The sequence below is a fragment of the Stenella coeruleoalba genome (assembly GCF_951394435.1).
Source record: "Stenella coeruleoalba genome assembly, chromosome: 1".
NCBI lineage: Eukaryota > Metazoa > Chordata > Mammalia > Artiodactyla > Delphinidae > Stenella > Stenella coeruleoalba.
The window spans coordinates 164,299,460-164,371,548 of NC_137169.1; positions in this window are offsets into that span (position 1 = coordinate 164,299,460).

The following is a 72,089-nucleotide window of genomic DNA, read 5'->3' on the forward strand; positions in this document are numbered from 1 at the left end:
ATAAAGAAGTCAAATCCAAGTTTCTAGTGTCTTCTTTGTCTTCTACTCTTAACAGTCCAACATAATGTCAGTTGTCACTGGCAACTACCCAGAAGCCATTCAATGTCCACATGGCCATCCTGTCCTGGGGCAGAGGGATGAATTATAGGGCCACTCAATTCCTCTCCCAGACCTGAGTTTCTCAAAGTGGCTAAAGAAGTTCTGATATCACCTTGACACTGAAATTTCTCTTTCTCTACTAAGACTAAACTGATGTCCCCACTTATCAAATGGTCCCTTCAATTGTCCACTAGAGAATTGGCTTCCATTCTCATCTTGTTTCCATTCACAGAAAAAAAAAATATACACACACACACACACACACATATATATATGTATATTTATCTCAATAGCTGAGCTTAGAATTTATTATCCTCATAAGTTCATTTTCCAGATAGAATTCCACTGGATCAATTTTGCTGCCAAGCTCTCTATGCCACATTTGCAGGAAGCACAATACCATCAACTTAGTACTTCCCTAAGTGTGTTGTCATAGACGTCTTATTATATTCTCATTGTACCACTTTGAGGTAGGAGATATATAGGCCCCAGGCTGAGCAGCTGCAGCTTGTCTCCTGCTGATGCTTCTGGATGGATACCAGTGGGAGCATGGGGCCCCGATTGGGCGCATTCTTGTGGATTTCCCAACCCAACACATGCACAGAGAAGGCCCTCAGTCTAGGGCAAGGACAAAAGGAGGGAGAAGATGCCAGGTGGAATCCATCTTGGCTGAGCGGTGTGCCCATACCAGGACCAAATATGGAGATGATTAACCAGAAAAAAACAAACAAACAAACAAACAAAAACACTGGAAAACTAACTGCCCCTGTATAAGCAACCGAAGCTGCCCCTATTGTGGGCAACTCACTCCGAGCTCACCTGTGTGCTCTTCCACATTTATTTTGTTTTCTCCACATGTACTTTGCTTCTTCCACATGTACTTTGCTTCTAATAAATGCTTTTTTCTTTTTCATAATCTTGGTTTCTTTTGCTGAATTCTTTCTTCAAAGAAGACAAGAGCCGAGGTCCTTCCTCCAGCTTTCCACTGCCGGAATCAATTTTATTTATGATGAAACTGGAATAAAGAGACTTGACTAAGGCTACTCAGCTAGTGAGTGGTAGAGAATGGATTTGAGCTTAAGTTTCTTCTGGATCTTTTGTTCTTCCAAAAACACCAAACTGTTACAGTGGAAATAAAATCGATGTGTTGACATAAATATTAACAGAGAAAATCAAGAAAGACATTATGGACTAAGGTTAGCCAGAATTTTGACCTGGGCATGAGGAGAGCTGCTCAAGGGTACAAGGAGCAGGAAAAAAAATGTCTTTCATCTGTAGAAACAGGGAGTTCAGATGTCAACACTCTTAGACGTTCTTGCAAAGCTTCAATAAGGCAAACGGGCAAAAACCTTTGTGAACTATAATGAAAGTGTCATGAGCACAGAAATGTTTACTGTTTTGTTGCCTGATGAATTCTAAGTACCTAGGAAGATGCCTGACACATAATAAATTCTTTAAACTTTTAAAACATCTTGGATTGAATGAGTGTGTGACATTATTATTGTCAATGCTCTTGGAGGTGCCCTTGCTATTACCGTTATTAGCAAGGCACTGGACACATGAGCTTAGCCGGGCTCTGGAGCGTCTCAAAATCTGAGAGTCTCGTCTATCCACCAACATCTTTGTAAAATGACCCCAAACCCCTCTCCCCTAATTACAATGACAGATTATTCAGCAGAGGAAGGGGCTCTATAATCACTCTGGGGTATCCAAGACTAAGGAAGAGCAAGACCAATTCAAAGAAAGAGATGAGAAACCTTTAGATCTTTTATTAACCCTTAATATCTCCTGCTTCATTCTGTTTGCCTAGACAGCGGGGACTTATACCAGACTTCCTGAATTTTGAGAAGCAAGATAAGTGACTGGGACGGTCAGGGAATTGACTGAAATTCCCAAAGGAGGAAAGGGCTAAATGTATGTGTGAGCCTTGACACATAGGCTCTGGGTTAGTGAATGGGCTTTCTGCCTGCCCTGATAGGGTTGGAAGGAGGCTGAGACATAGGAAAATGGGGTTGAGGGTATGCTGTATGTTACAGCCAGTTTACCTTATAACCCCAGCACTAACGAACACGATACATCTAGTTTAGTTCTACCTCTGGCTTGGATTTCTTTGTTTTTGCTAGGGGATGATACCAAAAACAAGACAGACTCTTCAGGGGTTATATCCAGCTTAATTTCCTCTGAAGGACTCAACTGACACAAGTGGCAGCCTCTTCCTTGAGCAGAGGGAAGGTCTCTTCCCAACTTTCATGTGAGAAGCCCACGGGTACCCACTGCAGGGTGCTCAGAAGAGGAGCCCTGTTGGTGCCACAAGGTTTGCATTCTTATCTGGCTTGAATCTCAGAAAACTTCCTGTCTGGCCCTATCCCTTAGGAACAGAGATAATATTTTTCCCTTATAAGTATATTTTTTCTCTAACAAGTAACAGCCAGAAAAAGCAAACACATCCCTAGTTCACTATTTCAGCCCACAAGTCAAGACCTCCGTTAACAATGCCTCCTCTCTCAGACAACCAAACTGCCCAAGACTGCTTCTCTTTCAGAGAATGTCCTGTGATTGCACAGGCTGCTGAGGGCTGCTGTCCTTGAATGTCCAAGTACCAGAAGACCCTGTAGGGTGTGATGAAAGTAGGATTGGGCTAGGGTGACAGTAGGGAATTGTAGACAAGACTAGACATATTTCCTTACCTACGAGGGGCTGGGCAAGCAGATGGGGGTAGAACACTTTTTTTTTTTTTTTTTACTTTTCAAACACTTTTTTTTCATCCTACTATCAGATGACCCTATTCATGAATTCACTTTCCTCCTGAAGACTATTGAATATTTAAACCTGGGACCTGAGATGTGCCCGGTGATTCCATAGCGGGGTGATATCCGGCTTAATTTCCTCTTACAAGACTCTTCTGATGTGGCCAGCAGCCTCTTCTGTATTTTGGGATGGCCCCATCGGTCACTGCCACATGGACACGGCAGCCATTCCCTGCCAACACCAGTCCATGTCAATTCTGCCTCGTTCCTGCAGGCCAAAATGGTTTGATTTGCTCATTTGTTGAAGGAATATTTGGAGATGAATTTGCAGGTGGTAGAAACCCCCTCCTAACTCAAAAACATTAATGAAAAATTGGTTCCAAACACTGATGCAATCCTTGTGCAAGGGTTGGAGTGTAAGACCGGGCACGGACATGTCTCTTTTGTTTTTTGGTGTTTTTTTTTTTGCGGTACGCGGGCCTCTCACTGTTGTGGCCTCTCCCGTTGCGGAGCACAGGCCCCGTACGCGCAGGCTCAGCGGCCATGGCTCACGGGCCCAGCCGCTCCGCGGCATGTGGGATCTTCCCGGACCGGGGCACGAACCCGTGTCCCCTGCATCTGCAGGCGGACTCTCAACCACTGCGCCGCCAGGGAAGCCCGGACATGTCTCTTTTAAGTCTTTAAGTCTCCTTAGATTTTCCTGGGGTTGGTAGATGGGTGATTTCAAGTGGTAAATTATGTGTGGAGAGCCTGGGTTCAAGCTCCTAATTAATTTCTCGCTTGTCGAGTGCTTTTGTTGAAGAAACCTATATTAAGACTGATCATCTCCTCATCTTTAAAACAGAGATAATGATTATATCAGAATTCACAGGGCTGATGTGAGAATTAAATGTGATAATATTTGTAAAAGTGTTTTATACAACATTATAAGTGTAAGACATATTATTCGTGCTGACGGGAGGCAGATGTCTTGATAGGAAATCTCTGGAGGTTGCTCCCAACATAAACGTACTGATTCTTCCGGGCATTTAGTCAGAGTTGAGATAAATGGCTGCAGCTGCTGTCCTTAACGACTGGCCTTTTTTGCTGTCGGCTGCTGATCATCAAAGAGGCCACTAGGTGGCACCTCCTTTTAAAATCTCTCCTCACAAGTGAATCTGGATCTTTTCAGAAACAAAAATCATTAGAGAGGGATTTAGTCAACACTGGGGGAGTTTGGAGTACTGTCTCCTCCATGATGACAGAAGCCCTTTGCAAGGATTAAAAGGACTCTAATTAAGAAAATGCATAAATTAAATACACCACCCTTTCTTGCTTGTTCCCAGCTACCTCTCAGTAATAAGAATATGAGTGGATTTTCATCCCTGTTCGTTACGATCTGTCCAGAAAAAAAACGTTGAACTATTCTGAGGGGTCTGGGAGGAAAAGCCAGCAGCTGTCTTCTGAACTCCTTAAGAAAGTGAGTGGTTTGAGGCAGTACCTGCAAAGCCCCTTTCTTCATCCACAACTGGAAATGTGTCTAACCCCACCGTCAGCACCCTCTGCATCGGAAAGCTCCTTCTCAGATTTCCTCAGGTCCTGCTGCTAGCCTGAGTCCAGAACAAACCATTTAGTAAAAAGACCATTGAGCTCTAGGAGTTTTCACTCAGACAAAAGAGGATATCAAGGGGCTACAGAAACACTGAGTTGAGGCTGTAGTCCAGGCGGTCCATACACCAGCTGCACGGTCTTGGCTAAAGTCACCTGCCCTCTCTGCATCTGTTTCGTTCCCTCTCAAATAAAGGCTTTGATTAAAGAGTTTGTTGATAACCCCTTCGGAGGTCCAAACTGTCTGAAGTCACGTAGTTACATGGATAGGTTATGTATCCGATACGTACCATTGAGATGCGTCTACTTGTTCCCTTGTCAGGGAATTTGACAAGGACTCTTGTCCGTTTAAGAAACATGCATCCATTTATTTATTGAAGTATGCTCTTCCCAAGATGTTCACATACAGCCACTGATTTTTCTCCTCCAGGAACTCTTAGAATGGTTCAGTGGCTTTTCTGGACAGATTACAATGGACAAGGATGAAAAGCCACTCAAGTTCTTATTATTACTGCAAGGTAATTAGAAACAAGCAAGAAGGGGTGGTGTGTTAATTTAGGTGTGCTTCTTAAACCCAGGAGACCTCAACTTCTCTGGTGGTCCAGTGGTTAAGACTCCATACTTCCACTGCAGGGGACAATGGTTCAATCCCTGGTCAGGGAACTAAGATCCCACATGCTGCACAGTGCAGCCAAAAACTAAATAAATAAATCCAGGAGACCTCTGTCCTTGTTAGTCTTTACACAGGCACGTGAACTCCTTCAAGGCAGAGACGAAGACTTCAATCTGTCCTCCCTCCTTCCTTAGCCTCCTTATAGATGCCAAAGCATGGCTCTGTGCTTGTGATTCGTTAGTAAATACAGGTGACTGACTGACAACAATTAGAGAAAAAAAGACTTCATCTAGATAAAAGTCCTGGAATACTCATAGTTAGCCTAACATTAATAACAATAAAAATAATAGCTAATATGTATTAAACATTAGGAGGTAAGTAAAAAAACAACAGAGATTTTTGTCTACTTGCCAATTGCTATATCCCAGAGTATTGAATAATGTTTGGGACATAGAAAGCACTCGATAAATACTTGTTTAATAAATAAATGAAGGAAGACTCACTATGGGCTTTCTTTTACAGATTGTCTCAAGAGGTGTTACTATTATTTTCAACCATGTTAGGAATGAGAGAACGGAAGCTTAGAAAACATAAGTTACTTGCCAAGTTCTCACAACTAGCATGGGCAGTACTGGACTTCATCATCTTGTCTGGCTCCAAAATCTCCCTTAAAGTTAAATAGTGTCTGAAAACTTCATTATTTCCTTTGATTACTCATCTGAGGCAAGAATATGTACTGTTCTTTTTTATCCGTTAATAGACTTTTTTCTGTCGAGAGAAAAGGGCAGGGAAAGATGCTCCTCTGGTTCCCCAGATATACATAGTGAAGAGGTCAAACCTTCTATTTCTCTGCAAAGGAAGTCTCAGCATAAGTCAGTTTGCAAGTTTTTACACTAGGTGGAGAAAAGCAGGTTAGCATATGTCTCATTAAGGATATGTACTAGGATTAAGCATGGATTAAATGCTTATTTAGTAGGTATGGGTTGAAGGATGGAGAGGGGGCCACAGGAGGCATGCATAAGAGAAAGAATTTTGGCCTAAAAAAAAAGGGATTGGAAAGAGGCCATGAATGGGAGGACCTGGCACATGATTAGTTTTCTCTCTACAATTCATATATTGGTTCCACGGATATTTGTTGACCATTTACTTTGTGTTATCCACTATTCCTAGTGCTGAGGATACAGCAATGAACAAGACAATATCCCTGCCCTTATTACAGAATTTGGGTGCAATTAGAACACCATGGATCTGGCCAAACTCATATATTTCTCTCAGCCCTGCTAACAAAGGTTGAGGGCACCCTCCTGAAGGGTTTTCAGGGATCTTCCCAAACCTGAAAACAAAAAAAAAAGCATGAATTGGGTTCTGCCCTTTTATTTCCAATACTTTAAAATAACTCCAAGAAATTATATACACCTTGATTTTATTTTACCATTTTGTTTTTCTAATCTTTCATAGGATGGAGAAAACAGACCCTGTGAAGCACACACACTCAAACCAAATCAGATATTCTTAGACTCCCTTTTATTAGAGTTCACTTGCACACAAGGAGAATCATCTTGTGCTCATTGCCAACACTAATCAAAAAACTGTAAACCTGATGTTGAAAGAGACCTTAGAGATGATGGATTTTAACTTTCCTGTATTACAAATGAGTCTACTGAAGCCTAGAGAAGGAACAGGAGTACTTTATCAAGGTCACAGAGACAGTTTGAGTAATAGGCCCGATCTTAGGTCTCTTATTACCTAATCCACGATGACACAATTGCAAGACTCCCAGTGGAGATGCAAAGACCAGGAAGAAACGTTACTGGAAGAAACCAGTGTAAATGTTCCCAAGGACACTGGGTGCTAACTGTATGATTTGCACAGCTTAAACTGATCTTCCCATGAAAATAGTCAGTATGTTCATGGCATCCCTTTCCAGAGGTCTCTGCATCACATCCAGCAGGACTATCGATCCCAAATATGCCAGTAGGTACTTTCTGTCCTTGTTACATGTCTAGGCCTTTAGCATAATTTCCAGGAGGGTCTTAAAGTCTCTAGCCTCACCATACTTGGACTAAATTAATCTCAACAGCCCACAATCTAGTCATTCTCCTTCTTCACACCTATAAAGTCACTATTTTGTGTCTCAGATTAAACCCAGCCTTCAGACTCTGACATCAAAGGACTGGCTCAGTGTAAGCAGACATTGTTTACTGACTTTCTGTAATGTATAACACACTCCGTTACCTCTAATTTGCTCCCAAGCCTTATGAGTTCAGTGTGATAGCTATGGGTGTTGTTTGCCAAGTGTATCCAATTCTTCTCCTTCTGAATACAGTGTAAGGTTGTACTTTCCTGAACCCCTTGAAGTAAAACATGCCCAATTTGAGAGGAAGAACATGCACAGATTCACAGGGCACCCCCAGGATGGTCATGAAGCATGAGAGGAATAGAAACCTTTTCTAAGAGATTCAAGGGGTTGTTTGTTATTGCAGTATAACCTAGACTGACTAATACAGCTGCTCTTATTAACCTCATTTTACAACAGGACACTGAGGCTCAGAAAAGTAATGTAATTTGCCCAAGTTTTTACATCTAGTAATTAATAGAGCAAGGATTCAACTTAAAGCCCTGGTGTCTGATTTGAAATCTTCTGATCTTTCCACTGCAAAGGGAGGTCTACCCATCTGGCCTGGGCTTCACAATTGGCCTCTCTGCCTTCAATCTTTCACATTTTCCAATATGCTTTACTAAAATGTTTTTACATTCTTTACTAAAATGTCTTTCCTAAGTGTCACTCTGACCATGTTTTTACTGACTCAAAACCTTTATATTGCCTCTAAAAGGAATGGAAAGAAAACAATAGGAAGTTTGAAACAAGGTCCTTCCTCTCAAACAATGGCTTGCCGCTGCTTCTACTGCCAGGGCTCTGACATCACAAATATGGTACTTTGATAAGGATGAGCCAAGAAAAGGAATAGGATAGGACTGGACCGTAGATTCCCTTGTCTTCCGACTCCAGGGATTCTGTGGATAAACCCAATCTTTTGGAGTCACTTTTATTTTCTATGCCCAAACTCACTCCTCAGAGTGTATCAGGAGAAGCCATTTCCACCTCATTGTAAGAGAGATAATTCTGTAACTTTTTCAAAACCTGTAAGAATGTTCCTCTTCTTTCTTTCTCTCCTTTGTAGTTCCCATGGGTCCAGGTCTCACCTGCAAAGGAGTTCCAAGAAGGCAGACCAAATCCACTCAGAAAGAGTCCATTGCCTACCTTAGGTCAGGTTCTGATTTCCCATGGTGCTCGTGTGCTCCCTCAAAATATTTCTCGGCATTGATATTTACAGAAAAATAATAAACAAAACCCACATTGGCGCACATATTGATCCCCAGATTTCACTGACATTTACGAATAAATGATGGATTGCCTTTTTTGTGAGGCTGACTGAACTGACCTATATGGCCCGTACATAATTTACTTTTGATTAAAGGAGTGCTTCAACATCAAGATTCTGTTCGGGAGCACCAGGCAAGATCGATACGTTTATGACACAACTTTCAAACAATGTACTCTGAGCGAGAAGTCTCTGCAGTCAGTTCATCTCAGATTTAGTGGGGGTCGGGGGTGAGGGGAAAGGAAAGGCCTAGAATTTCTGAGAGTTTGGCATGGAGCGCTGTTTGGAATTTAAATACAGAGTGGCTCTGCTTTTTGTAGCTTTGGGAGGGAGCCTCTGATTGCTGGGATCCAGCTTGTGGGTCATTTGGTGGTCGTGTCCTCTCAGTTACTTCCTCCAACTGTGCCTGCGGAAGGCCCTCTTCAAGGTTGCAGGGTGCTGACTTCTTTGTGTCCTCCTGTGGTGGAAGGAGTCTCTTTTATAAATGCACTAATCCCATTCATGAGGACTCCACCCTCACAATCTAAACACAATCCAAGTGCCTTATCTCCTGATACCATCACAATGGGCATTGGATTTCAACATATAAAATGGGGGAGAGATACAAATATTTAGGCTATCACATATCTTTTCATTTCATGTCATGTTTACAACAAGCCTCTGAGGGAGATAATGTCATTATCCCCATTCTCCAGATGAGAGAATGGAGGCTTTGAAAGGTACAACCACTTGCTCAAAGTAGCATAGCTGGTGACCGGCAGGCGCTGTGTTCAAGTGAGGTATGTCTCATTCATTCAGACTGCTATAACAAAATGCCATAGACTGAGTGGTTTATAAACAACAGACATTTATTTATTTTTTCTTCTCTTTTTGCTCAACCATTTTGCCTATTGCCACTTCCTTAGTAATAGAACAAACTCTATGAAGGCAGGAGCCATGCTTTACCCACCACTGTAGCCCCAGTGCTTACACATTGTAAATACACACTCAATAAATGTGTGTTGCTGTAGCTGAAGTTCAACGGAGCCCTGGTCTACCAAGTATTATTGTATTAGATTATACCTTGTACTTGGTTGAAGGGATAGCAGGAAGAAGGGGTGGGAGAAGGCTAAAACCCAATCCACACTCCACTCACCAAGCAGAGCTCCTAGCTTGAGGCTACATCCATGTGGAAGAAGAGGCACGTTTTTCAAATTTGTACAAAGATGTCATACAGGTTAAAGATGGCCTTGATGGAGCTTCAGGTGATTCAGACAATTAGGAAGTCTCAGGGTGAACACACTGACAGTTACCAGAGGGATCAAGGTCCCAACTTGCCATTGCAGGATGGGTAATGAGGGGAAAGCCAAAGGCAAGCAACAGTAATGATTTAGTCTCCAAGGAAATGCTCTTTAACATCTGGAGTCAAAGGAAGTTTTCTGTCCCATTTCCTGTACTTAGCTCCCCATAATTTTTCTTCTTTGTGTTCTAATTTTTCTCTTTGTGTTCTACATGGTAGAACCCACACCCAGATCTTCCATCTCCTCTTGAGCCTTTTTCCATCCTTTCTACTGTCAACAAATACCTATCATGCCTCTGTTATACACCAGGCACTGTAGTAGCACAAGACACAAAGAAAGATACTGAAAAGATAGATCTGGTCCCTGCCTTTGTGGAGCATGCAATCTAGTTGTTGGGGAGGAAGATGGAATAAAATAATTAACTGTAATACAAATATGCTTTTCAAGATAATAGTAACTACCAATAGTTACCGTTTATTGAGGGATTACCATACATAAGGTATTTGGGTGAGTACCTAATGAATTATCTCATTAGTCTTTATAAAACACAATGAATTATGCATTATATCCTTTCTTTAAGGACTTTGGTCCAGAAATCTCATCCTAAATGAGAAGGTGAGAGGTAGTTCAGACTTTTTCTTCCCACTCACAATCACTTGGAAGTTTTGTACATTTCTTTGTATCTGTTTGAATTTTAATGCCAACATATTTCCCTTATTCTCTTCTAGCTCCAAAGGAAGCCTGATAAAATTCAGCTTCCAAGACACTTTAATTTCCAAAAGTCACAGCATTTTTATTTCCTGACTCTGCCCAGTTTCTCCCAGCATTTTCCCTTTGGGGTTGAAGCCATTGATGATCCTCCTCTTTAGTGCTGAGTTCCAGCCCCAGACAACACTTCATTGTGTGTGACTCATATAGGACTTAGTAAGAAATAACCACAGTCCCTGCTCTGTAAAACAGAGCCATCCTTCTTTGGCATTCTGTAATTAATTGTGCACATATAGCTATCATTAAAGTAGAATTTAGACTTCTATTAGCATGGTTTATGACTTTCTTTCTTGTAACTTCCATATGGAAATATCATTTCTTTGGGCTGAGCAAGAGAATGGACACTAGCATAATCTATATTCAATCTAACATGTGAACATAACACATAAACCTTTGTTATTTACATGTTATGGTCACTGTGCTGCTCCATTGCCCACCTTAGTGGAAGAACTAGCATAGGTTATGGTCCTATAGGAGAGTGTAGGAAGACTCTCACCTGAATGAGGTCCCTTAGTAAGGGGAGAATTAGAGAAGGAATACTACTGAATCGTATACCGCGTATCAGATTCTGTGCTAGGGATTTTATATATGCTATATTCTTTATTCGTTACCAAAAATACTTGAGAGGTATTATGGTTGCTATTTTTAAAATTTGAAAACTGAATCCCAGTGAGATTAAGCAGTTTGTCCAAGATGACTTGGTACTAGGGAAAGAGGCAGGATTCAGAATCAGGCCTAAAAGGCAATGAAACTCTCCCACTGCCTTCCCCCACATACTGTGTTGATTTATAGAAGACACCAGGAGAGCGTAGAGCTGGTGACCTATGCTTCTCAACATGTGGGCGACCAGTCCATTAGCTTCACCTGGACTTGCTAGAAATGCACATTCTTGAGTCCCATCCCAGGCTATCTGGAGCAGAAACTCCAGGGGGTGGGGCCCAGCAATCCAATTTTATCAAGTCCTCCAGATAGACCAAAGTTTGAGAATCATTGGCCTATCTCATTCTTTGAAGCTCAATGGATGATAATCACCATCGTTTGCATATCAAGTGAGAAGTAGGAAAATTCCTCTCTTGAAGTTGGAACTAGGTGAGAAGACCCTAGCTGGTTGAGAAATTTGAGCTAGGATGCTTTTATTTATTTATTTATTTAAAATTTTATTTACCTATTTATTTATTTATTTGAAGTATAATTGACCTACAACACTATGTTACTTCTAGGTACACAACATAGTGATTCGATACTCCTATACATAACAAAGTGATCACCACCATGTCTAGTTACCATCTGTCACCATACAAAGTTATTGACTGTGCTCCTCAGGCTGTACATTTCATTCCTGTGACTCATTTATTTAGTAACTGGAAATTTGTACCCCTTGATCTCCTTTACCTATGTCACTCACACCACTACTCCCCCTCTCTGGCAAACACCTATTTGTTCCCATATCTATGAGTCTGTTTCTGTTCTGTTTGTCTGTTTTGTTTTGCTATTTAAATTCTACATATAAGTGAAATTATATGGTATTTGTCTCTCTCTGTCTGACTTATTTCACTTAGTGTAATACACTCTAAGTCCATCCATGTTGGCACAAATGGCAAGATTTCCTTCTTTTTAATGGCTGAATCATATTCTATTTTATATATGTATATATAACATCTTTATCCATTCGTCTATCAGCTGACACTTAGGTTGCTTCCATATCATGCCTATTGTAAACAATGTTGCAATGAACATAGGGGGCCCTATGCCTTTTCCAATTAGTGTTTTCATTTTCTTCAGATAAATAACCAGGAGTGGAATTGCTGGTTCATACAGTAGTTCTATTTCTAATTTTTTAAGGAACCTCCATACTGTTTTCCAGAGTGGCTGTAATAATTTACTTTCCCACCAGCAGTGCACAAGTCTTCCCTTTTCTCCACATCCTCACCAACACTTGCTATTTGTTGTCTTTTTGATAATAGCCCTTCTGACAGCTATGTGGTGATATCTTATCATGGTTTTATTGATTTGCATTTCCCTGATGACTAGTGATATTGAGCATTTTTTTATGTGTCTGTTGGCCAACTGCATGTCTTCTTTGGAAAAATGTCTATTCAGGTCCTCTGTCCATTTTTAATAGGGTTATTTGTTTTCTTGATGTTGAGGTGTGTGGGTTCTTTCTATATTTTAGATATTAACTCTTTATCAGATATATTGTTTGAATATCTTTTCTCATTTAGTAGGTGGCTTTTTTGTTTTGTTGATAGTTTCCTTCACTGTGCAAAGAATTTTATTTTGGTGTAGTATCATTTGTTTATTTTTGCTTTTGTTCCCTTTGCTTGAGGAAACATATCCTAAAAAGTATTGTTAAGACCAGTGTCAAAGAGTGTACTGCCTATGTTTTCTTCTAGGATTTTGATGGATTCAGGTCTTACATTTAAGTCTCTAATCAATTTTGAAATAATATTTGTATATAGTGTGAGAAAGTGGTCCAGTTTGATTCTTTTGCACATAGATGTCCAATTTTCTTAACAGCATTTATTGAAGAGGCTATTTTTTCCCCACTGTATATTCTCGCCCACTTTATCATAGGTTAATTGGCCATATATGTATGGGTTCATTTCTGGGCTCTCTATTCTGTCCCGTTGATCTATCTATCTGTTTTTGTACCAGTACCATGGTTTTGACTACTGCAGTTTTGTGGCTTGGTTTGAAATCAGGGAGCATGTTACCTCCAGCTTTGTTCGTCTTTCTAAATTTTTTTTTTGTTGTTATTTGGAGTCATTGTTGTTTCCGTACAAATTTTAGTATTATTTGTTCTATTTCTGTGAAAAATACCATTGGTTTATGATAGGGATTGCACTGAATCTGTAGATTGCTTCGAGAATGATGGCCATTTTAACAATGTTAATTCTTCCAGTCCATGAGCACTGTATATTTTTCTATTTGTTTGTGTCTTTTTTTCAATTTCTTTCACAGTATCTTACAGTTTCCCAAGTGTAAATCTTTTACTGCCTTGGTGAGATTTAGTCATATGTATTTTATTCTTTGTGATGCAATTGTAAATAGGATTGTTATGTTAATTTCTTTTTCTGATAGTTCATTATAAGGGTATAGAAATGCAGTATATTTCTGTATATTAATTTTGTATCCTGAAACTTTACTGAATTCACTTATTAGTTCTAATAGTATTTTTTTATGTGTGTGTGGCAACTTTAGTATTTTCTATATAGTATCATGCCCTCTGCAAATAGTGACAGTTTTACTTATAATGGAAGAAATAAAGCTGTCACTTTATTTCATCCTTTCCAATTTGGATTCCTTTCATTTTTGTTTTCTTTTCTGATTGCTGTGGCTAGAGTTTTTAGTACTATGTGAATAAAAGTGGCAAGAATGGGTATCCTTGTCTTGTTCTGATCTTAGAGGGGATGTTTTCATCTTTTCACCATTGAATATAATTTTAGCTGTGATCTTTGTCATAATTGGCCTTTATTATGTTGAGGTATATTCACTCTATACTCAACTTGTTGAGAGTCTTTTTAATCATAAATGGATGTTGAATTTTACCAAAAGCTTTTCCTGCATCTATTGAGATGATCATCTGGTTTTTATCCTTTGATTTGTTAATTTGGTATATCACGTTGACAGTTTTGTGGATATTGAAAAATCCTTGCATCCCTGGATTAAATCCCACTTGATCATGTTGAATGATGCTTTTAATGTATTGTTGGATTCAGTTTGATAGTATTGTGTTGAGGATTTTTGCATCTATGTTCATCAGTGATATGGGCCTGTAATTTTCTTTTTTTTGTGTGATATCTTTGTCTGGTTTTGGTATTAGGGTGATGGTGGCCTCATAGAATGAGTTTGGAAGTATTCCTTCCTCTGCAGTTTTTTAGAATAGTTTGAGAAGGATAGGCATTAATTCTTCTCTAAATGTTTGGTAGAATTCACCTGTGAAGCCATCTGATCCTGAACTTGTGTTTGTTGGGAGTTTCTAAATTACTGATTCAATTTCATTACTGATAATTAGTCTCTTCATATTTTCTATTTCTTCCTGGTTCAGTCTTGGGAGATTGTACATTTCTAAGAATTTGTTCATTTCTTCTAGGTGATCCATTTTATTGACATATAGTTTTTTATAGTAGTATCTTATGATCTTTTGTATATCTGCAGTGTTGGTTGTAACTTCTTTTTTACTTCTAATGTTACTGATTTGGGCCTTCTCCCTCTTTTTTTCTTGATACTCTGGCTAAGGGTTTATTAATTTTGTTTATCTTTTCAAAGAACCAGCTTTTAGTTTATTTTCTATTTTTTTTGGTGTCTATTTCATTTATTTCTGCTTTGATCTTTATGATTTATTTCTTTCTACTAACTTTGGGTTTTGTTTGTTCTTCTTTCTCAACTTCCTTTCAGTGTAAGGTTATGTTGTTTATTTGAGATTTTTCTTATTTCCTAAGGTAGGTACAAATTTCCCATTCAGAATTGCTTTTGCTGTGTCCCATAGGTTTTGGATTGTTGTGTCTCCATTTTCATTTGTCTTTAAAATTTTTTTAAAGATCTAATTTCCTCTTAGATCTTTTCTCTGACCCATTTGTTGCTTAGTAGCATATTGTTTAGCCTCCATGTATTTGTGGTTTTTGCAAATTTTTTCCCTTGTAGTTGATTTCTAGTCTCATAGCATTGTGATTGAAAAAGATGCTTGATATTTCAATATTCTTAAATTTATTGAGACTTGTTTTGTGAACTAGCATGTGATCTACCCTGGAAAATATGCTGTGTGCACTTGAAAATAATGTGTATTCTGCTGTATTTCAGATGGAATGTTCTAAATGTATATATGAAGTTATCTGATCAAATGTGTTGTTTGAGACCAGTGTTTCCTTATTGACTTTCTATCTGGATGACATGTCCATTGATGTAAGTGGGGTGTTAAAGTCCTCTACTGGGGTTTCATTATTGTCAATTTCTCCCCTTATGTTTGTTAATATTTGTTGTATGTATTTAGGCGCTCCTAGGTTGGGTGCATATATATTTACAATTGTTATATTTTCTTGTTGGATTTATCCCTTGATCATTATATAATGTTCCTCTTTGTCTTCTGCAACAGTCTTTATTTTAATGTATATTTTGTCAACTATAACTATTGCTACCTCAGCTTTCTTTTTTTTTTTCCATTTACATGAAATAGCTTTTTCCACCTCTCCACTTTCAGTATGTGTGTGTCATTAGATCTGAAGTGAATCTCTTGTAGGCAGCACAGGCAGAATACATACAGGTCTTTAAAAAACATTTAAATCTATTCAGCCAATCTGTCTTTTGATTGGAACATTTAGTCCATTTACATTTAAAGTAAACAGTGATAGGAACATACTTATTGCCATTTTGTTAATTGTTGGTTGTTTTTGGAGTTCATTTCTTTTTTTTTTTTTTCTTTATTCCTTGTGTTTTGATGTCTATATTTAGTGTCAAGTTTGGATTCCTTTCTCTTTTTTGTATGTATATAGATTTTTGCTTTGTGGTTACCATGATGTTTATTTAAAGTGGATAATCTCTCTTAAGTTCAGACATATTCTACCAACCATGCATCTCCTCCCCAACATACATTCAAGATTTTTGACTTCATATTTTACAAACTTTTGTTTTGTGTATCCCTTAACTACCTATTTTGGATATAGATAATTTTACTACATTAGTCCTTTAACCTTCCTACTAACTTTATAAGTGGCTGACCTACTATATACTGTATATTTGTTTTTACCAGAAAGACTTTTTCTTTCAGAATGTTCATGTTTCCAGTTGTGATCTCTTCTTTTCCACTCAGAAAAATCCCTTTAACATTTATTGTAAAGCCAGTTTATTGGTGTTGAACTATTTTACATTTTGGTTGTCTGTAAAATTCTTTATCTCTCCTTTAAATCTCTATAATAACCTTGCCAGGTAGACTATTCTTTTTTTTTTCTTTTAACAACTTTACTGGAGTATAATTGCTTTACAGTGTTGTGTTAGTTTCTATTGTATAACAAAGTGAATCAGCTATATGTATACATATATCGTCATACTCACTCCCTCTTGTGTCTCCCTCCTACCCTCCCTATCCCACCCCTCTAGGTGGTCACAAAGCACTGAGCTGATCTACCTGTTCTATGCAGCTGCTTCCCACTAGCTATCTATTTTATATTTGGTAGTGTATGTATGTCAATGCTACTCTCTCACTTCGTCCCCTCTTACCCTTCTCTCTCCCTGTATCCTCAAGTCCATTATCTAGTTCTGCATCTTTTTTCCTCCCTGCCCCTAAGTTAACCAGAACCTTTTTTTTTTTTTTTTTAGATTCCATATATATGTGTTAGCATATGTTATTTTTTTCTCCTTCTGACTTACTTCACTCTGTATGACAGACTCTAGGTCTATTCACCTCACTACAAATAACTGAATTTCATTTCTTTTTAAGGCTGAATAATATTCCATTGTATATATGTGCCACATCTTCTTTATCCATTCATTTGTTGATGGACACTTAGATTACTTCCATGTCCTGACTATTGTAAATAGTGTTGCAATGAACATTATGGTACATGTCTCTTTTTGAATTATGATTTTCTCAGGGTATATGCCCAGTAGTGGGATTTCTGGGTCATATGGTAGTTCTATTTTTAGTTTTTTAAGAAACCTCCATACTGTCCTTCATAGTGGCTGTATCAATTTACATTCTAACCAACAGTACAAGAGGGTTCCCTTTTCTCCACACCCTCTCCAGCATTTACTGTTTGTAGATTTTTTGATGATGGCCATTCTGACTGGTGTGAGGTGATACCTCATTATAGTTTTGATTTGCATTTCTCTAATGATTAGTGATGTTGAGCATCCATTCATGTGTTTGTTGGCAATCTGTATATCTTCTTTGGAGAAATGTCTGTTTAGGTTTTCTACCCATTTTTGAATTTCCTTTTTGATTTTTTGATATTGAGCTCATGAGTTGCTTGTATATTTTGGAGATTAATACTTTGTCAGTTGCTTTATTTGCAAATATTTTCTCCCATTCTGAGGGTTACCTTTTTGTCTTGTTTATGGTTTCCTTTGCTGTTCAAAGGCTTTTAAGTTTCATTAGGTCCTATTTGTTTATTTTTGTTTTTATTTCCCTTACTCTAGGAGGTGGGTCAAAAAGGATCTTACTGTGATTTATGTCATAGAGTGTTCTGTCTATGTATTCCTCTAACAGTTTTATAGTGCCAGGACTTAAATTTAGGTCTTTAATCCATTTTGAGTTTATTTTTGTGTATGGTGTAAGAAAGTGTTCTACTTTCATTCTTTTACATGTAGCTGTCCAGTTTTCCTAACACGACTTATTGAAGAGGCTGCCTTTTCTCCATTGTATATTCTTGCCTCCTTTATCAAAGATAGGGTGACCATATGTACGTGGGTTTATCTCTGGGCTTTCTTTCCTGTTCCATTGATCTATATTTCTGTTTTTGTGCCAGTATCATACTGTCTTGGTTTGTAGTATAGTCTGGAGTCAGGGAGCCTGATTCCTCCAGCTCCATTTTTCTTTCTCAAGATTGCTTTAGCTATTCAGTGTCTTTTTTGTTTCAATAGAAATTGTGAAATTTTTTTGTTCTAGTTCTGTGAAAAATGCCATTGGCAGTTTGATAGATATTGCACTGAATCTGTACATTGCTTTGGGTAGTATAGTCATTTTCACAATGTTGATTCTACCAATCTAAGAATATGGTATACCTCTCCATCTGTTTGTATCATCTTTAATTTCTTTCATCAGTGTCTTATAGTTTTCTGCATACAGGTCTTTTATCTCTTTAAGTAGGTTTATTCGTAGGTATTTTATTTTGTTTGTTGCAACGGTAAATGGGAGTGTTTCCTTAATTTCTCTTTCAGATTTTTCATCATTATTGTATAGGAATGCCAGAGATTTCTGTGCATTAATTTTGTATGCTGCTACTTTACCAAATTCATTGATTGGCTCTAGTAGTTTTCTGGTAACATCTTTAGGATTTTCTATGTATAGTATGATGTCATCTGCAAAGAGTGACAGTTTTACTTCTTCTTTTCTGATTTGGATTTCTTTTATTTCTTTTCCTTCTCTGATTGCTGTGGCAAACTTCCAAAACTATGTTGAATAATAGTGGTGAGTGGGCAACCTTGTCTTGTTCCTGATCTTAGAGGAAATGGTTTCAGTTTTTCACCATTGAGAATGATGTTGGCTGTGGGTTTGTCATGTATGGCCTGTATTATGCTGAGGTAGGATCTCTCTATGCCTACTTTCTGGAGAGTTTTTATCATAAATGGGTGTTGAATTTTGTTGAAAGCTTTTTCTGCATCTATTGAGATTATCTTATGGTTTTTATCCTTCAATTTGTTAATATGGTGTTTCACATTGATTGATTTGCATATAATAAAGAATTCTTGCATTCCTCGGATAAACCCCACTTGATCATGGTATGATCATTTTAACGTGCTGTTGGATTCTGTTTGATAGCATTTTGTTGTGAATTTTTCCATCTATGTTCATCAGTGATATTTGCCTGTAGTTTTCTTTTTTTATGACATCTTTGTCTGATTTTGGTATCAGGGTGATGGTTGTCACATAGGATGAGTTTGGGAGTCTTCCTCCCTCTGCTATATTTTGGAAGAGTTTGAGAAGGATAGGTGTTAACTCTTCTCTAAATGTTTGACAGAATTCACCTGTGAAGCCATCTGGCCCTGGGCTTTGTTGGAAGAGTTTTAATCAGAGTTTCAATTTCAGTGCTTGTAATTGGTCTGTTTATATCTTCTATTTCTTCCTGGTTCAGTCTCAGAAGTTTGTGCTTTTCTAAGAATTTGTCCATTTCTTCCAGGTTGTCCATTTTATTGGCATAGAGTTGCTTGTAGTAATCTCTCATGATCCATTGTAATTCTGCAGTGTCAGTTGTTACTTCTTTTTCATTTCTAATTCTATTGATTTGAGTCCTCTCCCTTTTTTTCTTGATTAGTCTGGCTAATGGTTTATCAATTTTGTTTATCTTCTCATATAACCAGATTTTAGTTTTATTGATCTTTGCAATTGTTTCCTTCATTTCTTTTCCATTTATTTCTGATCTGCTCTTCATGATTTCTTTCCTTCTGCTAACTTTGGGGTTTTTTTGTTATTCTTCTCAAATTGATTTAGGTGTAGGTTTAGGTTGTTTATTTGAGATTTTTCTAGTTTCTTGAGGTAGGATTTTATTGCTATAAACTTCCCTCTTAGAACTATTTTTGCTGCATCCCATAAATTTTGGGTTGTCGTGTTTTCATTGTCATTCGTTTCTAGGTATTTTTTGATTTTCTCTCTGATTTCTTCAGTGATCTCTTTGTTATTTAGTAGCATATTGTTTTACCTCCATGTGTTTGCATTTTTTTCTTGTAATTGATATCTAGTCTCATAGTATTGTGGTCAGAAAAGATACATGATACAATTTCAATTTTCTGAAATTTACCAAGGCTTGATTTGTGACCCAAGATATGATCTGTCCGGTTGAATGTTCCATGAGCACTTGAGAAGAAAGTATATTCTGCTGTTTTTGGATGGAATGTCCTGTAAATATGTATTGAGCCCATCTTGTCTCATATCATTTAAAGGTTGCATTTCCTTATTTATTTTCATTTTGGATGATCTGTTCATTGGTGAAAGTGGGTGTTAAAGTCCCCTATTATTATTGTGTTACTGTTGATTTCCCCTTTTATGGCTGTTAGCGTTTTCCTTATGTATTGAGGTGCTCCTATGTTGGGTGCATATATATTTACAATTTTTATATATTCTTGGATTGATCCCTTGATCATTATGTAGTGTCCTTCTTTGTTTCTTGCAATAACCTTTATTTTAAAGTCTATTTTGTCTGATATGAGAATTGCTACTTCAGCTTTCTTTTGATTTCCATTTGCACAGAATATGTTTTTCAATCACCTCACTTTTAGTCTGTGTGTGTCCCTAGGTCTGAAGCAGATCTCTTGTAGACAGTATATATATGGGTCTTCTTTTTGTATCCATTCAGCCAGTCTATGTCTTTTCATTGAGACATTTAATCCTTCTAAACTTAAGGTAATTATCAATATGTATGTTCCTATTATCATTTTCTTAATTTGGGGGGTTTTGTTTTTGTAGGTCTTTTCTTTCTCTTATGTTTCCTGCTTAGAGAGGTTCCTTTAGCATTTTTTGTAAAGCTGGTTTGGTGGTGCTGAATTCTCTTAGCTTTTGTTTGTCTGTAAAAGTTTTGATTTCTCTGTCTAATCTGAATGAGATCCTTGCTTGGTAGAATAATCTTCATTGTAGGTTTTTCCCTTTCATCACTTTAAATATGTCCTTCTAGGCTGCAGAGTTTCTTCTGACAGATCAGCTGTTAACCTTATGGGGATTCCCTTGCATGTTATTTGTTGCTTTTCCCTTGCTGCTGCTTTTATTTATTTATTTATTTATTATTTATTTATTTATTATTTTTATGATACACGGGCCTCACACTGTTGTGGCCTCTCTCGTTGTGGAGCACAGGCTCCGGACGTGCAGGCTCAGCAGCCATGGCTCATGGGCCCAGCTGCTCCACAGCATGTGGGATCTTCCTGGACCGGGGCACGAACCCGTGTCCCCTGCATTGGCTGATAGACTCCCAACCACTGTGTCATCAGGGAAGCCCTCCCTGATGAACAGAACTATAATCTGTTCAAATATTTTTTCAGACTCTTTCTTTTTCTCTTCTTCCTCTGGGCTCCCTATAATTTGAATGTTGGTACATTTCATGTTGTCCCAGAAGTCTCTGAGACTGTCCTCAATTCTTTTCATTCTTTTTTCTTTATTCTGCTCTGTGGTAGTTACTTCCACTATTTTATCTTCCAGGTCACTTATTCATTTTTCTGCCTCAGTTATTCTGCTCTTGATTCCTTCTAGAGAATTTTCAGTTTCATTTATTGTGTTGTTCATCATTGTTTGTTTGCTCTTTAGTTCTTCTAGGTCCTTGTTAAATGTTTCTTGTATTTTCTCCATTTTATTTCCAAGATTTTGGATCATTATTACTATCATTACTCTGAATTCTTTTTCAGGTAGACTGGCTATTTCCTCTTCGTTTGTTTGGTCTGGTGGATTTTTACCTTGCTCCTTCATCTGCTGCATATTTCTCTGTCTTCTCATTTTGTTTAACTTACTGTGTTTGGGGTCTCCTTTTTGCAAGCTGCAGGTTCATAGTTCCCATTTATTTTGGTGTCTGCCCCCAGTGGGTGAGGTTAGTTCAGTGGCTTGTGTAGGCTTCCTGGTGGAGGGGACTGGTGCCTGTGTTCTGGTGGGTGGAGCTGGATCATGTCTTTCTGGTGGCCAGGGCTGTGTCTGGTAGTGTGTTCTGGGGTGTCTGTGAACTTAGTATGATTTTAGGCAGCCTCTCTGCTAATGGTGTTGTTGTTTTCCTGTCTTGCTAGTTGTTTTGCATGCGGCGTCCAGCACTGGAACTTGCTGGCTGACGTGTGGAGCTGGGTCTTAGTGCTGAGATGGAGAGGTGTGAGAGAGCCCTCGCCGATTGATATTACGTTGGGCCAGGAGGTCTCTCGTGGTCCAGTGTCCTGAACTTGGCTCTCCCACATCAGAGGCTCAGGCCTGACACCAGGACGGAGCACCAAGACACTGTCAGCCACACAGCTCAAAAGAAAAGGGAGAAAAAAAAAAGATAATAATAAAATTAAAAAAATAAAAGAGAGCAACCAAATCAATAAACAAATCCACCAATGATAACAAGCACTAAAAACTAAACTAAGATAAACATAAAAATCAGAAACAAATCAGTTACAGACAGCAAACCCCAAGTCTACAGTTGCTTCCAAAGTCCACTGCCTCAATTTTTGGATGATTCATTGTCTATTCAGTTATTCCACACATGCAGGGTACATCAAGTTGATTGTGGGGATTTAATCCACTTCTCCTGAGGCTGCTGGGAGAGGTTTCCCTTTCTCTTCTTTGTTTGCACAGCTCCTGGGGTTCAGCTTTGGTTTTGGCCCCACTTCTGCATGTAGGCCACCCTCAGGCATCTGTTCCCTGCCCAGACAGGAGGGGATTAAAGCAGCGGCTGATTAGGGCCCTCTTGCTCACTCAGGCCAGGGGGAGGGAGGAGTATTTTAGTCATAATTGGAATGTGGGGCGAGCCTGCAGTGGCAGAGGCTACTGTGATGTTGCAGCAGCTTGAGGTGCACTGTGTGTTCTCCCAGGGAAGTTGTTCCTGGATCACGGGTCCCTGGCAGTGGCGGGCTGCACAGCCTCCTGGAGGTGTGTGGATAGGGACCTGTGCTTGCACACAGGATTTTTGGTGGCAGCAGCAGCAACAGCAGCAGCAGCAGTGTTAGCACTTCATGCCCGTCTCTGGGGTCCAAGCTGATAACCACTGCTTGCGCCCATCTCTGGAGCTTGCTTAGGCAGTGCTCTGCCTTCTGTGGGCACACGGGGGAGGAATCCCCTCTCTTCATGCACCCTGAAATAATGGTTTCTTGCCGCTTCAGCTCTTCCAGACTTTTTCCTGACTCCCTCCTGGCTAGCTGTGGTGCATTAGCCCCCTCAGGCTGTCTTCACACAGCCAACCCCAGTCATCTCCCTGGGATCTGACCTCTGAAGCCTGAGTCTCAGCTCACAGACCCCACCTGCCCTGGCAGGTGAACAGACAAGCCTCTTAGGTTGGTGAGTGCTGGTCGGCACCAATCCTCTGTGAGGGAATCTCTCCTCTTTGCCCTCTGCACCCCTGTTGCTGCGCTCTCCTCCATGGCTCTGAAAATTCCCCCCCACCTCCCCCCCATCTCTGCCAGTAAAGGGGCTTCCTAGTGTGTGGAAACTTTTCCTCCTTCACAGCTCCCTCCTAGATGTGCAGGTCCAGTCCCTATTCTTTTGTCTCTGTTTTTTCTTTTGCCCTACCCAGGTACGTGGGTATTTTCTTGTCTTTTGGGAAGTCTGAGATCTTCTGCCAGCATTCAATAGGTGTTCTGTAGAAGTGTTCCATATGTAGATGTATTTTTGATGTATTTGTGCAGAGGAAGGTGATCTCCATGTCTTACTCCTCCACCATCTTCTCTTTCTCCCAGGTAAACTATTCTTGATTGTAGATTATTTTTATTTCCCTTTCATCAATTTAAATATTTCATACCACTCCCTTTTGGCCTGTATAGTTTCTGCTTTAAAGTCAGCTTATAGGTTTATAGGAGTTCCCTTGTACATAACTAGTTGCTTTTCCCTTGCTATTTTTAAGATTCTCTTTATCTATAAACTTTGCCATTTTAATTACAATGTGTCTTGGTGTGTATACCTTTGGGTTCACCTTGTTTGGGACTCTGTGTTTCCTGGACCCGGCTGTCTGTTTCCTTTCTCAGATTAAGGAAGTTTTCAGCTTTTATTTTTTTTCAAATAAGTTATCTTCTCCTTTCTCTCATCTCCTTCTGAAACCCCTATAATGCAAATGTTAGCATGCTTAATATTGTCCTAGAGGTATTTTAAACTATCCTCATTTTTTAAAAATTATTTTTTTCTTTTTTCTGTTCAGCTTGAGTTGTTTCCATTACTCTGTCTTCCAGTTTACTGAACTGTTCCTCTATATCATCTAATCTGTTGATTCCTTCTAGTGTATTTTTAAAATATCAGTTATTGTATTCTTCAGTTCTGTTTGGTTCTGCTTTATATTTTCTAATGTTTTGTTAAACTTCTCACTGTGTTCATGCATTCTTCTCCTGAGATGGTCGATTATCTTTATGATCATTACCTTGAACTATTTATCAAAGAGGCTGCTGATCTCCATTTTTCTTAGTTCTTCTTCTGGGATTTTATCTTGTTTTTTCATATGGAACTTATTCCTCTGTCCCCACATGTTGCTTAATTCCCTGTGTTCATGTTTATGTATTAGGTAGGTTGGTTATGTTCTTGATCTGGAGAAGTGATCTTATGTAAGAGACATCCTATGAGCCCCAGCAGTATACTCTTCTTTGGTCACCAGAGCTATATTCTGGGTGTCTCCTATGTTGGCTGCATGGACACTTCTGTTGTGGTGCAGTCCACTACAATGGGTGTGCTGATAGGTGGGCCTGGCCCCCAGCCTGGTTGGCTATCAGGCCCTGATTCATGCAGAGGCTGCCAGACACTGTTGTACAAGGCTGTGTCCAGCACAGGTAGCTGCACAGTCCAGGGAGTCCTGGGGCTGGTGCCAGTCCCCTGGTGAGTGGGTGAGCTATGATTCTTGACATTTACTCTGATAAAGGGGAGAGACTGAAGTAGACCATAACTATGAGGTGAAGAATGGTGGCTCCCCTGTCACAAGTCAGGAAATTCAGAGAAGAGGGATCTAAGAAAGATTAGAGAATTAGGATTCTTAGACTTAGGAAAGTTATTAAGCTTCATTGGCTTATTTTTTCCCTTAAATTTTAAACAATTATTTTTTAAAGGCCAGCCTCATCTTTCCACTAAAGGGTCAAGGGAAAAATATTTGCCTACCTTTGGGCTGGGTGTTGATGGTAAGATTAAGATTCCTGAGGGCCTGGTTAGAGGGTAGTTGACTGAATCAGAAGGAAAACACTGTAGGATCCTGCTTCTTTTCACATGGAGCTTCTTCTCACTAGTTTTTGTCTCTACATATTGCGTTTGTGTGATGAATGTGTGCATGTGTATATGTGTATGTGTGTGTATTTTGTATAGTGAGCTTGGGGAAGTGTTTGTGCTTTATATTCACAATAGAGCCTATTCTTTAGAAGCTGATCTGGAGCTTGAAAATGAAGATAATTGACAGAACAAGGATGAAGAGCCAGGCAAGGCAACTTTAAAGAATTTGAGAAGCTGCCTTTCTGTAAACCCATCTATGTGGACAGCACCACCTCATATTTAACAAGCAAACATATGATTAAAATCACATCAAATACAGCCTTGAATTCAGAAATACATGCACACACACACACACACACACACACACACACACACACACATTAAAGTTCTCTCCCTCTTCCTGTAAAACTTTCACAGAGAGACACATAGATTTAAGGAAATGTGTAATATCTTAGAGGATCAGGTAGCCTGTCCCTGAGCTGTCCTCTGGAGAACATTTTACTAGATTTTTAGAAAAAAATTTTTAACATCTTTATTGGCGTATAATTGCTTTACAATGTTGTGTTAGTTTCTGCTGTATAAAAAAGTGTATCAGCTATATGTATACATATATCCCCATATCCCCTCCCTCTTGCATCTCCCTCCCACCCTCCTTATCCCACCCTTCTAGGTGGTCACAAAGCATCAAGCTGATCTCCCTGTTCTGTGTAGCTGCTTCCCACTAGCTATCTATTTTACATTTGGTAGTGTATGTATGTCAATGCTACTCTCTCACTTCATCCCAGCTTACCCTTCCCCCTCCCTGTGTCCTCAAGTCCATTCTCTACATCTAAGTCTTTATTCCTCTCCTGCCCCTACGTTCATCAGAACTTTTTTTTTTTTCTAGACTCCATATATATGTGTTAACATACAGTATTTGTTTTTCTCTTTCTGACTTACTTCATTCTGTATGACAGACTCTAGGTCCATCCCCCTCACTACAAATAACTCAGTTTCATTTCTTTTTATGGCTGAGTAATATTCCATTGTATATATGTGCCACATCTTCTTTATCCATTCCATCTGTCGATGGACACTTAGGTTGCTTCCATGTCCTGACTATTGAAAATAGTGCTTCAATGAACATTGTGGTACATGTCTCTTTTTGAATTATGATTTTCTCAGGGTATGTGTCCAATAGTGGGATTGCTGGGTCAGCAACTAATAAAGGATTAATCTCCAAAATATACAAACAGCTCATGCAGCTCAATATCAAAAAAACAAACAACCCAATCCAAAAATGGGCAGAAGATCTAAATAGACATTTCTCCAAAGAAGATATACAGATTGCCGCCAAAGACATGAAAGAATGCTCAGCATAACTAATCATTAGAGAAATGTAAATCAAAACTACAATGAGGTATCACCTCACACCAGTCAGAATGACCATCATAAAAAAATATACAAGCAATGAATGCTGGAGAGGGTGTAGAGAAAAGGGAACCCTCTTGCACTGTTGGTGCGAATGTAAGTTGATATAGCCACTATGGAGAACAGTATGGAGGTTCCTTAAAAAACTAAAAATAGAACTACCATAGATGATGTTTTTAAAGGTAAAGTTGAGAGCTTATCAACCATTCTTCAGAAGTCTTTAATGATTCCACTGCCTGCAGAAAAATGTTTAACTATTCAATATGACACAAACTGCATACCCTGAATAACCTGCTTCTTGACACTTTTATTTGACTCCAGTTTTACCTCTTACCAGCTTTTGGGTGGGCAGGTCATTAAACTTGTCTGATACTCAAGTTTGTTCATTTGCATTACTCCTACCTCAGAATGTTGTAGAGATTGAGATAATATATGTAATACACCTAAGAGTGCAGTTAAACTTTCCTTTTTCTCCCTTTTCTCTTCCTCTGTCACACTTTTTCACTCTAGCCATTAGTTTGATTAACTCTTGGCCTGGCTATCATCTGTTCAAAACTGAAAGTTCCTGAATGGCAGAGATCGTCTTATTCAGCATTATTTCCCCAGAACACATTGCACGGTACCTGGCATTTAGACTGGTATTCGAGAGATGCTTGCTGAATTTGTATTTATGTGAACTTCAGATCTACCTTAGCACCAATTAATGGTGACTTTCTTTGCTCACTTACTGAGTTACTAGATTGCCTCAACAGAGCTTTCCCAGTGATGATGAAGTAGAGTTAAGAGATCACCCTGTGGTTCAGTGTGTTGTTCACACTTTCTGCTCTCTCTCCATTAGTGTATATTACACATCTCCATCTTTACTATGGCTCCCTGCTTTATTGATAGACTCGTCCCATGACTTGTTTTGGATAGTGGATTGGGAGTGGATATGAAATATGTACTCCTAAGCAGAAGGGTTAAATGCTCTTGGGTCACTGGTCTCAGGGTCTTCCACCATGACAGCAGTGTGTCTTGACAGTGGTCACTCCTTCAGCCTGGCTTCTGAATGAGAAGATAGGTGAAGATGAGCCCAGACATCTCATAGCCACTCACAGACCTCATGGAACATGAAAATGAAAGAAAGCTTCCTGTTATCAGCCCCTTCAAAGCTGGGATTATTGCTGAAGCAAATGCTAACTAGTTCACACCCCCAAATTCCCATCTGCAGGGTTGGCTTCTGTCCCAGGCATTCAAACTTGCTAGGCCTTTGCCCCTGAATTCCCTTCTCTCTGAGGTTTGCTTTTATAAAGCTCTACACCTAAATGGCAGCATGTACTGTAACTAAATGTGACCATAAAGAGGTAAAAGTTATAATGTTGTTTCAGAAAATTGTTGTTCTCATTACCTACCTTATTGCCATATGTTCTAATCTAAAGAACTACAATATGGGAAATTATGGTGACACAAAGATGCAGTGATGTTCTGGCTAACGATACGTCCAAATATTTATTCTCGTTCCCTCCCCAGCGATACTCACATACATAATTGATGCCAGCTTCCTCAATTAGAAGTCCAAGGCATAAAGAAAATGAGGACGAGGCTGTTCGCATTTCTGAAGGCTGACAAGGAAAGATTAAAATCTTTTATGAGTTCTCCCCCATCATGTGTGGAATGTGGCACTCCCATATTTCATTTCTCAGGAAAAAATATTGTTTGCACTATTTGAAGAAAATCATTACGAATGCAACTAGTCAGCAGCCATGGTGGGCCCTCTTACATTACCATTTCTGAGTTATCTTTTGTACTTGGCCTTCTCTACATACTCTTTCAGTTTTTTAGAGATTGTGCATAAAGAGAGGGATAAAATGCAGCTGCTCTAGCACTATGTGTCCACCAGACACGGTAACATGGAAAAGCGTGTCTTGCAAAGTGGAGATAACTGGGAAATGTGAATGGGGACCTCCTGGAGTGAAAGCACACCCATCAACACCTTCACTAAATTGAAGCCAAATTCCCTCACCCTCTTTCCCCACAGGTTGCCCCCTCACTCCTAATCTGAGATAACTTTCAGGGCAAAGAAGTTAACCTAAACTGGCCTTTCACATGGTTTGGTCCTATTATATTAAGCAAAAAATTGCCTTTTGGTGACATCTGTGTCATGGTGCCAGGTAAGAAGGATTAGGTCCATTATCAAAGAGAAATCATTGTGCCATTGTATGACAAGCAAGTATATATATTGGAGTCACACAGAACGGGCTTCAAATCCCAGTTCTTCCACTAATGGCTGAGTAACCTGGAGAAAACTATGTAATCTTTCTGAACCTCATTTACTACATGCATAAAATGAAGCAATAATTGAAAAAACAACTACTTGTGAAGGTTAATGTGTGTATGTAACTTAGGGCATAATAAACATTCAGAAAATGTTATTTACTAAATTATCAATACTTTATAATATTACTTTGTATTAAAGGGGTTCTTGCTTTGTTGCTGTTGTTGTTGTTAAACAAAGATAAAAACACTCTATAACCCCAGAGCATGTTGTTTTAGCTTCAATCTTGGCACTGATCACATGGTAATACAACTATGAGCCTACCTGCCTCTTCCTTCAATGGTGATTCCCCAGAAGGCAGAAACAGTGTGATTATATATCACTGTAGCTCCAGGGCCCAGTTACCTGTGTCTGGAACACAGCGGTCACTCAGTAAATAATTGGTGAATGAATGAATGGATTTTCTCAATGTACATTCCTAGGTAGAGTTGGAGGTGAAGCAGGCCCGATGGCAAATCTTATGCTCTTTTCACTACAGCTCGCTGTGCCTGTCTTTCATTGCCCAAAGTTCTTATGTGGAAGAAGGAGGAGGCAGGTGGCATGTCTAAAAGGCATTGGATCTATTTCCCTCTTTCAAGTAGTTAACCATGCTATCCTCAAAGATCACCATGAAATCAAGTAAATTACAAATGCATGGCAATTGTGAGCTGGTTAGTTCTTGCTTCACCACTTCTTGAGAACTCATGAGGTAACCTGATAGAAGTTATCTTTAGCTTCTTCCTTTTAAATCTAAGTCTTCTTAGTCCAAGTGGGATTCAGAGATGTTATGTTTTGCCCAAGATCACATATAAGCTGTGATTCAAATTCGAAAGGCCCATCTCTAAATTTTGCACTCTTTCTATCACACTGAGTAGCACGTGGTGAGGCTATTATGTAGAGAACACTCTGTATAGGTAGGTAGTCAAAAATAATTTGGGACTCACAACCTATTAGATTGGAAAAATAACTCATAGTTCATCAGACCCAACCCCTCATTTTTCAAATTAGGAAATAGATGCCCAGGGAGGGGAAGAAAGTTGTCCAACGTCTCAAAGTTATGACTCTCAGTATAGGGCACATTGTTTTTTTTTTTTTTTTTAAACAGAAGAGCTTTTGTTTGTTTGTTTTTATTTGTGGCTGTGTTGGGTCTTCGTTGCTGCGTGTGGGCTTTCTCTAGTTGCAGGGGCTTTCTCTAGTGAGCAGGGGCTACTCTTCATTGTGGTGCATGGGCTTCTCATTGTCATGGCTTCTCTTGTTGCAGAACTAGGCACATGGGCTTCAGTAATTGCGGCACACGGGCTCTAGAGCGCAGGCTCAGTAGCTGTGGCCCATGGGCTTAGTTGCTCCACGGCATGTGGGATCTTCCGGGGCCAGGGATTGAACCCATGTCTCCTGCATTGGTAGACAAATTCTTAACCACTGCACCACCAGGGAAGACCCCATAGGGCACATTCTACTATATGAATTCATTTCCTGACCTGGTATCCTGAGCATCTTCTTCCTCACATTCAAGATGGCTTTTTTATTCTGTTCCTTACCGAAACCAACAACCTACAGCATCGTCAGGAGAAGACAGACAGGTAACCCTTCTTTACCTACTGAATATCCTTAACATTTAAATAACAGTCTATAAAGTTTGTGTGCATGGATTCAGCAAAATCAGTATTACACTTAGACACAGGTAAAGGGCACATATTTATCACTTCCTCATTATACTTTGCAAATAAGAAAAAGGGGAACTTGACATAATTTCTCCTTGTGTTTGAAAACAGACCTGCATACTCCTTAGACTTCACTTGTGGCTGTCTGCCTGGGCTCTCCACTCTCCCTTCTTGCCAAGAGCTCAGTTCTTTTCCTGAGCTCAAGTTTCAGCTCCTAGCTCTGTGCAGGCCTGTCCATAACAAAATCCCAATAGATATTTATGCCAATGAATGGATAGATGGAAGATCCCTGTGTTATACTTGTGCACCTTGGAAGCCCAGTATCACGTCTTACCTTTCACTCTTCAATGTCACCAAAGGCAATGAAGGCATTGTAGCCAGGGTTTTGCTGCTAATTTGGATTTTAGTGCAAGACACAGAAGAGCTTCCAGGTCATCTCTTCTTGGACCAACGTAGAGCCTGATGGACTGACGGGAGCAAACTCACTTCACGGCAGGTAAGGTCAGCATCTGAAACTGCTGAAGGAAGAAGCCCTAATGGGGTGGAGAAGGCATCCATTTGCAGCCTTATGATAGATGTTTTAAATAGTCTAAGTATGTGAGTTTCATTAGTTCTAACTCAGAGTTGCTGCAGTGTCTCCTGGCCAGACCCAAGTCAGCCTGGATATAATTTATACACACCCGTTGGGCTGTCTGTGCCAAGCACTGGCTTGTCTAGTTTATGTGCTCCAGTTGTGAGGACCTCAATATCTTTTTAATTAAAAAACAATTGATAGTGTTGAAGCTTTAAATCCTTTTTTGCTGAAGGGAAAACTTACGGAGAGTTTCAGTGTTGTAGATGGGATGTAGAAAATATTCTTGGCTAATGAGTAATTGTTTTTTTTTTTATTTTTTTATCTCTGTATAACTGTTCCTAGACTTTATGGTTGTTTGCTTTAAAGGTGATATTGGTAACTTATTGGCAAGTTTGGCCCTATGTGGTTTTGCATCAAACAGCTTCAACTGGGTAGTTTTCTCACTAGGTTGGAGAGCTGCTTAGATAATGGAAGGGAAGGAACACTCATGTGGGACTCTGAAGACTTGGGACCCTGTGATAAACTGAGTCACTGAAGTCACTCATACCTTCTCTTTATTAGAATTACATATCCACATCTTTGGCCATGTGACTTTGAAGTAATGTCCACTAGAATGAATGGAGTATATTTCTCTGACCCAGTGATTTTGGAGCTTAGCCCATGTGACCTGATTTAGCTGATGGAATGGGGGTGGAAGCTAAAGTTTTTCAGTTCTGGGCTGTGGTGTCAAGAAGCATAACTTTTTATTGCTTGCCCTCCTGCACACCTGTGCTCCACTGTCAGATGAACATTCCTCTGGCAGTTGTTGATACAAGGGTGAGAGACATGTGGAGCAGAGCTGGACCCAGCCAGAAGTTTGGAGCCAAGTCCAGCAGAGCCCAGCCTGGATCAGCCTGGCCACAACTGACCTGCAGACATGTAAGCAAAAAATACATCCTTGTTGTTTTAAGCAACTGGGTGTTGGAGTGGATTGTTAACAGAGCAGAAACTGACTAATAGACCTTATCCCAACCACATCAATAACCAGCTAATCCTAACTAAGTCACTTCTGCTCTAGGCCTCAGTTTTCTCCTGTGTAAAATGTGAAGGTTAAGCCAGATGACCTCTAAAGTCTCTTAAAGTTTTCTTCAAATTCTAGAACTTAGTGTCTACAATGGATGACATGAATTCCTAGGAAAGCTTTGCATACATGGATTCTATTATTTACTAAGGAGAACGGAACCAGAGAATGAGTTTTTGCTTATCGTTGTTATTTGTTCTCCCTCTAAGAGCAGGTTAAATTAAATGTGAAAATACAAATGCTACAATTTATAACATGATAATTAATGTATATTTCACTAATTCACAATCTGAATGAATGTATTTACCATGTTGGTTGTTAATTCCTCATCAGTGAATTGCTCTACTTAATAGAAATATTGCTTTCTACAACTAGAAATTCATAAACAATATATAAAATGTTTGTGTTTAAAAGAACACATCAAGTTTGGTCAAAATAAAAATCATTCCTGCTTATGAAGACAATAGTAATTCTCATTTTGAGCTCCTATTAGGAGTTAAGAAATGTTCTAAACAATTGTATGTGTTACGTTATTTAATTCCCAAATAGTTTTTTAAAGACAGTATTATTTTCATAGATGAGGTAACTGATGCTCCCAAAGTTTAAATGTCTAGCCTCAAATTACCATGTTGTAAAAATTAGAGGCAGCGATTTGAATGAGGTCTGTCTAACTCCAGACCTGAAGCCTGGGTTTCAAGTAGTATTGCTACCTGCCTCAGAACCCTCATCCTACTGTCAGCTGCAAGAGAGTGGCCTCCGCCAGGTAAGTAGCCAACCGTATAGTGACTAACTTCTGCCTATACATTACCTTCAAGACTTCTGAACATCTCTTCAAATATACGTAATGGGTAAAATTTTCACGTCACAAACGCAAATGTGAAAAATAATGAACCTTTCTTTCTTCAAGCTGATCTTCATTTGTACATCAAGTCCCCTTTCCACCTGATTAATTAAACACACACACACACACACACACACACACACACACACACACATCTGGACATTTTTGTATGATTTCACAAAATTAGGCCAAACCATTTTGGGTATAAACTCAGCCATATTAAGAGTTAATTCTTCTATCTCCTTTTCTACTCAGATGCCATCTAATATTTGGAAGAAAAGCAGGGCTTATGAGCATACAAGGGGTGAAGAGGTACGAATGAAGGGAGAAGCATCAGATACACCACTCACTGCCTTCCACTCTCTGCTGGTACATGATGTCACCGGCACTTTGGTCATTAGCTTTACTCCCCAGTGCCTCTGCTGCTATTGTCCATGGTCCTGCAGTGACCTTTCTTTATCAGAACTCACAGGCACCTTTCTGTCCTAATCCTGACTAAAAGGCCCCTTTAAGTCCACCAAGTATCCTTCAAGCACTTCCACTCCTTTCCTGGGAGCTCAGAAAATTCTATATGCTTTATCTGCTACTTCTAACGAAACTTGGAAGGCTATTTCAGATCCAACTTTGATAGATATGCCACACCCCCTTTCTGCTTTATGACTGTGGCTCTGAACTGGCATGGGGCAATTCTCCCCCAACTCCTTGGACTGCACTAGCATGATGAAGCCTCACTCTTCTCTAGTCGGAGACCCCTTGGTCTTTCATGGCCCAGTGAGGAGCTGGCTGAACACTGGACCTCTTGTCAACTATCATCTAATATCTCATCATGTCCTCCGTGATACTTGCCAACATCCTCTGCCCCTGCCAAACAACTTCCATCTTTATGTCTCCATGATTGGATAAAACGATTCTTCTTCTATTCTTTTTCCACACACTTTGTGGCATGATTCCTTCAGGGCTTTACCTCTGATACTCAAAACGGCCTGCATCTTGCAAAGCGGCAGCTATATAGAAAATCCATCTTTTCTCTCTGTACTACCGCTTTAATAATCTTAATCTTCCCTGGGACAATGATGTCATTGATTAAATAGAGGGAGAATCCCAGTATGCTTTGTGGAGGTGAGGGGTGCGTGGGAGGTGGGGAGACTCTTAAGTAATATCTCAAAATAGTCATAGGCCATAAAGAGATGCAGATGATAGTGAAAATAATAAACAATTTCTGAGGCATCTCATTCATTCATTCAATAAATATATGTTAAACACTTACTACTTGCCGTCCTAAGAACTGCACGAACAGCAATAAACAAGGCAAACAAAGCCGCTACTTTCATAACACTTTTGCATTCTAGTTCGGGGAGACAATGAACAAGCACACAAATGTATAAGGTAATTACATGTACACGGATAATTACTTTAAGAAAAGAACACATTGTTGATATGTAGGGAGCAGGGCAAGAGATGGGGTAGCTGATTTGGATTGGTTGAGTAGAGAGGGTATCTCTTAGTGTTAATATTTAAGTTGAAACTTGAAGGATGACAAGGAGCCATCAATGCAAAGATCTGGGGCCAAACACTCCAGGGAGAAAGCATAGCAAATGCACAGGCCTGTAGCTGGGGAAGAGCTTGGGCTAGGAAGAAAATCAGAGATGTGTCTGGAGCATCATGAGTGAGAAGAGAGGTGGTGATGGATAGAAGAGGGAGTCAGGGGCCCAATTATGGTCTTGCTGGCCACAGTAAAGAGCTTGAATCTTATTCTAAGAATGAGAGAGGTAGTCATTTTTAAGATTACAAGCGAAGAACCACACAATCTGATTCACTTTTTAAAAATGTCATTTCAGCTGGGTAGAGAATAAACTATAGAAAGGCAGGAGTGGAAGCAGGGCGACTGTACTAAGGATTATTCAGGGCAAAGGCCACCTACATGCCTGGCTCCCCAGGCTGGCAATGTTCCATATTTCATCAGATACAAGGGAAGTCTAAATCGCCTCCTCAAATAACCTTCCAATGAATGGTCCCTAGGGTGTAGATAACTGAATTTCAGCAGCTTTTCCTGCTCCTCCTTTCTTTTCAACTGGAGCCCTTTGAAGGGAACCCAGGAAATGTGTGCTCTGCAGACACTGGTTAGAGACCACCATAAATCTAATTATTTTGTCTTATCTAAACTGGAGCTTTCCAAGGTTGGTGGCGGGTGGTGGGTAGGGGTGGGGAACTCCTCTCCTTGCTTCATTGTTCTCCCTACAGCCTTTATCCTAGTGCTAGGCACATACCAGCGGATCAAAAAAACATTTGTTGATTGAGGGATTGATTGATTCTGAGGGACTTGAGTACATTTGTAAATATCCTTTGAGGATCTTGCATCCTCTTGGAATAAAACATCTCATGTTTTATTCAGTTCTTTCCTAATATGCAAATGTGCAGGTGCCCTGATGGCATATAGATAACATCATTACACATACACACTCGTACTTGCACACCAAAGAAATGACTGCTCACATAGAAGACACAATTAAAGGAAGATTGTGTTTGAGAAATCTATTGGGATTTAATATAAGAATGATTGGATGTATCCTCAGACACTGGCGGCCTGCTTCTGCAGGGCAGACTTCCCTGCAGACTTCATGAAATAAAATATTTAAGTTAGACAGCCTGATTCAGAACAATAAAGACTAGACAAAGAGCCAGAATGTTTTTGAGTTCTAGCTCTACAATTACTAGCTATGTGCCCTTGAGCAAGTCCCTTAAGCCAAACAAACTTCAATTCCTGATCTGTAAAAATAAAACAAAAATATTTGCCTTAAATAACCTCTATGATGAGAATGAAGCATTGAGATCATGCCAATGGAAATGACTGGCAAACTATAAAGTGGAATGTGTCAGCGCGTTTCAAGCAAGCTTCACTACAGCCTCAGTCAAATTCTAAGAGCCCAACCCTTCAGAGCTAGAAAAAAATACGTCAGTGTTTTCAAAATTATGGAATCAGATCACTGGGTCCATTTCAAATTGCTATAAAAAGCATATAATTAACTTTCAGTATTTTACATTCCTTGACTATTCAGCAACAGCTGTTTCCATAGTTCTTCTGAGGTATTTGTGTTTTCCTCATATTTTATGCTTCTTATTTTTCAGTAATTGGATGTCTGCATCTCTATCATCTAAGAATATGTTGATGCTTTTCGATACTATTTATGAAGATATAAGAAGTCACTGTTGTTCCTTATTCACATTTTCCTATATTTTGTGTATATTATTTGATCTTCTTTATTTATTCCATTGTTTTAAAAAATCAAGATTATAGGTAGGTGCCCCAGACCCAGATACCAATATATAACATCTCTTTAAAGGGTTGTCTCCTTTTTATTTTGGAAATTAAACACTTTAAACAAAAAACAGAAAGAATATCTACAGTTTACTATCACTGCCATAGTATAATGTAAGACCCTTTGAAATAAATTGAACATTGAATAAATTTGGCTTTATCAAAAATTCCTCTTTTTGATGTTTAACTTTGTTTCAATTAATATTTTGAATTTTATTTTATTTTTGTGGTACACGGGCCTCTCACTGTTGTGGCCTCTCCCGTTGCAGAGCACAGGCTCCGGACACACAGGCTCAGCGGCCATGGCTCACGGGCCCAGCCACTCCGTGGCATGTGGCATCTTCCCGGACCGGGGCACGAACCCGTGTCCCCTGCATTGGCAGGCGGACTCTCAACCACTGCACCACCAGGGAAGCCCTGAATTTTATTTTTATAAAACAGTACATTTAACATGGTTTAACGTTTAAAAGATAAAAAAGAGCATTTAGTCAAAATTCTCACCACTTTGGTCCCTCAGCTACTTAGTTCCCATTCCATTAAGCAATTATTATCAGTTTCTGGTAAATATTTCTGGAGATTTTATGTACACACACGTTTGTGTGCGTGTGTGTGTGTATGTGTTAGCTTCATTACACAAATGGTAGCAAAAGGTATACACTCTCCTACATCACTTCACGTTTCTCACTTAACCAATTTTAGAGATCTCTCCATATCAGCCCATAAGGAGTTTCTTGTTCTTATTTATGGCTATGTGGTATTTCATTGTATGGATGTCCCATAATTTATTTAACCAGTTTCCTACTGATAGACTTGTAAGATGTTACCACTCATTCACTATTTAAAACAACCATCAATGAATAATCATGTGTAGTCACTATTTTACTCATGCACAAGTAGATATTTAGATTAAATTTCCAAGAGTGAAATTCCTTAGCAAAAAAGTATGCTCAATACTGCTCAAATGCCCTTCATAGATGTAGCTCCAACTTATACTCTGCCCCAAAGCATGAGAATCTGTTTCCCCACACTTTTTTCAGGACAGTAAGTTATAAAACGTTTGTATATTTGACAATATGATCAGCAAAAAATGTCTTTTTATAGTTTTATCTCCATTTCTCTTAACATGGATGAAGTTGAGCACCTCTTCACATGCTTAATAGCCAGTTGTATTTCCTTTCTCGAGAACTGTACATTCATGTCTTTCATCCATTTTTTTTTTCTTTTGAAATGTTGGTCTCTTTGTTATTGATTTATATTAATTCTTCATATATTAGGGAAATTGGCTTTCTGTCTAAGGTAAGATTTGGAAGTATTTTTTCAAAGTTTATCATAAAATTTTAATTGCATGTGGTGCTTTTGTCCTAAATAAACTTTTAAAAAATTTATTGTAATTTAAAATATCAGTCTTTCCTCAGTCTTGCCTGAGATTTGTGACATGGTTAGAAAGGCCTTTCACACTTTGAGATTATAAAATAACTTTTTCCTTGGTTTCTTCTAGTACTTCCTTGGGTTTATTTTTTATCCTTAAGTCTCTGATCTATTTTCAATTTATCCTGGTATAAGACTTAAAGGATGAAGACAACTTAATTTTTTTTCCAGATAGTGACCCAGCTTTCCAGCAAAATTTATTGAATAATCCATCTTTTTTCACTGACTTGAAATGGAAATTTATCATATACTAAAGTAATATAAATCTTTAGGCCTACTTCTAGATTTCCAATTTTGTCCTTTGTTTGCCTGTTTATTCATGTACCGGGGCTAAAAATTTAATTATTGTAGCCTGGCAATATATTTTAATATCTGGTAATGCTAGTCTTTCTCTCTCCTTTTTATTTTTTTCCCATTTTCTTCCTTTCTTCATTTATTTTTCCATCTGAATTTCAGAATCAGCCTGTCTGCTTCCAGAAACAAATTTTTAACATTTTAAAAAATGAGATTATGTTAAATGTATAAATTGGGCTGAGGAATAGTTTATAGTCTTATGTTGTTGAGGCCTTTCATGTGAACACATTGGCAGGCCTATCACTTTGTGTAAGTTGCCACATGTCCTCAGCAGGATGTCTTACACTCATACACATGCACACAAACATACACATATTTCTATTAACTTTATTACTAGGTATTTTGTATTTTTTAAATCAACTGTAAATGTGTCTATTAGAGATTTAACTAGTTGTTTTTACATAAGGAAACCACTGATTTTTTTCCTGTTCTTCTCACTGAATTCTCTTGTTTGTAATAGGTCTTAGTTACATCATATGCAAATAATGATAACTTTACAAATTCCTTTCTAAGTTGTGTGCCTGTTGTATGATGGTTTTGGCTAATACTTCCAGATGATGTTGAAGAGCAGTGGTGATGCAGACATTCTTGTTCTATTCCTGACTCTAATGCTTTCTGTTAATGTTCCTAGTGTTCCCTTATTAAGCACGATGCTGGCTTTGCAGCTGAGATATATTTCATTGCATTAAAGAAATTCCACCTATTTGTATTTTATGAACTCTTCCTTTTACTTTCTTTCCTTTTTGAAAGGAAAATCTAGAATGTAAAGTGCCTTTTTCCAATATCTATGGAGAAGCCTATTCTTCTTTGTTTCATAAAAATGGTGAAATATATTTTCTAAGGACCATTTTTCTCTTCCTAAAAAAAACCCTCACTTTTTTGGAGTAGTTTATATTCTTAATTTATTTAGGATTTTTGCATCAATATTTTCACATGGGATTCATCTACAGTTTTATTTTTCTTCTCAATCCTTATCAAGTTTTGATGTAAAGTATAATGAAAAGTTTATCCTCAGTGTTTGGAAGCCTTTCTCCCTGTCATCCCCACAACACAGCCCATGCTTTGGAATGGTTTAAATAAGTTTAACTTTGTCCTTCAAAGTTTTACTAGAATTTCTGAAAGTGGATTTTATGCCTTTGGTATGTGGGAGAGGAAAAAATGGTAACTGGTCTGTTTAATATTTCTAGTGTATTTTCCATTCTAGTATACTTTCCATTTCACCTGTGTTCTCAAGTTTATTTGTATAAAATTGACCTCAGTAATTTCTTTTTTTTCTTGTAGTTTTGATTTATTGAAGTATATGTTGTGTTAGTTTGAAGTGTATAGCATAGTGATTCAGTTGTACATATGTATCTATTATTTTTCAGATTCTTTTCCATTATAGGTTATAGGTTATAGTTCCCTGTGCTATACAGTAGGTCCTTGTTGTTTACATATTTTATACATAGTAGTGTGTATATGTCAATCCCAAACTACTAATTAGGAGTAATTACCTTTCATTTCTTCTATAGCTTTATTGCTGCTTCTTATCATTTCTTATTTTGTATATTTGAAATTTCGCCCTTTTTCTTGTTTAGATTAGCCAACAGTTTAAATATTTTATATTATTGGATTTATTTGCTCTTTTCCCAGTTTCAATTTCCTTGCTCTGATCATTTTTCCCCATCATTTTTTATTGTGTTTTTCTAGATAGTTTTTCAACTCCTTCTATTATCCTGAGTTCTTGTACTATTTTTTTTTCTGCTCTTGTTTTATAGAAATGATTGCTTTAAGGTTATCTGTTCCTTGTTTTTTTTTGGGGGGGGGCGATATTTGACTGTAATTTCCAGATTCTCTAGCAGTTTCTTTTGTATTATTCATGATTGAAAGAGATTCTTTTCCCAAACAAGCTATATCCTGAAGGTTTATGTTGGGAGAAGTTAGGGCCATGTCCCATGCTAGCCAGAATCTGCCTTGTTACTAGGGCCTTATATGTGAGTTCTTTATTTTCAATTTCTCCCTAGCCAAATGACAAGCAAAGGTGTGTGGGTGTCCATAATTCAAAGACTGATCTGCTACCAAACTGCTAGGAAGTAGTTGGTTGGAGTTTGTGGTTCTCTGCACAGCCTTGGTGCCTCTCCTTGGGGCCAGACTATGTCATTGCTGCAAACTCAGGAGCCCTGGATCCCCTTCATGTCCTCTTTCTTGCACCCCAGTTTGATTCCCTCTGCTTTGAGCAGGACTCTCACTTATTTTGTTGTTTCAGATTTTAACAGTCACCTTGTTTCATCCAAAATGATATGTGTGTTTTTATTTCCCATTCTTGTTGCTTTGGAATAACTTCCAGGAAGAAAAGGAGAAAATGCAGATTTACATTACCATGTTCAAACTGAAGTGCCCTTTCTTTTTAATACCTTACACTATGTATTACATTATTCTCTTTACATTAAATTTAAAATATTGATAATGCTTTTAATAAAAGCTAACTAGCCAACATGCATAAATAGTTCAAACTCCAGATCTATATCCTTTATTACTCTTTATTTGGTGTCTAGCCCAACACATGGTATATAATCCTTCAATATACAGGTGTTGAGTTAACAAATGTGGGCTCTAAGAGATAGTCAACAATAGCCTCAAACCAGGGATTGAACACTGGTGGAAATAGGGCTGTAAATGTGTTGTTTGGTCAGAATAGTATTTGTTAGTCAGCTGTACACTCTGCAGTTTGTTCTAGTCTTCCCTACACTCTTTTTTTTTTTTTTTTTTTGCCTGGCTTCTTTACACACACACTTTATCTCCATGACCTCTAAAGTAATTTGAAAATGGGACCTCTGCAAATATTTGATTACATATGTCAGATCACATTATCTGGACATTCTTACTTTTTAAAAAGTGTTATAACACACACACACATTCTATAGGTTAGCAAAGTTAGAGCTGCTCTGGAGTAAAAATTGGAGGCAAGCTTGAGAAGTTATTTAACCCATCTACACCTTCAGGGGAAGACAGTGATTCATTAGTTGAAGGCTTCTGCTTTCTGGACCAAATACTGCACCTTGTATAGAATCCAAGAGGAGTAAATAGTATAAAGTGGTGCCCAAAGGCTGTCAGTATCTAATTAGTTTCTCACCTTTCTGGGGTATTATCCTGTACCATCTATCCAAGAGCACATTCAGAGAATGAAGGGCTCCATATGTCCCTGGAGTGACCCATGTTCCTAACCAATGTTGTGTATCTCACCTTTCACCAGGAAGGTCAGCTCAATGGCCTGGGCTGTACTGGAGTGTGTGACCTTAAGGGTTTAGGTCCTCTGAGATGTTTCCTCTGTAGTAGCTCCCAGGAGAAAATTTCCTGAACCAGAGCAAAGCATCCCTATAGCCTGGGCCAGTGAACTCACATTTATCATAGCTCAGGTGACTGCATCCCAGAAACCAGCAGCATAACCTGCTGATGGGGTGCATTTGGAGAGATGAGAAGACAGGAGGGCTATATATAGGATGATTACCTGAAATATATGGTCTGATTATGTCATCTGGATCTGTGCATCTTCTGAGATCTAGCTTCTAGAGGAGATGCACAAAGTTGAATTTCAATTTCCATTCGCTTGCTTTTGACCCTACAAGAGTCCTTTTCTACTCTCCTTTAGCAAATATGAGGCAAAGATGTTCCACTGAGGCTGGAATAAAAAATCGCCTTAGAAAAATCTTCCTCAAGGCAAACATAAAGTCAGAGTCTGGCAGAAGCCTTCTCCACTAAAGGCAAGTCAGCAGGTATATAGCCCTAGGTTTCTTCTTCTTGGGAATTGCTCAGACTTTCAGCCTCTGTGGAATAAAAAAACAGAGGAAAAAATTGAGAACCTTAGAACTGTTAAAGGATCTGAAAAATCATCTATTCCAATCTCCTTATTTTATGGAGCAGATAGTAGAACTCCAGTGAAGAAATGTTACCTGAGATCGCTGGCCTAGTGTTCCTCCCAATGTACTACCCTGCCCGACTTCACCAATTCCATTGACGTTTATTGTACACATATTATGTGCCACATATGATTAGGGGTGTGATACACAGAAAAATAAGACAAATTCCTGCTTTTGAGAACTTTAAGGGTAGTGCTTTTGAGAACTTTAAGGTAGTACAAAAGAAAAATAATTTTGATTTAATGTTTGCTTCAGGCAAAGCAAAATTTAAGGACATATTTTCTTTCTAGGATAGACTGTATTCTTACTCTTTTGATCACAAAGAGAAAAAAACAAAACATTCAAAGGGCTTCATTCTTATTGTCCTTCCCATTAAATACAATGGCAAGAAATACACAGCTATTATTTACTGTGTTGTCGACGGTCTCCAATAAAGTGGACAATTCTGGATACCCAGATCTGTGTGTCTCCCTAAAGCCCACAGCCAAATGTCTGTAAGGACTACTGGGTAACTGGTGCAACAAGAGGGTAGGGGAGGGTATTCTGACTCCTGGACACATTGAGGGTCCGTGATAGTGTGAAATCACACGTAATTTTTGCTTTATTAGGGAAATATAGGACAAAGATTTCCCAGTTTGTGTATAGAAACTAATAGAGAAGAACAAAGAATTAGAATTTCACAACAAGATCCTTTAAACAGGAATTTGTCAAGCACTCATTATTCTCTCCTTCAATACAGAATCCTGACCTTTTTGGAAGTGCTCTCAAAATAACCAATAGACAATTTGTTCATACCATTTTCTTCCCATAAGAAGAAAAACAATCTTCACCTGATGCTGGAAGGAAAATTTAGCCCTTCCCTCTCTTGGAGATTTTCAAAAATGTTCCTAAAACCAGATAGAAATGCACATAAGGAACTGTCAATATAAGCAGGATGCTGAGCTCCACAATAGCCATCCAGGTGATTTCTGATCTGGGCCATAAAAAGAGAATGAATCTGTGCCATGAAGATGGGCAGAAAGGTATATTTTCCAGATGAAAGAATATGAGAAAAGAAAGGTATCAAAAAGAGTGGTATGTGGGAGGCTATAAGACAACAACCTCATTTTAAAGATAGGGAAAGTGAAACACAAAAAGTATTCAGGACATGTCCAAGACCAGTGGCTAGTGAGTAGCAACATAAATGGAGAGCCCAGATCTTGTGCTTCTTCTTACCAGTGCTTCCTCTGAGTTCACAGCCTTTTAAGCCTAGGCACTGGGCCTTGGGGAAATCGCCAAAACACAAAGGAGGTGGACACTCATAAGGATGTACTTACAATATTCTTTTATTTTTTGCAATGCTTTACTAGTGTCTAAAACACCCTTTTTACAGAAAGCCAGATTGTTTTGTTTTTTGTTTTGGGTTTTTTTTTTTTTTTTTGGCAAGTGTGATTAGAGCAAGAGAAAGTGCTGAATTTCTAATATGCAAATGAAATTAAAGGCCACCCAGGGATGAAGGAGCCCTACAGGAATGCTTTACTGACTGCTGCAAATTTACCCAAATAGTAACTATTTTTTAAATATATATATATAAATAAATTGAGTTACAACCTCTTTTGTTCCTCCCCTTAGGAGTCACATGTTTTTCACCTCTAATTTCATGTCAGTGTTGGGTGGTATATTGTGCATTATTTATGGATGGAATATCAAATGAAGGTGGCTACACTAAGAAACTAGAATTAGACTAATCACAAAATGTATGGATATTAGCCATTTGCCCTTTAAATGCTTATTTTAGGTGTGTGTAAACAAGGAATATAATTTAATTTTCTTGGCTAGTAATAGCAGAAAATATCTAACATAGTCTATGTCGTTGCCATAGTTTTTCCTGGAATGTTTGTGCAATTATAGGCTTTCTTCCCACAAGGAAGTCTAAAATAGTGAGGGCTTCTGGGACATATATTGACATTAGGAAGATTGTATTTTTAAAGGACAGGAAATTAGGTGGCTTAGAACTGTTCTTCTAGGTTAACACTGTGGTCCTAGCTTGACTAGATTAGAAACCTCTAAATAAGTAACAGACTTACTAAGCCCCCTTGCATGGTGTCTAAAATGTGCTGAAGTCATTTCCATGTAAATTTAAAATTTTAATCCAATTAAGGTCTTATTAATTCCAGTAGTGGTTGGCATTCATAGACTTGTGGGTCTCCCAAACCCCTTTCTTGCTCAAAATGCAAGATTGTGACATTCAATCAAGGAAACTGGCTTTGTCTGTGAAGTTGAAAGATCAGCAAAAAGATCAACCTCAGCATTCCTGTGGGAGTTAAGGGAAAAAAATAAGATGTCAGCAACGCTGACATCACTTCATATCCCCTTTGGGTCTTCACATACCGATAACCCTCCAGAAGGCCTGGGCAAACTCCCTAGAACAAGGGAGTGTCAAGGAAGCAGTCAGCATAGCTGTTGTGAATACGAGCTTTGGAATCAAGCAAACTTGCATTTGATACTTGGCTTGACCCTCACAGGCCACAAGAAATGGTACAAGGGGCTTGAAAATGCCTCAGTATTGTCACCTGTAAAATAATGAGAATACTGCCTACCTCCCAGTCTCATTGAAAGGATGAAGTGATACTTATAAAGTTTTGGACACATATTACTCATTCAATTTTAAGAAGGTTTTCTTACAAAGCATGAGAATACAATATAACTCAGGTTTTTGGAATGTTTCTATGTGCGTGAGCCATGCTGAATGACTTAAAGGTTTTAACACTGTGACCCTCTGATCATATACCCAGTGGTAGAGCCAGGATTCAGACCAAGGAAGCCTGGCTTGTAAATGTGAATGCTTAACCACAAAGCTCTGCAATGGGCTCTTGACCGAGCTGGTGAACAGGAACAATGATCCAGAGCATTCTGTGCCTCATTTTCCCATTAAAGAATGAGAACTTAAGTAAGGCCAGCCTGTCCCAAAGCTCCTGAGCTCCTGGTACACTTCTAGACAGAACTGCCATGGGAATAATGGGGCTGAAAACAGTCTTTCACACCTCCCCTTAGGGCCTGTTACCAAACTGGCAGATATCTGTGGAACTCTAATCAGCATCTTAAAAAAACAGAGATAGACCTGTAGTCACTGTCTATGTCTGAACAATTTATAATCCAAATAGTAAATGCTCATGACCAAAAGAAATTCAATCATATATAGTTAATGTGTCATCCTTCCCCAATTTGAAGATAATGTGAAATCAGTCCAGTAAGACTAAAGTATACACGTATAAGTGAATAAACTCATACAAATCTCTACCACCATTGAGATGAGTCTCTGAAACTCATTTAAATCTCTAGACTTCCCCTTACGATTCTTCTGAATAAGGTGGGAGTTTAGGCTGACAAGTCTTATTGTCAATCTTTAAGGTACACCTTGAATCAGTTTATTTCTCAATAGAGACATCAACAACCCTACCCTCTAAACCAGGGATCAGCAAGCTCTCTCTGGAAAGGACTAGATAGTAAATATTGTAGGTTCTGCAGGCTATACAGTCTATACAGCAGCTACTCCACTCTGCCATGTAGAACAAAAGCAGCCATAGACAATGTGTAAACAAATGAATGTGGCCGTGTCTCAATAAAGCTTTATTTACAAAAAATGAGCAATGGGCTAGATTTGGCCCACAGGTCATAGTCTGCCAACCCCTGGTGTAAACCACTGTCAGCTTTCACCTTTTTCATATACTGCTCTTGTTTCTTCTCTCTGAGCCTTTTCCAATTCATTCTAAATAAGTACGCTGCTTCCTTGTTTAAAATGCTTCAATGCATTCTTGTTGCACTTAGATTAGAAGCTAAATTTCTTGGCATAGCATTCAAGGCCTACATCTCAGGAGCTACCTCCTCATTGAGTGTTATCTAATGTCTTGCTCACTTCAGTTCACTGGCTTTGTTTCTGTTACTTTTCAATGTGCCACCTCAGGGCCTTTGCACATGCTGTTCCTTTCCCTTCAAAGTCCTCCTCCCCACTCTGTATCCCTGAGTTCCCAATCCAAATTAGATAATTTCCCATACCTCTCATAGTAAATCTATACTCTTCTTTCAGAGCACTTAATTAATTAATAATTAAATATATATTTATGTGAAGATTTGTTTAATAGCTATCTCTCTACCAGACTTAGGGCCATGCCTGAAAGGATCAGTCATATTTTTTTTCTTTATTACATACTCCTAACATACAATGTGTACTCAACAGTTTCATGATAACTGAACAAACATACTGTTTATTTCTTAGTGTTCAAAGAACTTTATGAAATTTAATCATCTTTCTTCTTTGGGAGAGTAAAAAAGTCTGGAGCAGGGAGGATTTTTTTTCTATAGTATTACAAATGGAGAAACAAGCCCAGCTATGATCACACATGTCATCAGGAGGTGTTTGGTTATAAGTCCAAGCATGTTTTCTCAGCTTAGTAATTTCCAAAGACACTTAGAAGTCCCACAAGTTCATGTGTGAGGAATTACCATGTAATTTCAACTTTGTCCTTGCTGATGTCTTTGGAAACCCTCCAGTAAATTTTCAAAGGACACTACCCTGTGTGCTGGGGTGATGCTTATTCTGGGAGCTCCTCTGATGCCATAATTACCTTCATTTGCAGTGTTGACCCAGCATAAGAGTTGTGCATTTACTATGTGCTAATTTTGAAAGTTTACAGAGCTGGGCTACTCTACAGATTTTCAAGAAGGCATTTATGGTTCTAAGCACCTTCCCTAAAATCATTAGGTAACAAATTTGCTTGAAAATTTCTTTCATTCTGTCTCAGTGGAGATGAAATACGGTCACTTGCTGGGGAGAAAACAACTATAAAAGGAGAGCAAAATCTCCCTAAATGCTCCCTAAAAACAAGAAAGTCTGATATGCAGCCTGTGTGCTGATACAATTATGAGGCTTCTGGCTCTGAGCTGTAACAGATGGGAGTTTTTTTCTCTCTCTTTGGTGATAAGGTGAATGGTTTCCCCCAGGGATGTGTTGGGAAAGCTGCTGTGTTGGCAGTGTTGGTGCTAAGCAGCTGGCTACTGACAGGATTAGAGGCTGAGATTGGCATTGGGGGGCAGGAGTCCATAATATGGGGGTAGAGGAGTAGAAACCAAAAATTGTCCCCCTCCCTTATCCACCCATGAAGCGGGGGCTTGAAGCAATTCATTCTGAACAGTGAATGGAGTTTCCAAGAGATGCTAAAGAAGAGCATCAATTCATTCATTCATTTATTCATTCATTCAACAGCCATTGATTGAGTACCTGATATATGGCAGCTATTGTGCTGGCTGCCAAGATATGAAGTCATAGGAGAAATGGATTGTTTCTACCCTCAGGAGGCTCCCAGATTAGTAAGAGAGAAGAACAGTGAAAAAATAAGCTTGATGAAATGTTATTGTGAGTGGGAAAGACTTTATAGCAGTGGTGACAAGATAAATATTTGGAAAATCCGTAGATATTTACTATAACTTGGAAAAGAAAGAAAGTATGATTTAGGCAGAGAATGCAGCTTGAACAAGGAGGACCTCTCTAGTCCTATCACAAGGAGGACCTCTCTAGTCCTATCTCATTTCAACCTCCATTGAACCCCTGCTAAAGTCATACCCCTCGGCATGCAGTTCCCTTATAAAGCATCACTGGCTCCTGTTTCTGGTCGTTGCTCATGGTGCTCTTTCTGTCTGATTTTCCTTCCTTCTCCCTTGAGTGTTTCTAAAACCATGGAGGACTTTTTAGAATATGTTGAACAATCTGAACCTTATTTTGAAGGTCTTGGGAAACATAAAGGGATTTTAAGCAGAACAGTTACATGATCAGATGTACTTTTCAGAAAGTTCACTTTGTTGTTTTGTTGAATGAGCCATTAGAAGACAAATGCAATTACCCACCCAGAGGTATTGAGGACCCGAACTAGAGCAGTGATAGTGGTCAGAGAGAGAAGAGTCTGGGCGTGAAAGAATATGAAGGAAAAGACAGTCCCTGATTGGCTGAGAAGTTCTTTTCTTTTTTGGCTGGTCAGGTAAATGGGTGTAATAGCACAGCATCATAGAGAGCAAATGAAAAGGCAGAGCTTGGAAAAAGATTATTGATTCAGTTTGGGCTGGTGATGTTGGCTTGGGATTCAGTATTAGCGGTGCACATTTGATCTCCTAATGGGCATATTAAGGTGTGGTGCAAAGAGATTTGGAGCTCGAAAGACAGAGGTCAAGACTTTTGTCAGTCAGGATGAAGCAGGTTATGAAGTGGTAATAATAAAATCTCAGGGACTTAAAACAGCAAAGCTTTCTTCCTCCCTTCCTTCCTTTCTTTTTTCTTTCTTTCTTTCTTTCTTTCTTTCTTTCTTTCTTTCTTTCTTTCTTTCTTTCTTTCTTTTTTCTTTCTTTCTTTCTTTCTTTCTTTCTTTCTTTCTTTCTTTCTTTCTTTCTTTCTTTCTTTCTTTCTTCCTTCCTTCCTTTCTTTCTGTTTCTTTCTTTCTTCCTTCTTTCCTTCCTTCCTTCCTTCCTTCCTTCCTTCCTTCCTTCCTTCCTTCCTTTCTTTCTTTCTTTCTTTCTTTCTTTCTTTCTTTCTTTCTTTCTTTCTTTCTTTCCTTCTTTCTTGCTATGCTGCATGGCTTGCGAGATCTTAGTTCCCCAACCAGGGATTGAACCTGGGCCCTGGCAATGAGAGTGCTGACTCCTCAACAATGGACTGTCAGGGAATTCCCAACAAAGGTTACTTTCTTCCTCACTCTACCATCTATTGTAGGTCTGTGGGGGGTTCTTAGCTCATTGTAGTCAGTCATGGTCCCAAGCTAAAAGGGCAGCCACCATTTCAAAAGTTGTTGGCTATTAAGCCAGGGAGAGAGGAGAGGTCTTGAGGGTCTTGCCCTGACAACTAAATGTTTGACTGGGAAGTGACTCGTGACACTTTTGCAAAGAAGTAGTCAATAGCTGCACTCAACCACAGGGAGCCAGGAGTGTACTCATCTTGGAGGGAGGGAGAGCTGGAAATAGTTGGCAATAGCAGTAATGACTATTGCAGGACCAGAAGTGAAGATATGAGAATGATCAGCATGTAGATGGTGGTAAAGCTGTGGGAGTGGATAATGCAGGGAAAACTACATTCAGTTTGAAAAGAAGGGGACTATGTATGAGTCCTGGGAAAGTACCTACATTTAGGGTACACTGTATAGAGGAGATAAAACCACAAAGAGAGGACAAGTAGATGTGGTCAAAAAACTATCATGAAAACTAGAGTGGCATTTCAAAAGACTAAGAGAGTTACATTTCAACAAGGGAGTGAAAACTCAGGAAGCATTTCTCTAGTGACTGACTGAATCTCTCTTTTAGGCAGTAGCTGGGCTGTTCTGATACAGTGATGGATCCATACACATTTCCTTTTTTAAAAATTTAGTATATTAAAGTCATCAATTCCTAGAGCTAACAGGGTCCTCAGAGATCAGCCAGTTTACCCTCCCACCAAATGTTGAAACTTTCACAGTGACATGTTACAAAGCTCTATCTTATATTAACCTGAAATCTTTCTCTTTGTAACATATCCATGGCCCTACTTCTGCCCTCCAAAATCAGACAAAGTAAGGCTTTTCTTTTTGTTCCCTAGTCAACCTTACAGCATCATTAAATAGTAGTTTGGGCTGGTAACTGATTTTTTAAAAAAATATCTTTATTGGAGTATAATTGCTTTACAGTGTTGTGTTAGTTTCTGCTGTATAACAAAGTGAATCAGCTATATGTATACATATACATATAGCTGATCCCCATATCGCCTCCCTCTTGAGCTTCCCTATCCCATCCTTCTAGGTCATCACAAAGCATTGATGTGCTATGCACATCAATGCTGTGCTATGCAGCAGCTTCCCACTAGCCATCCATTTTACATTTGGTAGTGTATACATGTCAATGCTACTCTCTCACTTCATCCCAGCTTCCCCTTTCCCCCGTGACCTCAAGTCCATTCTCTACGTCTGCATCTTTATTTCTGCCCTGCCACTAGGTTCATTAGTACCATATTTTTTTAGATTCCATATATGTGAGTTAGCATACAGTATTTGATTTTCTGCTTCTGACTTACTTCACTCTGTATGACACACTCTAGGTTCATCCACCTCATTACAAATAACTCAATATCATTCTTTTTTATGGCTGAGTAATATTCCATTGTGTATATGTGTCATATCTTCCTTATCCATTCATCTGTTGATGGACATTTAGGTTGCTTCCATGTGGTGACTGATTTATAAAGCACACTTAGTTTGCATAAGAAGTAACTGGTAGAAGGACCAAAATGGTCAGAATTTAGGTATTCAAATTCCCAGTTGGAGAATAAATCATCCAAACCACATTTTCCTTTTTGATTCAGTATGAAAAATGAGAAGTAGGGCACAAGAGTCAAGGTGAGATGATACAGTTTATAAAACATTTAAAGATTGTTAATGTAGAAGAATTCATACTGTATTTTGCTTTTAACTCTGTGACCTAGATAAGTCACTTAACCTCTCTGAGCAGGAATTTTTGTGTCAATGAAATGGATGCCTGAGGTGTATACCTCACATGGTTGTCATGAGAAAAAACTGAAGTAAAGGCTGAAGTACAATGCACATCTTAAATACAGGAAACTGGAAAAGATAGAATAGGAAAAATGACATATAAGCTTCAGCACAAGCAGACATCAACTGCCCAGCTCAAGAAACAATTGAGCTTGAAGGTTAATAGCTGTGATTCAAGGAAACTCCCCTGTATTTATTGCTACAGTAATATCGCACAACAACAACAACCATAAAACTCTTAGGTGCACAATGATAAACATTTATTTTAGCTCTATAAGCTAAGGATCTGATGAGGGTTCTTCTGGTCTGGTGAGGCTAATTTTGGCTTGACTTAGTCATGTGTCTGCAGTCAGCTGGCAGGTCCACTGGGGGATGGCTGGTCTGGGATGGTCTCACGTGGGACAACTTTCTACATGGTCTCTCATCTTCTAGCAGGCTAGCCTGGGCTTATTCACAGGTGTTTATAGGTGCCCAAGAGAAGGCCTCCTGAAGCTTAGGTACATATTGGCACATCCATCACTTTTGTTGCATTGTATTGTCCAAAGAAAATAATAAGGCCAAGCCCAAGAGATAGAAAAATTAACTTCAATTATTAATGGCATGAACATAGGGAGGAATGGAGCATTTTGTCCATTTTTGTAATCAGTATACCATAGTCTTTCTCTGGTAGCCTATAGGCTGGATGAGAAAGTTGATCAAGTTGATAAGAAAGGGTATAGAAATGAAGGTAAGCACCTATGAGCAAATTCAAGGGTCATGAAGAGCAATAGACTGGGGAAGCCACTTCCAGGCAGCAGAACTGGGACCTAATCAAGGAACTCTCCCTACCTTCAGAGTGAGGGGACCTGGAAACATTTACTCTTCAGGATTTCAGAACTGCTTTGATCAGTGCCTGGCTGTTTGCCTTCTATCATTTCCCTTTTTGAATGGAACTATTTGTTGTAGCCATCCTATTCTTTTGTTTTTTTTCATCCTATTCTTATTCATCGTTGTATCTTTTGTCTTTGGAGGACAGATAACTTTTTTTTTTTAATTTCATAGGCTCTGGACTATAGGAAGCTGCATCCAGACTTGATGTCAGTCACAAGATCCTAGACTTCCAGTGTGATGCCATGGTTAGATAAGACTTGTAAAAATCTTGAGAGAGACTTGAGAAAGATTGTGGGAAGGATATAAATAATTGTGATTAAAAGACAGACTGTGGAAGGTTGATTGCAAAAACTGGTTGCAATTCTTTATTCCTCCTTGAATTCATGTCCTCTGCAATGTGACTTTGAAGTTCTTTCAATCAACAGGTGGAGTCAATTTCTCCACATTTTGAATCTGGGCTGTTTTTTTTTTTTATTTGCTTTGGCCAGTTGAATACACAAACGTGATGTTGGATGATTTCTCAGCCCAGACCTCAAGAGGCCTTGCCTAACTCCATTCTCTCTTGGGATTCCTGCCTATGCCATGAAAACAAGACTCACTGGAACTCTGGGTAATGAAAGACATATGGCTCAGTCACTCCCAGCACCTCATCTGACAGTCAGATATGTGAGAGGCCATCCTAGACTAGCCAGCCCACAGCTTACCCAACAGGTGACCAAAGAGGTATGCTTAAGCCCTGTTGAGAAAAGCAAAGCCTGCAATAAATTATCAAAACCATCTAGCTGACATGGAAACCCATGAGAAATAACAAATATTTAATTGTTTAAGCTACTGGGTTGTGTGTGTGTGTGTGTGTGTGTGTGTGTGTGCGCGTGTGTGTTTGTTACTCAGCAATATCTAACTGATACACCTTTAGTTTATTCCCCATCATTTGAAAAATGTTTTTTTTTCTCAGTAGCAGAGCATCACACTTGAAGAGTAAGAAGACACAGAAAAGAAAAAATATTCTAGTCCTGTTGCCTCTGTTGTCTCCACACATGCTGACACATTATTAGTGGTTGTCTCTTTTGAAATAGGCCTAAGCTTACATCGTTCCTTCAAGCTACTGCTTTGTGCCCCCCCACCTCTTTCTGTCTCTGTCTCTATTTCTGTCTCTCTCAATCACTGACAGTCCTTCTCCCATCAGTGTCTAGTGATGTGTCTAATAGAGTGAGAATACAAATAGAAAGCCAGTATCTCTGAGCTTTTGAAATAGTAAAATATGGTCATTTTCCCTTTTTTAAAAATTTTTTTTGCAGTACATGGACCTCTCACTGTCGTGGCCTCTTCTGTTGCCGGACACAGGCTCCGGACGCGCAGGCTCAGCGGCCGTGGCTCACGGGCCCAGCCGCTCCGCGACATGTGGGATCTTCCCGGACCGGGGCACGAACCCGTGTCCCCTGCATTGGCAGGTGGACTCTCAACCACTGCGCCACCAAGGAAGCCCTTCCTTTCTTTTGTTAGAGAGAGAAGGAAGAGTGCAAACAACTATCTGGAGAATTCTCAGGAACTTGAAGCACCAGAGCACCATACAAATGGACTCTAGTTGATCAAAATGTGGGTTATTTTGTTGTTTTGGCACCTGTTTCTAATGGGAAAGCCAGAAAAGAACCTGTAAAAATTGATACAATGGGCCAAACTGTATGTCCTTTATCCTCAATGTTAACAAGTTAAGTGTGTGGAATATAGGGGTTCGGACATAGAGAGAAAACAATGGCAATGTCTACCTAAAAGAAATTAAGAAATTGAGGGAGAGATGCAAGGTTGCATAAAGGAAGAGGCATGGGTTTGTGGGATCAGAATTACTAGCCTCAGCTTTCCTTCCACAGCATCACCTCTCTCCACCTCTACTGGTTGTATAATTGTGACCTGATTACTTCTCCTCAACGTCCTCATCATAAAATAGATATAGTTAATACAGTTAAGACACAAAAATGTTGTGTTGATTAAATGAAACAGTGTATGTGAAATGTCATAACAAACCTAGGTTTCCTTTTTGCCTTAATTCTCTGAGGTAGCCAGTCTCTGGAATTCAGGTTTTGTATTATCTGTATAATTTCAAAACAGTGCTTTACTTAGTTTGAATCAAAATAAACACAGATATCCCTAGAGAAAGCTGACATGGTTTGTGTCTCATTTTCATCAATAAGTTTGTACTCAAGATTTGTGCTTAGCACAACTACTATATAGAAGAGTAGATGCTCCTGTTCTCAAAGAAATAATTTGTTAAGAGCCAAGACAGGAGGTCATCAAGTAGTCAGTTTTTTGGTAAAAGCCACACTTGCTGTAGGTATTCAAAGGAGGAGGAAACCAGAGCCCAGCAGATCAGTCAGGAAGGTTACTGGAACTGGGTCTAGAGCTCAATCTGAATGATGATAAGGGCAGGGGGAGGGCACAGTGGGTACCAGTAAGACAAGGATGTGACCATGTATTCGAAACAGCACTACGTGATTTAAATGTATATGATGCCTCATTTAGTACTCACAACTTAAGGAGATGTATTATTTTCCTTGTTTTAAAGACATGAAAACATAGTTCAAGGAGATTAAGATGTTGACCCACAGTCGCACGGTAAATGGTCATCCTAGATGGGAAACCACATCTCTCTGACTCCAGAGATCATATTCTTCCCACTGAACCCCACTACCTGTCCAGGGGCAAAATGAATATGCTGCATTATGAGACAGTGAGGCAACCCACTCAAAGGCACAGAGCATGTGTATAGAGGAGCCCAGGAGATACTGCTGGACAGGGAATGTGAAGCCATCCTTGTTTGGGTGGTCTGGAAAGAACCAGAACATCTAAGTATGATTCCTTCAGCATAAGGGGCTATTAGTGACTTTTATCAACTTGGTACTAGAGATGGAGATGGTCAAGTCTTCATCTCCCTAAGGGAAGGCCCTTATTTTGCCACCCTGGGTGGAGGAAGATTGTTAAAAAGACTTTAATATCAGAGATTTTGCCCCCCACCTCCAGTTTTTCTCACTACAATACAGCTAACAAAGTATGGGTTCTAGAATATCCCTGGGCCCATCAGTTGACCTAACACAGATACAATGCACTCTTTTCTTTTAGTTTTCTTTTCTTGAGCTTCTATAGAAGAACAAAAGGGAGGCAAAAGGTGAAATAAAGTGGTATTTTCATTCAGTCTGTCAGACTGTATTTAAAAAGCTCTTCACTTTATTCTCATGGAGCATATGCATGAACCTCCCTCTCATGAATATTTGAATGATCTTCACTTTTTCTGTCATTCCTGGAGTCTCAACTACAGTGTAGAGCAGAATGTGACCTTCCCAGGCAGGTACTTCTGGGAGCCTCTGTCAAAATGTGTGCATGGGACCAAGAGCCTGAAAAATCATGATAGCCCCTGGGATTTATTGTTCTTTATTTTCAGCCCTGAGGAGTTCATTTGATGCTGATTCCAAAGGAGTATCTTTATGGAAAAGAGAGATAAGACTGGAGGAAATCGGATGGGGAATATGTCTGTTTTAGCTTTTCTAATATTTCTGTATCAATTGAAAAAGTAGGGGTACAGGCAATGAGATTAAAAACCCCAAGTTAGGGGGCTATGGATCCTTTATTTTCTGAGAGACAGACTGGTATAATTCTATTAGGTTTCTTCATGCTTAGAATTCGATTATCTATCACCCTGTCATTCTTATTCCATTATCCTGATTTCTTCTTCTTTATAGCATTTATCATTATATGACATTCCATTTTACATTTACTTGTTTATCTATTGTATGAATGTCCCATTAAAATGTATATCTGATGATGGCAGAGGCTTCACTTGTCTTATTTACTATTAAAGTCTTAGTATCTGGAAATAGTGCCTGGTACCAAACAGGTGCTCAATAAATATTTGTTGAACAAATAAAGGTGATCATTGTATTTTTCATTTAATTTACATTTATGGACTGACCACCATGGTTAGACCCTGTATTAGAAATAAAACAGGATCTCCTATCCCAATGTGAGATACAGACACATGATTAGATATAACCCAAAAGGTGCAGTGATAGAGGAGTTTGTAGGAAATTATAGGAATACTGAGAATGGGGTTCCTAACCAGAGGAGCTATCTGATCCAAACTTAAAAGAATGAGTAGAATATTTATTTGATTAGAAAACAATGATCTGCATTTCCCTTATTCCTCAATGGGATCGAGGGACCCAGGGGTTACTGAGATAGCAGCCAGAGGTATTAGAAAACCAAAAACACATATTTTAGAAAATAGAAATCCAATTAGTTTTTTTTAAGTTGCTATGGACCACTAAACAAATATGCCAGAAACAGACATTAAGGCAGGGTGTGAATAAAGGAATCCAGGTTGATGAGCACAAGAGCAGGGTAGAGTGGTAGAGGGAAGGAAAAACGTTCAGGGATACTGGATAACTATGTAGGACAGGCATTAATGTTAGGGCTCTCTTAGACAGGCAATCTGGAGGTCAGGGCTGGTCTTCTAAGGGGAACAGTACCTGGAGTCCTGGGATCCTCTGTCATGCTGGCTACATTCTGGACTTGTTTCCACCCCAACACAGTTTGCTTCTTTCACCCAATAGTTAATGTGAGGGAAGATGAGAAAGAATAGAAGAAACAAAGAAAGAGGAAGATGAGTACAAATGATGTGAATGAGAGAGGAAGAACAGTCTTTATAAAGGAACAGGGGAAGGAAATGGAAAGTTGAAAATGAAAGAAGGAAAGAAACTCCCAACCCTTATTAGGTTTGAGTGCAGGTGGTTATTTAAGTGGTCCCTTTGCATAGGTGGACATGTCGAGCATTTCACTTCTGATTTGTTTATATTTATAAACCATAAAGTCAAGCTCAGATTTCTGCTAGAAAAGAACTTTTTGAAGGCAGTGAGAGCTTATCTTTCATTTTCTATATATCAGTTTCACAGCTTCTTGAAGTATTTATAGTTTTAATACATAACCATAAATGCCCCCTAAACAAGGAATATCACACATTTTGATTACTATTATTGCTTTATTGCTTATCACAACTATAATTAGCAACATCCTCTGGCATTGCTGAAAGAGCACTGAATTAGGTTACAACACGAGTACACAAGAACCTATTAAAGCTTTGCTGTTTCTTAAAAGTCTTTATAGTTTTCTAGCATACCCCATAAGTGTTTCAATTAAATAAATCCTTGCCTGTTCAGCAATAGCTCTCCTGTTTGAGGTGTGATAGTAGTAACAGAAAAGAAAAACAAGATTAAAAGTAGTGAAATTGGAATATAAAACATTAAAAATGAAATGGCTATAAAAATAAGAGCAAAGGTTTAAATTATGCATACTAAAGTCGTTTAAATTGCTTAACTCTTTATTCTTTATTTGATGCAAGTTGAGATATATATATGATATATATATATATCATTTATATGTATATATAGGAGATACTGCTTATGTCTAGGTCTATATATACATATTTTGTTCTCCTAATGAGTTTTTAATTCCATTAATAATATTTCTTACCTTTTCAATAACTGGTCATGTGGGCAAGAACTCCATTAAAGATATCAAATATGGCATGACAAACTCATTGGGAGAACAAAGACATTGACCTAGATATAAGCTTGATGTCTAGGAGATGAGGATGATAATGATGGTGATGATATAGCACTTGGGAGGTAAATATCACATTGAATATCATTAAGATTACAAGTCACATACAGTACAGTAGAAAAAAATTAGAGCCAGGGAATCTATCTTTGTAAATAACCTTACCTCTCAGTTCTGGGTTTCCTTGGCCACCAATGAGTTGATAAAATTAGATAATATGAGGTACTCATTTTAAATATATACTGACTAGCTGCTAGGCATTGTGGGAAATTTTTAAAAATTAAAAATCATATTGCTTACCCTCAAAGAGCTTATAGATTATTTTAGATAGAAAAAAATACATTGGGTATTTATTTATTTATTTTTCATTTAATATTTATTTGTTTTTTAACCATTTTCTAAATTGAAATATAGTTAATTTACAATGTTATGATAGTTTCAGGTGTAATCTGGTTAGTATGTTAAAAGTCACAAGAGACTATCACTTTGATCTTTATAAGGAGAAAAAGCCAAATATGTTACAATAACATAGGTTGTGTGTGTGTGTGTGTGTGTGTGTTTAACCACATTATACAGCTAAGAATACAAAGGAAGCTAAAGTAGAAAGTGATTACCCCTCCCAAAAAGAGAAGAGTCCCATAACAGCTCTCATTCCTGGTGAAATGGTGGTCAAAAGACTATTACTTCTATCTAAATAAAAAGAAAAGACAGGTAAACCACAGGAAAATTTTTCTCAAGTCCATCAGAGACATGAGAATACAAAGAAACTGAAATTTTAGAAACTGGAAATATCTTCCTAGGAAAGTAGAAATCCATGACTGCTTTTATTTCTGGCAGCACTGTGGGATGAGGGAGAATCCCTAGGAAATGGGGATAGAGGAGAAACTTTTAATTCCTTCTCTTGAGCCTTTACTGAGTACAAACGGAAGTATACTAAAGGATTAGAGTAGATCAGAAAAACTGAGAGAAATCCTCCTTTGGGCATGCAAGAACATCATTAGGAACACTGCAGCAACTTAGAAGGTTGTGGATAGGAAAGGATACATGATAAAATTCCATTCAAGGCATTCTGGTCTTATACAGAATGTAAGACAGTTGTCCTCCAAAGGCTAGTGGCAGGGTAGCCTAATAGAAGTAGATCTTCTGAGGTTAAGAGATCTTAGGGTGGGACTGGAGAGCAAAGAGAACTTCTGGTAACAAAAGACAAAAATGAAAACAAAAACAAATAAAACACTGGCCACTTTCCTGAAAAAAGAGATTCTCAGGTCTTAACACTTGCTAGAAGTAAAGTCATGATCCAGCCTTCCAAATATATGAAGTCAGTGGTGAACTAAATCTAAGTTGCAATAAAGGCCAGGCCCAACTCAATTAGAGATTAAATTGACTTAATTCCCACAAACCACAGTCTGAAAGAATAGACATGTCCACCTTGAGTTATAATATTATTCATTTCAGTCTCTACTATTCTTTTATATATAATTAAGGTATACAATAAAAAATGCACAGAGTCAAGAAAATGAAACCCCTTGGCCAGAGAGAAACAATCAATTAAGTAGATACAGAGATGATCTAGATATAGGAATTATCAGAAAAGGACTTTAAAATAACTATAGCAAATATATTAACGAATTTGGATAAATATTGGACGCATGCTGAAACAGATGAAAAATTTTACAACTATGAAAAGAATCAAATGAATTTTCAGAGGCTTCCTCTTCAGTGTTCAACTGAATAAAGGTCAACACGTGTGTGTGTGTGTGTGTGTGTGTGTGTGTGTGTGTGAAGACACTACTTGAAACTGTAATCGCCTAAAGAGGCACCAAGCCCTGGAGCTTTCACAGAGTTAACACAATATGTGTTTCCACCATCCAGAGAGGAAAAACCTCATAAATTATATAACACCAGTATAGAGAAAAATTAACCTTAGACTAACAGCTGCTCTGGTCCCAATTAACAAAACTTATAAACAAACTTTGATATAATCAAATAATTTCAAAGTAACTTAAGTGCATCCCTGAAAAAAAGCCTAAGAATATTTTAAAGAATTCAATAAGGTGTTCAAAAAAGTACAATGTACAATTAAAATTCAAATTTAAAAAGTACCAGTCCTACAATGAAGTGGGAAAATACCATTCATAATGAGAAAAATCAGTAAAAATAGACAAAAATGATATAGAATTAATAGACAAAGGCATTAATATAGTTATTCTAATTATACTCTATATGTTAAAGAAGATATAAGAATACTTAAGCATATTAAGTAGACACAAGAAATATATTTTTAAAAGAATCAAATCAAATTTCAAAAAATAATATATAATATCTGAAATTCAAAAACGCATTAGAGGGTTTAATAGCAAATTAGACATTGCAGAAGAAAAAATTAGTGAACTTGATGACATATCAATAGAAACTATATGAAACCAAATACCATAAAGCTAGAGTAATTGATTCTGCATGGTTTGACAAAAACATGGACATAGGCATCAATTGAACAAAGTAGAAAATTGAGTAACAGATGCACATATATGTAGTCAATTGATTTTTAACAAAGCTGCTAAAGAAATTTAATAGAGAAAAGATAATTTTTTGAAACATGATTTTGCAACAATTTGATAGCCATATACAAATGAGTTTTCTTATCTCCCACAATATATAATAAAAAACTAAAGATAAATGATCAACCAAATATGAGAGCTAAAAATATAAATCTTCTAGATAAAATTAAGAGAAAGCCTTGGTAATCCTGGGTTTGTAAAATGTTTTTTAAACTTAAAAAACATAAAGTATAAAATAAAAATTTAATAACATGAAATTATTCAAAATTTAAAAAAAAATCTCTTCAGAGCACTATTACTAAAATGAAAAGGCAAGCCTCACTTTGGGAGAAAATAGTTTCAAAAAATATGTGTGACAAAAGAATTCTATCTAGAACATATTAAGAACTGTTACAATACAATAATTAGAAGACAAAAAATAATTCAAAAATGACCAAAAGATTTGAACATACACCTCACTAAGGAAGAGGTACAAATAGAAAATAAATACAGATATCAAAAAAATGTTCAACATCATTAATCACTAGGGAACATGAAATTGAAAATGAGATATCTCTGCATTCCCCCTAGAATGCCAACATTAAAAAGATTGATCATACTAGATTTTGGTGTGGTTGTGGAGCAAGTATTGATAAAGTCTCAATTTCTAATGAGATGCTAAATGATACAGTCATTTTTAAAAAAGGTTTTGTAGAGTTTTTCTTTTAAAGTTAAACATATACCCACTATATAACATAACCACTTCATTCCCAGGTATTTACCTCAGATAAATGAAAGTATATGTCTGTATAAAGACTTGTACATGAATTTCATAGCAGTTTCATTTGTGATATCTAGGAACTGGAATCAGCCCAAATGTCAGGCAGCATATGAATAGATAAAAGAATTGTGGTTATAGCAATAAAATAGAATATTACTTGACAAAAAGAACAAGTAAAGAACAACAATAACAAAAAATAATAAAAAAACAATAACAAAGAAATCATAGGCAACAGTGTGAATGAAAATCAAAATAATTGTGCTACATGAAATAACTTAGATAGAAAAGGAGTACATGCTATAATAATTCATTTATATAAAATTGGAAAAAATGCAAACTAATCTATGGTGACAAAAAGCAATTCAATTGTCACCTAAGAACAGGAGTGAAGTGTTAAATACATTATCAAGAGTCATGAAGAAATTCGGAGGCTTCTTGTCTTTCACAACCTTGATACTTCTTGTATTTAAAAAAAAATCGTTATTGAAATAAAATTCACATATCATGAAATTTACCCATTGAAGTATACAATTCAATGGTTTTTAATATATACAAAAAGTGGTACAATCATCACTATAATCTAATTTTAGGATATTTCATCATGCTTAAAAGAAACTCCTTATCCACTAGCATTCATTGCCTATTCCTCCCCACTGACCCAAACCTCTCAGCCCCAGGCAACCACTAATCTACTTTCTTTCTCTAAACACTTGTCTTTCCTGGAAACTTCATATAAATTAATTCATACAATATGAGGTATTTTGTTTCAGGCTTCTTTGACTTAGTATATTGTTTTCACAATTCATCCATGTATTTCATTCATTTTAAACACCATATAACATTCCATTGGATTGATATGTCACATTTTAGTTATCATTTTATCAGATGATGGACATTTCCACCTTTCGGCTATTACAAGTAATGCTGCTATGAACATTTGTGTAAACACTTTCTTTTGGTGGAAGTCTGCTTTTATTTCACTAAGGTATATACTAAGGAATCATTTGGTAACTCTGTGAGTTTCTGAGTCATATGGTAACTTATGTTTAACATTTTGAGGAACTGTCAACTTGTTTTCCTAAGCAGCTGCACCATTTTACATACCATCAGCTATGCATGAAGGTTGCAATGTCTGCACATCCTCAGCAACACTTATTCCTATATCTTTATTAGATTATAACTATTCTGATGGATATAATGTGATGATATCTCTTCATGATTTTGATTTGCATCTCCCTAATGAGGTTGAGCATATTTTCACGTGCTTATTGAAAATTTGTATATCTTTTTTGGAAAAATATAAATTCAGATCCTTTGCCCATTTTAAAATTGTGTTATTTATCATTTTATTACTGAGTTATAAAAGTTCTTTATATTTTCTAGATACAGAAATGCATGTAATGAAAATGAAAAACATTGCATGCAAATATTTTTATTTATTCTGTGAACTGTCTTTTCACTTTGTTGATGGTATCATTTTCAGTGAAAAGGGTTTTAATTTGGTGAAATCTACTTGTTATTTTATCACTCTTGCCTTTGGTGTCATATCTAAGAAACCATTGTCTAAACCAAGGCCAACTTCTGTATTTTTAGCTCTTACATTTAAGTCTGTGATCCATTCTGAGATATTTTTTGTGTCTGGTGTATTTTTGTGCATGAATATTCAGTTGCTTTAATACCATTTGTTAAAAACTATCCTTTTCCCATTTACTTATCTTGACACCCTTGTCACAAATCAATTGACCATACCAGTACCATGCTGTCTTGGTTACTGTAGCTTTGTAGTATAGTTTGAACTTGGGGAGCCTGATTCCTCCTACTCCATTTTTCTTTCTCAAGCTTGTTTTGGCTATTTGGGTCTTTTGTGTTTCCATATAAATTGTAAATTTTTTTTATAACTCTGTGAAGAATTCCGTTGGTAATTTAATAGGGATTGCATTGAATCTGTAGATTGCTTTGGATAGTATAGTCATTTTCACAATATTGATTCTTCAATCCAATAACATGGTATATTTCTCCATCTGTTTACATCATCATTGATTTCTTTCATCAGTGTTGTATAGTTTTCTGAGTACAGGTCTTTTGCCTCCATAGGTAGGTTTATTGCTAGGCATTTTATTCTTTTTGTTGCGATGGTAACTATGATTGTTTCCTTAATTTCTCTTCCTGATTTTTCATCATTAGTGTATAGGAATGCGAGAGATTTCTGTGCATTAATTTTGTATCCTTCAACCTTAAATTCATTGATTACTTCTGGTAGTTTTCTGGTAGCATCTTTAGGATTTTCTGTGTATAGTATCACGTCATCTGCAAACAGTGACAGTTTTATTTCTTTTCCAATTTGGATTCCTTTTATTTCCTTTTCTTCTCTGATTGCAATGGCTAGGATTTCCAAAACTATTTTGAATAACAGTGGCGAGAGTGGGTAACCTTGTCTTATTCCTGATCTTAGTGGAAATGCTTTCAATTTTTCACCATTGAGAATGATGTTTGCTGTGGGTTTGTCATATATGGCCTTTATTATATTGAGGGAGGTTCCCTCTATGTCCATTTTAGATCAGTGGTACAGGATAGAAAGCCCAGAGATAAACCCATGCACCTATGGTCACCTAATTTACGACAAAGAGGCAAGAATATACAATGGAGAAAAGACAGCCTCTTCAATAAGTGGTGCTGGGGAAACTGGACAGCTACATGTAAAAGAATGAAATTAGAACACTCCTTAACACCATACACAAAAATAAATTCAAAATGGACTAACGATCTAAATGTAAGACTGGACACTATAAAACTCTTAGAGAAAAACATAGTAAAAACACACTTTGACATAACAGCAATATCTTTTTTGACCCACCTCCTAGAGTAATGAAAATAAAAACAGAAATAAGCAAACGGGATCTAAGTAAACTTAAAAGCTTTTGTACAGCAAAGGAAACCATAAACAAGATGAAAAGACACCAACTCAGAATGGGAGAAAATATTTGCAAAAGAAGCAACAGACAAAGGATTAATCTCCAAAATATACAAAGAGATCACAGAGCTCAATATCAAAAAAACCAAACAGGGCTTCCCTGGTGGCGCAGTGGTTGAGAATCCACCTGCCGATGCACAAAACATGGGCTCAAGCCCTGGTCTCGGAGGATCCCACATACTGCGGAGCAACTGGGCCTGTGAGCCACAACTACTGAGCCTGCTCGTCTGGAGCCTGTGTTCCACAACAAGAGGCTGCGATAGTGAGAGGCCCGCACACCACGATGAAGAGTGGCCCCCGCTTGCCGCAACTGGAGAAAGCCCTTGCACAGAAACGAAGACCCAACACAGCCAAAAATAAATAAATAAATAAATTTAATAAATAAATAAATAAAAAACCCAATATAAAAAATGGGCGGAAGACCTAAATAAACATTTCACCAAAGAAGACATACAGATGGCCAAGAGGCACATGAAAAGATGCTCAACATCACTAATTATTAGAGAAATGCAAATCAAAACTATAATGAGGTATCACATCACACCAGTCAGAATGGCCATCATCAAAAAATCTTCAAACAATAAATGCTGGAGAGAGTGTGGAGAAAAGGGAACCCTCCTGCACTGTTGGTGGGAATGTAAATTGCTACAGCCACTGTGGAGGACATTATGGAAGTTCCTTAAAAAATTAAAAATAGAACTAACATATGACCCAGTAATCCCATTACTGGGCATATACCCTGAGAAAATCATAATTCAATAGGACATGTATAACTCAATGTTCATTGCAGCACTATTTACAATAGCCAGGACATGGAAACAACCTAAATGTCCAATGACAGAGGAATGGATAAAGAAGATGTGTACATATATAGAATGGAATATTACTCAGCCATAAAAAGGAATGAAATTCGGTCATTTGTAGAGATGTGGATGGACCTAGAGTCTGTCATACAGAGTGAAGTAAGCAAGAAAAAGAAAAACAAATAGAGTATATTAACATATATATGTGGAATCTAGAAAAATGGTAGAGATGAACCTATTTGTAGGGCAGGAATAGAGATGTAGAAGTAGAGAACTGACATGTGGACACAGTGGGGGAAGGGGAGGGTGGGATGAATTGGGAGATTAGGATTGACATATATATATACTACCATGAGTAAAATAGATAGTGGGAACATGCTATAAAGCACAGGAGGCACCGCTTGGTGCTCTGTGATGACCCAGATGGGTGGGATGTGGTGGTGGGATGGAGGTCCAAGAGGTAGGGGTTATAGGTATACATATGGCTGATTCATTTCATTGTTCAGCAGAAACTAACACAACATTGTAAAGCAATTATACACCAATTTAAAAAATTTTAAAACAAACAAACACAAAATCAATTGACCATAAAAGGTCAATTGTTTTTTTGTGGACTCAGTTACATTTCATTGATGTAAATGTCTATCCTGTATCAGGATGACATTGACTTGATTACTGTAGCTTAGCAGTAAGTTTGAAATTGCAAAATGTGAGTCTTCTGACTGTTCTTTTTTAAGATTATTTTAGCTGTTCATGAGCCCTTGGATTTCCATATGAATGTCCAGATAAGAGTGTCAATTTCTGCAAAATATGACATCTGAGATTTTGATAGGAATTGCGTTGAATCTGTAGATCAATTAGGGCATATTAACAATAGTAAGACTTCTTTTTTGTTCCATAGAAAATGAGATTTTTTTTTTAACTTTTTATTTTATATTGGAGTATAGCTGATTAACATTGTGTTGGTTTCATGTGTACAGCAAAGTGATTCAGTTATATATATACATGTATCTATTTTTTTTCATATTCTTTTCCCATTTAGGTTGTTACATAATTTTGAGCAGAGTTCCCTGTGCTATACAGTAGGCCCTTGTTGGTTATCCATTTTAAGTATAGCAGTGTGTACAAGTCAATCCCCAACTCCCTAAATATCCCTTCCTCCCTCCACCTTCACCCTGGGTAACCACAAGTTCTTTCTCTAAGTCTGTGAGTCTGTTTCTGTTTTTTAAGTTCATTTTTATGGTTTCTTTTCAGGTTCCGCTTATAAGTGATCATACGCTATTTCTCTTTCTCTGTCTGACTCACTTCACTCAGTATGACAATCTCTAGGTCCGCCCATGTTGGCAAATGGCATTATTTCATTCTTTTTAATGACTGAGTGATATTCCATTGTACATATGTACCACATCTTCTTTATCCATTCCTCTGTTGATGGACATTTAGGTTGTTTCCATGTCTTGGCTATTGTAAACAGTGCTGCAATGCACATTAGGGTTCATCTACCTTTTCAAACTATGTTTTTCTCTGGATATATGCCCAGGAGTGGAATTTCAGGATCATATGGTATCTCTATTTTTAGTTTTTTAAGGAACCTCCATGCTGTTCTCCATAGTGGTTGTACCAATTTACACTCCCACCAACAGTGTAGGAGGGTTCCCTTCTCTTCACACCCTCTCCAGCATTTATTGTTTGTGGATTTTTTGATGATAGTCATTTTGACTGGTGTGAGGTGATATCTCATTGTAGTTTTGATTTGTATTTTTCTAATAATTAGTGATGTTGAACATCTTTTCTTGTGCCTCTTGGCTAACAATAGTAAGACTTCTATGCCATGAACGTATTATATATTTCTATTTATTTGGGTCTTCTTTAATTTCTTTCAATGATGTTTTGTAGTTTTCAGAGTATGTGTTTTGAATATTTTTTGCTAAACTTATTGCTAAATATTTTATTCACCTTTATGCTATTGTAGTGAAATTTTATTCTATTTTCATTTTCAGATAATTCCTTGCTAGTGTATAGAAATGCAATTAATTTTTATAGATTGGTCTTGTATTCTAAACTTGATAATTAAGTTCTAAGAGTTTTTTGTGGATTCCTTAAGATTTTCTATATACAGTATCATGTCATCTGCAAATTGAGATAGATTTATTTCATTCTTTTCAATCTTGATATCTCCCCCCTCTCTTTTTTCTTCCCTCCCTTCCTTCCTTCTTTCCTCCCTCCCTCTCTCTTCCTTCTTTTCTTTCTTTCTTTCTTTCTTTCTTTCTTTCTTTCTTTCTTTCTTTCTTTCTTTCTTTCTTTCTTTCTTTCTTTTTTTCTTTTGTTTTCTTTCCCTATTTTTATAATTGTTTTGGGTAGAGATACCAGTACCCAGAAGTGGAAGTGGCAAAAGTGACCATCTTTGACTTGTTCCTGATTTTAGGGAGGAAAGCATTCAATCTTTTACCTTTAAGTGTGATGTTATAGCTATAGAGTTTTTGTAGATGACTTTTATCAGATTGATAAACTATTCCTAGCTTATTGAGCTCCTTTCATTTTATGTTATCTCTTTTTTTTCTAGTTTAATGTTATTAAGTTTTATTCCATCAGCAAAAGTCATAGCCATAAAATTTCTTTGAGGTAAGGCCTTTTGTAACTTGGGTTTCTGGTAAGGCTGCTGTGAGATAATACCCTTAAGATTCCCAGAAACGTTATATTTTAATAGAAATTATCTGTGAGGAATGACCTTAAGATTATAGGGCCAATGTATTTTGGGGGTTTGAGATGCCACATTAAATATTTCTAAGGTTTTAACATAGAAATTTTTAGTTACAGCATTAGTTTCCTCTTTATAGGAAGCTCTGTATTTGACCTTTCTGATGCAACTCTAGATTTGACCTTTGCTTGGAAACTATTTCTTAATTTTAGCATTGTATTTCATTTGGAGAGACTAGTAATGAGAAACAGTTTTAGTTTTCAAACCTAGCAAATCCTGGATCTTTTATATTTAGCAGCTCTTCAGTTTATTTCTTTCCTATTGTATGTAAGCAACTAGAAGAAGCTGGGTGACACCTTTAACACTATTCCTGGAAATCTCCTCAGCTGGATCGTGTAGCTCATTAGGTGAAATATATATTTCCTATGTTATCATCAGAGATAATGTTGCTAAGTTTTCTGTCACTTCATAATAAGGATGTCCTTTCCTCCAGCTTCAAATAACATTGCCCTCAATATCTTAATGCCCTCAGAAACAACCTCCTCAGGACCATCAGACCTAAGTTAATAGACTTGTCAAGGCTGTCCAACTTCTACCCTCCCTTCAGTCCCAAAGGCTCTTTAAGTCTTTGTTATGATAGGTCTCTACTTCTGATACCAAATTCATTCTGCTTATTGTGGTTGCATAACAAGCTACTCTAAATATTAGTAGCTTAAACAATGACAGCATTTATTTTACTCATGAATCTGCAATTGGAGCAAGGCTCAACAGGATAACTCACCTCTACCTCACAGCAGCTGTACAACTTGAACAGTGACAACTAGGGTCATCTGAAGTCTTGTTCACTCATGTGTTTGAAGTTGATGTTGATGCTCAGCTGGAATCCTAGCAGAGAATGTTAACCAGAACACATACAGGCACCTCTCAATGTGGTTTAGGCTTCCTCACAGCCTGATGGCTTGGCTCCAAGGGCAAGCATATGAAGGGGGCAAAGAAAGAAAGCATGGCAGAAGCTCTGTCACCTGTTCTAAGGTAGCTTAAGAAGTCACATAATGTCATTTCTACCATTTTCCATCCAAGTCTGTCCAGGGTAAATGGATGGGAAAGAACCTTTATTTCTTGATGGAGAGTGGCAAAGTATGGAAGAGAATATTGGATGGAAATATTGCTGTGGACATATTTGATAATTATAATTTGCCACAGGAATCAACTGGCCATCCTTATGGAAATGTTGTATTAAAATTATCCTTGAAAAGAGTAGAGTTGCATATGAATTCATGGGTAAGGTAAAATGTATATTTATCATATGTATATAACAATATTTTTCCTCCTTATACTCAGGTCACCTATTAGAACCTGGGCTAGGCTGAGCTCCTTTATCCTAAATTTCTTTTTATTTATCCATGATTTGTCTCTCATTTCTGTTTCTGTGCCATTTTTATAGGTCTCTCTTGCAGAAGCAAGAAATTGGACAAAAGCAAATCACTGAATCAATCAGAAATAGTCAAGGTTTGGGGTATTGAATAAGATTGGTCAATGCATTATGATTTTTTTTTAACCACAGATATGGGCCTTTGAACAAATGTCCTTCCTTTCACAGGAGGCAAAGAATGAGCCATGTCTCTATAGACAAAAGACAGAGATATGGGTCTGTGCCTCCAGTTTGACTTAATCTACAACATCAGGATTCATTGGCATGCATCTGCATTATGCTCTCTGCCCATGATCAGCGTTTCAAAAAGTACCAGTAGGAAGGAAAGAAGTACACAATAACTAGTGGGCATTACTCAAGGCCACTGTGGCTGCCTCCAGTGGAACACATGTCTAATGGCCACAGAGAGAGAAGAGAGTAGAAATCAATCTGGTTAATGTTATTCTGGCCTCTGTTAAAGGATGAAGAGATGGACTCATGCTTTGAAATGCAATGCAAACTTAGAAACCAGGATGATAGACAGAATAAAAGAGAGAGACTGATTTTTCCTCTCCTTCAATGCTCCCTAAAACACCCAACTTCCCATTCAGCAGACCAGGTCAATGAACCTGTATTTTCTTGTTTTTCTTTTCATAATGGTATCATCAGCATTAATGCTCTCATCACCATTAGAAAGTGAAAGGCATCCCTTGGCACTAGTACTGTGGCATTATGCTTCTTGAGCCCCAGCCAGAGTGGAGAGGCAATAAGCATAGAAGCAATCACTCTAAGGAAAGCTAAACAAGTCTCCAGATGTCAGTTACATAGGAGTGGCAAAGGGATGAGATCTTATAGTGTCTCTTCTTACTTGGATCAGTAGAATGATGTGGGTGGCTGGTTGGAAAGATGGAAGATTAAACTGGGAGTTGGGAAATTTGGTTTCTACTTATGACTTCATCACTAACTCAAGACCTCGTTTGTGCATGTGTCCAATGGGGAGGTTGGTTTTCACACTCTTTGAATTATTCCCAAGCTCTGATATTCCCTTTTCCCACAAGATGTGTTTCTCCAATGTGGTCCTAACCTTGCTCATATGGAGAGAATACCAGTTGTTACAGCTCTCTAGTTAAAGCAAGACAGTCCAAGGAGTTGCATCATGTGTTATATAGTTTCTTTAGGGATTCTGATCTTACCACCAGAAATAGTCTTCTTACAAACATTCCTGCAAGCAAGCTAATGTTAGCATCATCTGTGGGTAATTCACAGGCACACCTGAACAGACAGAGGACAGTTTGGTTTTTCATAGCAAAATGCCTGTTGGAGAGACTGCTTGGTAAAGAAGTTGCTGGCTGAAAGGTTTGGGAACGGGGATATGCATGCCCTGGAAGAGATAGGAATGTTCTGGAAAAACAACACATTTGGTGTAAGGGTTTGGAGTTTCCACTTCCCCTCCAGTGCTTGCATATTCTTTTAATTAAATTTCTTCCCATCCTCAGTGAATAAAATATTTGAAATCATAAAGGATATAGTTGATCAGTTCTGCTTCCCTATGCCCAGTTTTGTTCTGAGCCAGCTAATTATCTTGGATAGGTCACCCACATCTCTGCATCTAAGGGTTTCATCTGTAAAATAGGACTGTCTTCCTTATAGAGTGAGATATCAATTTTACATTTTAAATAAATCTTATATGTGATATTCTTTGAAAATAGATAGCGGAAAACAATTTTAAAGTACTGTTAGTACAGGATTATCAGACTTCCCTGGAAACTCCTGCAGTAGTTTGGATTAGCTTTGGGTGTTTTTCAGGTACAGATGGAGAAATTCAAAGTCAGAGATTTTTGGCTTCCAAAGCAACCCAAGCACTTAGGACTGAACTGTATGAAGCCGGCACCACAGGGGGAACAGCAAAAGTAAGGACAACCTGCAGAGTCTAGCCTTTTCAAAGGAAATAATGAGCTATTCAGTCACTATTCTGTGGATTAAAAAAAAAAAAGTTTTGGAAAAGGTTAGTTCAACCACTGCTACCGAAAAATGCTCACTGCTCAACTTGCCTGCTGCAAATTAAGCCACCAAATAATGGAGAGCTGCTGAAGATGCTGGAGTCAAGAATGCCTTAAAGACCATCAGCCTCCTCAGCATCTAATCACATTTTTAAATAAAAGCTAAGTTTCTAACCCAGCTCAGAACTCTGAACTTTTCTTTCTTCAAGGGCTTGGACACCCAGCCTGGAGCCATTTGGCCTTTGTCCATGGCTGATTTTGAACTTTCCTCCTTTTCCTTTGGCACTTACAGCCTAGCAGGTGAAAAGTGGTGGGCTTAGCTGGCTTGGGTTTTAATAAGAGTCTCCCCGAATGCATCGAGCATGGGAACAACTTAATTATCAAACATAGGAACTGGATTCAATGAGCATACAGCAAGTGTTTACTGAGTACTCACTCTCATCCCAGCACTGTGTTGAGTGAGTGAGGACACCCAAGGAGGTGCCATAGCTTTTGTTATAAGAAGTAATAAGAAATTTTTAAGAGTAGGATAATGAATTTCTCAAAAGTCCCCTGCAAGAAGTCTTGAACTCAGGCATCTGTGTCTCTGACTATGCTGACTTGTTTTCCAATTTTTGTTCACATTTGAAAACTGTACTGGCATTATCTACATTTTGTCCCTATGACTTCAGTGTCTGATTTGGACTCTCCATTTCCCTTTCCCTCTTTAGCCCATCTTACTCTTACTTCCTAGCAGTTTAACTTATTCTTTGCTTCTCCATTGCATTCCAATTTCATCTCTGGTTTGACTCTCTTTGAATTTCTTTTTGATACTTCTGACCAGGGGCTGTGTTCCAGACTCTGCTCAGTTCTATCACATTATTGTCCACAGGACAGGAGGCTTCTTTACTTAGTCGATCCTTTGATATTAGCTCCCTCCTGGTAGTCAGGTCCCTAGCAGGAAGCTAAACCTTCATAACTATCAACTGGTGGAATTTTCTTTTAGGAAAGTAATTCAGCATTACTGTATATATTAAGAGAGATTAAAATGACCAAATCCTTTGGCCTAGAAATTTCACATATAAGAATCTACCCCAATATATTGTTTCTTAATAAGTAACTATTTACTGTTGAAAATATATTGGTGAAAATATCCAAATATGGTGAAATAAACTTTTTGACATATAATTTGGACTTTAATAATTTACTCCATAAATGTTTGCTTAGTGAAGAAATAACATCAAAGATAGTAAAAGAGATCAGATGTCCATACCTGATTTAGTCCCTTCCAGACTTCTATTGAAATGCCTATGTTATGAAAAGGCAGAAAACAGTAAGAATGCTAGAAACCAATGAAATCATTCAATGATATCATTCAAACTAATATGAATTTCTTCAAGGAAATATTCCTGACTCTGGTGTGTCTGGGCAAGATAGAAAAACTATCCAGACATGTAAAATAAAACAACTCATCAAAAGCAAACGAGAATAGGTTTCTAGCTACTCATGCATTTTACCCCTACATTCAAGATATGAAGTCTAAGCTACCACCAAACAGCCTAGTAGTCTCTCTCCTTCTATAGGAGAACTGACTTCTGAGATGCATAATGATACTGCCTCCATTGAAACCCTTTCTCTCATCAGTATTTATTTTGTTTCTGAAACTATTTGGAAGTCTCCAACTCTCAGCCATGAAAATGGCTGGAGATGAAACAGGAGTTTATGAGTTGTGACAGCCAAAATATATTCTCATATATGTAAGAACCCAAAAAATATTCCACGCATGTATCCTTCCTGAAAAAAGTTATTCTAAGGCATAATCCAGCTGACAGATGTATGAATCAGTTGTGGGAACCCAAGAAAGAAGTTAGAGGATAAAAGAATTGCAAGTACAATGAAGTTAGTTGAAATATTTATTTAGTTATTGTAACAAAAATAAGTGCCAAAGTAAAAACTATCTAGAGAGAGTAGGGTATAAAAAATAATATCTCATTTTATAACTTTATGTTATGTTAGAAAGGTTGTGTAAAGTTT